This window comes from Pleurodeles waltl, chromosome 8 (assembly GCF_031143425.1).
Source record: "Pleurodeles waltl isolate 20211129_DDA chromosome 8, aPleWal1.hap1.20221129, whole genome shotgun sequence".
Classification (NCBI taxonomy): domain Eukaryota; kingdom Metazoa; phylum Chordata; class Amphibia; order Caudata; family Salamandridae; genus Pleurodeles; species Pleurodeles waltl.
Genome location: NC_090447.1, coordinates 1,526,081,114 through 1,526,153,202, shown reverse-complemented (window position 1 = coordinate 1,526,153,202; position 72,089 = coordinate 1,526,081,114). Strand labels below are relative to the sequence as shown.

General features: G+C 44.6%; 1 protein-coding gene across 2 annotated transcripts; it reads right to left on the bottom strand.

Annotated features, from left to right (window-relative positions):
* Positions 1–14,909: 14,909 nt before the first annotated feature.
* Positions 14,910–67,531, bottom strand: LOC138248897 (zinc finger protein 850-like). 2 transcript variants are annotated; one of them, XM_069202874.1, is made up of 2 exons: positions 67,325–67,531; positions 14,910–21,043 (listed from the first exon to the last, which is right to left on the bottom strand). In XM_069202874.1, the coding sequence occupies exon 2, from the start codon at positions 19,339–19,341 to the stop codon at positions 17,341–17,343; it is 2,001 nt and encodes a 666-aa protein (XP_069058975.1). In that variant the 5' UTR covers positions 19,342–21,043; positions 67,325–67,531; the 3' UTR covers positions 14,910–17,340. The 2 variants fall into 2 exon arrangements, 1 of the variants encoding a protein (XP_069058975.1); XR_011194659.1 differs by lacking the exon at positions 14,910–21,043 and adding an exon at positions 60,689–61,171.
* Between the last annotated feature and the right edge of the window lie 4,558 nt (positions 67,532–72,089).

The following is a 72,089-nucleotide window of genomic DNA, read 5'->3' as shown; positions in this document are numbered from 1 at the left end:
AATAGCCAAGGTGCCCCCACATTGTTCAGGGCAAATTCCCCGGACTTTGTGAGTGCAGGGTCACCATTACACGAGTGAACTACATCTAGGTCAATACCTATTTGTAGCGTCACAATGGTAACTCCGAACATGGCCATGTAACATGTCTAGGATCACGGAACTGTCACGCCAATACCATTCTAGTATTGAGGGGACAATTCCATGCATCCCCGGGGCTCCAGCATAGAGCCCGGGTACTGCCAAACTAACTTTCCGGGGTTTTCTCTGCAGCTACCGCTGCTGCCAACCCTCAGACAGGTTTCTGCCCCCCTGGGGCCTGGGCAGCCCAGTCCCAGGAAGGCAGAACAAAGGATTTCCTCAGAGGGGGGGGGGTGTCACACCCTCTCCCTTAGGAAATAGGTGTGAAGGGCCTGAGAGGAGTAGCCTCTCCTGGCCTCTGGAAATGCTTTGAAGGGCACAGATGGTGCCCTCCTTGCATAAGCCAGTCTACACCGGTTCAGGGATCCCTGGCGCGAAACTGGACAAAGGAAAGGAGAGTGACCATTCCCCTGACCAGCACCTCCCAAGGGGAGGTGGCCAGAGCTCCTCTAGTGTGTCCCAGACATCTGCCATCTTGGATGCAGAGGTGTGAGGGCACAATGAACACTTCTGAGTGGCCAGTGCCAGCAGGTGACGTCAGAGACCCCTCCTGATATGTGCTTACCTCTCTCTGTAGCCAATCCTCCTCTGAGGGCTATTTAGGGTCTCTCCTGTGGGTTTCTCTTTAGATAATGAATGCAAGAGCTCACCAGAGCTCCTCTGCACTTCCCTCTTCGACTTCTGCCAATGATCGACCGCTGACTGCTCCAGGACACCTGCAAAACCGCAACAAAGTAGCAAGAAGACTACCAGCAACATTGTAACGCCTAATCCTGCCGGCTTTCTCGACTGTTTCCTGGTGGTGCATGCTCTGAGGGATGTCTGCCTTCACCCTGCACTGGAAGCCAAGAAGAAATCTCCTGTGGGTCGACGGAATCTTCCCCCTGCTAACGCGGGCACCAAACTTCTGCATCACCGGTCCTCTGGGTCCCCTCTCGTCTCGCCGAGCGTGGTCCCTGGAACATAGGGGCTGGATCCAAGTGACCCCCACAGTCCAGTGGTGCTTCTGCCCAAAGTTGGTGGAGGTAAGTCCTTGCCTCCCCACGCCAGACAGTAATCCTGTGCACCGCGTGATCTTCAGCTGCTAGGGCTTCTGTGCACTTTTGTAAGGCTTCCTTTGTGCACAGCATAGCCCAGGTCCCCAGCACTCCGGCCTACATTGCTCAACTCGCTGAGTTGACCACCGGCTTCGTGGGACCCTCTTTTGTTGTGCTGAGACTAGCGTCATGCTCAGCTTTCTTGTGCGCCTGTTCAGGTGTTTCTGCGTGGGCTCTCTCTGTTGCTGAGTGCCCCTTCTGTCTCCTTGTCGAAGGGGCGACCTCCTGGTCCTTCCAGGGCCCGGGCAGCACCCTTTATCTTCAACCGCGACCCTTGCAGCTAGCAAGGCTTGTTTGCAGTCTTTCTGCGTGGAAACAACTCTGCATCCTCCAGCACGCCGTGGGACATCTTCTGACCAAAGGAGAAGTTCCTGGCACCTTCCGTTATTGCAGAATGTTCGGCTACTTCCACCCGAAGGCAGCCCTTTTGCACCTTCATCCGGGGTTTAGTGGGCTCCTGCCCCCCCTGGACACTTCCATGACTCTTGGACTTGGTCCCCTTCCTTTACAGGCCCTCAGGTCCAGGAATCCATCTTCAGTGCTTTGCAGTCCGTTGTTGTCCTTGCAAAATCCCCTATCTCGACTTTACTGTCTTTCTGGGGTAGTAGGGTAACTTTACTCCTACTTTTCAAGGTCTTGGGGTGGGGTATCTTAGACACCCTTAGTGCTTTCTTACACTCCCAGCGACCATCTACACACTACACTAGGCCTGGGCTCCATTTGTGGTTTGCATTCCACTTTTGGAGTATATGGTTTTTGTTGCCCCTAGACCTATTGTCTCCTATTGCATTCTATTGTGTACTACAGTGTGTTACTTACCTGATTTTGGTCTGTGTATATATTTTTTGTATTTTACTTACCTCCTAAGGGAGTATATCCTTTGAGATACTTTTGGCATATTGTCACTAAAATAAAGTAACTTTATTTTTAGTAACTCTGAGTATTGTGTTTTCTTATGATATAGTGCTAAGTGATATAAGTGGTATAGTAGGAGCTTTGCATGTCTCCTAGTTCAGCCTAAGCTGCTCTGCTATAACTACCTCTATCAGCCTAAGCTGCTAGAACACTACTAATCTACTAATAAGGGATAACTGGACCTGGCACATGGTGTAAGTACCACTTGGTACCCACTATAAGCCAAGCCAGCCTCCTACAGTACACGAAGCACCGCCCCGTCCCACACCGCAGCCCCGGTCCACCGACGCCAGCATCATCAATTCCTGTGTCGTCACCAGGCATCTTGCCTGCACCGTGGCCTGTGGACACCGCATGTGAGGGTAACTAAGCACCGTCCCATCCCACACCGCTGGCCTGGGCCTACTGTCAACAGCGCTTCAGCAACGACGATGACGCTGCCTGCACCGTAACCTGTGGACACTGCACATCGCACCGACCCGCTTCACACCGCAGCCGTGGTCTCACCGACAACGTCACCGAGCTTCTGCCTGCACCGTGACCTGTGGGCACCGCACGTCGCATCGTCCCGCTTCGCACCGCACCGCAGCCCCGACGCCATCCACGCCGGCGCACCTGACTTCATCAGCCTGGAGTTTGATCCACAACGCGTGCGAGCTCAAGGGCCCGACGACTCATGCACCGACTCCAGAACCGCCACCGCGATGTCAGCGACGCAGTCCTCCGGAGCTCACCGCGAGGACCACGACGCCCTGGAAATCCAAGGTACTTTTTGTGGGTCTTCCGGACACCGTAGCTGGCCTGCAACGCCGCGGCCGGCCTGAACTGTTGGTTTTGATGATCACAACGCCATGATAGCCCCAGGTGGAGCTATCGACTTCAAGGAACTGCATTTTTGAGTAAATCTTGCAGAATTCATATTTTTATTACTGTATGTTGGATTTTTATCGTATTGGGTCTTGTTTTATATACAGTAGATAAATATTGGCTATTTTTCTAAAACTGGTGTGGTGTCCTTTTGTAGTTTTTTCACTTATTACTGTGTGTTATGTGCAAATGCTTTACACATTGCTTCTGAGATAAGCCTGACTGCTCATGCCAAGCTACCAAGGAGGTGAGCAGGGGTTATCTGAGCGGGTATCTCCCTTATCCTGGCTAGAGTGAGGGTCCCTACTTGGACAGGGTTCAAACCGACTACCAACAGGAGACCCCATTTCTAACAACGAGCATCTGCTTTCTGAAGTCTACAAGTTTCTCATGCAAACCAACAAGTAAATACATCCCCAGCACAGAGGAGGTGGGAAGAAGAACTGGGATGCACATTCACACTGTCTGGTGTCAGTGTGGCTCCATTGACAGTTTGCTCACATCTTTATACTACCACATCTCCTGTTAAAATATCGCAATAAACTAGTGTATTTTTTTTTTAGATATTCTTAACATTTATCTTAAAAAGGACATTTAATGCTAGAAATAACCCTTTCTAATACATAAGTAATTATCAACCTATGGTCTTTGCCAAGATTCAAGATTCATCAAAACATCTGAGTCTCTCATCTTCAGAACCATCTGGAGTCAGCCAGCTGTCTCTCTCCACTTCAATCATATTTAGGCCCAGATATGGGATAGAGAGAGTGCCTTACTTATGTTTAGGAGTGATGTCCCTAGATTCACAGGCGAAGGGGTGGGTTGTCTGCCAGTCATGTTGGACCCAGTCACTGCCTTTGAAACAGAAGACCGCCCACTATTTAGCAGATTAGCGTGTGTGGGTCGCTGCTGTTACCCACAGATTGAGATGGTTTGAATCCTTTCCTCAGGACTGGGACCAAAAGGTCTCCTTGGGTCTTTTCTTCTCTGTAGACTTCACCCGAGCGATCAAGACCCACAGGGCTTTTCTATTTCTTTTGTATTTCATAATGTACAATGTGCTCCATCGTTTTGGATGAGCAGGTCAGCATTTAATCAGATGCTGATGTTATGATCAGAAAGTCCAGATTAAAGGGGCTCAAGTGGGAACTCTTGGGGTGGACCAATAGTTTCCTCTTAGAGCCTAACACATGGATGCTCAATACAAAAAGGAGCCAGTTCTATTTGTAACCAACAGTCATGACTTTAACCTCATCTTCAATACCTGAGTTGTTTCCCAAATCATTGCCTCTTTCACCAAAGTGGAAAATACAGAACATATCATTGATTCTAGATACCAAAGGTGCAGTGGTTCTTATTTTCTTAGATCTATCAGCCACTTTTGGCACTGCTTCCCATGACAGTCTTCTCAATCAGCTCTTGGACATTGGTTTCAAGGGAACCATCCACTTATTGTTCTCCTCGTTGCCTACAGATATTGCTCAGGGCTGTTAGCTATGTCTCTTCACATTCCTACCAGTGGGTTCCTCCCTCAGACACACTCTTTTGAATTGTATCTTGCTTCATAGGTTGATCTCATTCTCTCTCACTAATTCAGGTTCCTAGCTTAGATAGATGACACCCAGATTATTCTTACAGTAGATGGTATTCTGCAAACTCTGCAAAGTCAGTTCAAAGATTGCCTCTTTTTTGAAGACCAATGGATGAACTTCAACTCTCTGACACTATAAATATAAGGCCGAATATCTCATCTGCCGAAATCTAAATCCCGTAGGATAGAATTTGTATTAGATTTGGCTGACGGGATATCCGTCACCGTTGTGATGGGGTAACCTGTCTGCCAAGTTCTAAATCAGGCCCTAAGTTTTTATTAATTTCTTATGATATACCACCTTTCTATCTAGCTGTATCTAATGTTCTATATCACATGACTCCAGATAGTAATAGCAACATTAATCTTAATTGCAGCCCTGGCAGTGGACCTGCTGAGAAGCAGCTTCCACATTCTGCCGCCACCAACTGTGTTTTTGCTTACAACATCCCTATCATAATACAAGTAAAATATAATCTATAATGCCTTCCAACTACAGAGGCACCAATAGGACTTAAGTTCAAGCAAAGTATAGAAAAGAGCCACATCTTCTACCTTAAAAACATAAACAAATATATGCAACAAACAGCAGGTAGCAATATATACATTAATTTACAGGTGAGTAGAGGTATATAAACCTCACAACAATTATATAAATGTACGTTATCCGCAGATATGACCCTCCAATTTTCTTCGTTTCACGATAATCCTATGTTGGGTGAGTGCTGTTGGGAACAAAATACATGTCCGCAGAACTCAATAAGCTGCAAGTAATGTAGTTTACTAAATTCATGAAATTCAGCACTTTCACTCTTAAGGAGAAATCAAAATATGTGATTTTCCCCACTGAATAAAGTATTTTTCTGTTACCTCCTATTGGTAGAGTGCAATCCTTGTGGCGTGTCAACCCAACACGTCCTTTATTTGGTCTCCGCTTCTCCACCTCTACTCATCATCGTAACATAAAGAAAGCCCAAAGGTAAGCAAAATAGGTGAGAGGAAGGAAAACGTTAATAAAATCCTCTTATGTAGCAAGTCTGCTTTTGCCCTCAACTTTCTTCTGCCTCTCTGGTGAATAACACCTCTAGCACTATGAGCAAACCTCTCCTGTGCAAGATCCTTCAGTTCCTTTCATTGGGTAAAATGTTGATATTTCACCCTAATGAGAAAATATCAATGCATGATTCTGCACTTCCTACCCTCCTTGACAGGTTAATGAAAAATAAAAAAACATCTACTACCCTATCCCCCCACCCTCCAAAAGAACCCAGGCTCAGGAAAGTAGGTGGATGTGAGTTTGTTCCATGGCCCTGTCCGACAAGATCCCTGGGCAAGCCACAACACTTTGGGGCTGTGGATGGATTTTGAGCCTTAGAGGTGGAGAGCCAAGAAGAACTACACACAGCTCACATTCAACTTCAAAGTGCTGAGTGAGCTACCTTTGTGGAATCAGCAAAGGGTTCTTGTGCCTGCTTTTATATCAGCGGTCTGGGTTGCTGACCTCTGATGTGAGTCGGAGGCCTCATCATGCAGTGCACGTGTGTGGCTTTAAGTAATCACATGGAGCCAATATTTCCACTGGTAGCATCTGGCGTGTAACGGAGGAGAAGCTACGCCCTCAGCCTTTTATCATCCACTGTACACAGTGCGTAGTGGGAGACCATCAGACCCACATCTGTGGGGGTTTCACTCAGTCCCCCTTTCAAACTCTTGTAGTGGATGACACTACACCCCTCCTTACCTTTAACTGAAAAACCCAAAAATGTAAAACAAGAACTTGTCAACTATTTAGATTCCTAACATGAATGCATAAACTAAAAGGTTCAGTAAAGACAACATGCTCAGACCAAACTGTTTTTGAGTTGGGTGGATGGTGCTGGAGTGTGGCGCAGGTGATACTTTGTGGGGTCGCTCCTATCACCAAAGCCTTGAGCTTGAGAGCAATGGTGGGAGAGCCAGTCAGTGTATCTGTATCACAGTCCGCAGGGCTAGGACCCTGATGATTACCTTTTGGTGTGGATGCAATTGGCGATGAGGACATTGTAGACTCCTAGCCAGGTGTTGTATGGTCATTTTCAAGTTGGTCCCAGTTGTCATCACAATTCCCTTCTTGCAGATTTAAAAAAGGAGACATTTTGAGTGACTTCCTCATTGTTTCATCAATCATTGTGCCCTGGCGTCGTGTTACACTCATGGGTGGCACTCAAAAGGCAACCTGAATTGCTGCCTGTCCTTCATGAACACGGTGAGGCTGAGATGAACATCTGATCATCGACCTCCACGGCAGATACTTGTCCTGTGGTTGGTATCTTTTCTTCTTTGTAACGTTATAATGTCATCATTGGGGTGGCGCGGTCCATTTTTGGAGGGTGTGTGTGAAATGGTGTCTGTTATGTCACACCTCATGCTAGCATGTCTTGGGGCCTGTCCAGTGGTTGAGTGTGGGGTGTGGCGACATTCTTGCAGGAATGCATAGATTGCCCTTTCCAAAGGATGGTAATTGCCATGTGAAAAGCGTATCACTTTGTTAAGGGTACGCATAAAGCACCTGACTCCCCCCCAATGGCTTGTGGCCAGCAGGGAGTAGCTTTCTTTTCTGTGTCGGATAGCCCAGGATTCTAATTAGAATGCAAACTCCTGATTCTGAAACTGTGGTCCATTGTCAGTTGAAAGCTTTTTTATGAGCCCGTGGGTGGCTATCAATTTTTTCGAGCTTGGGGAGGTTCTCAGTTGCGGCTTGAGATATTACCAGCTCTGCTGCAGGTATTGGTGCAGTCATTAATTAAAATAAGGGAACAACATCTGTCAGCTAGGAACCCAAAGTCCAGGATGGCGCATACACAGGGCTGCTGGGGACCTCACTCTGTGAGTAATGAGGAGGTGCATCTGGGGGGCCTGTGACATTGGCAGGATTGTACCAAGGCCTCAACCATCTCATCCATTGGTGGGAACTAGACTTGAGTCCAGAGGCGGTTCTTGGTCTTCACCATGCCTTGGTGACCATTGTGGGTGAGCTGCACTGCTTGTTCAGTGAGACAGGCAGGGATCACTAAGCGAGGCCCTCTTAGTAGACACCTGCTCGCGTTGGTTACAAGTTCATGGCACAGTGATTCCAGAGTTCTTTTTGCGTCAGTGTACCAATGTCCTTTGAATGAGTAGCACCTCCCTGACTGGATTGCAGCTATAGCCATTTGTAGGCATTCGTCTTTTTTGGGCGCTATGTAGATGGTGCCAAGAGATAGAGGTAGCGGCCTGGATCTCTTTACAACAGAACTTATATATTCTTCTGTCTCTTTCGCATCTACTGCCTCTCTCTGGGTGGCTGCATGCAGGTGTCGGACAGGTAGTCTGCTAGTATGCCCAGTGGTTTGTGAAGTCCTCCCTCTCTAGCTGATAATACCTCTGTTCTGTGGCAGTTGGTGACAGACTGGCATAGGCTATTGGAACCCAGTATCCATGACTTTGTTGTTGCATAAGGATGGCTCCTAGCCCTTTTGGGCTTGCGTCGATAGCTATGGTGGTTGATTTGGAAGGGTCAAAGTAGGATAGAGTGGTGTCAATGGAGAGGGCCTCTTAGATTGCCTTGAAAGCTTGTTCTTGCACTTTGCCCCACGTCCATGGGAATAAGGCTTTCGTGAGGTCTCTGAGGGGCTGTGTGAGGCTTGTTAGGTCAAGTATAAATCATACCCAGTAGTTCTCTATGCCTAAGAAACTCCTCACTTCTGACATGTTGGTCAGAGCAGGGGCGTCCTGGACATCTCTCACCTTTTCAGGAGTCTAGGACTACACTACTCTCTGAGAACGTGTACCCAAAGAAGGTGATCTATTGCTTCATGAATTCACACTTCTCCGGGTGAAGCATGAGTCCTGAACCTTGGATCCTTCTGACTAACCAGCAAAGGCACTTGTGATGGTTTCTAACAGATTTGGCAAATGTCAACCCTCACGTTGCTGATGCCAGGCAGGACAGTGAGCAGCTCGTGGATGGTATTTTGGAATACTTCGGCGGCACTTGACATTCCGAAGTTGAGCCGCCGGTAATGCCAGAGACCTGCATGGGTAGAGAAGGCAGTGATATACCTCAAGACCAGGTGTAGGGGCAGTCGGTGGTACCCCAAATGCAAGTCTATCTTGGAGAGCCACTGAGCTCTTTGAGTTTTTTTATGATGTCACTGACAGTGGGGGTCAGATAGTGTTTCAGTTTAATTGTAATGTTTAGGAGTCGCATGTCCACGCAGATACGGACCTCTCCAGGCTGTTTTTGCTTCTTTTGCCACAACTATGGGCAACACTTCATGGCGTGGGACCCATGATTTTCTAAATAACTCCTTCACGTTCCAGTTTGCCAAGTTCCTCTTCCACCTTGGGTCTGAGGTGGAACGCAATGAGATGATGTTGTGGGGCCGCCGGCTGTATTGACCTGTCGATGTGCAACCACACAACTCTGTCTTTCAAGCAGCCTATTCCTTTGAACAGACCTTCAAACTCAGCCAGGATGTGCAATAGTATTTCCACTTATACCCTAAAAGCGAATGAGACTAGGCCCAGGGTTTCGGCTGTGTGGTAGCTGATGAACATGCCCTTATCTCCCTATAGAGGGAGTAACTTAGGGGCTGAAGAGGGGACAGCAATAGAAGGAAACAGGGACACAGCACATACAGTGGAATGGGATGAACCCGAAACCCTTACCCTAAACAAGTACTAAGAGGGAAATGACCACAGGCACCGGAATAAAGTCCGGAAGCATAAATGGAGCAATCCATGATAAGTAAAGTTGGACATGGCATGAAAGAGTAACAGTCTTAATTAGGACGATTAACACAGAAGAACCTCACCCAATTGTGAAAAGAGAAGGATAAGTGACTAGCCCCAAATGAGCGACAGCAGATCCACCAGGATACCATCACGTTATAAGTTGAATTTAGAATTTAGTTCGAGGCTGTCCAAGATTGATGAGAAAACCAAAAGACTAAGGATGTGGCACTGATTTATTACACAGACAGATACAGGAGGAACACCAGACCTGAATTAAAGAACACCAGTAATTGAAGTAATGTTGCAACGAATTTTGAAATGAGTTATAGAACTTTGCAATTATCTGAAATACCGATGTACGAAATAGCCAAGTCTGTAAGATATAAAGTATATTTGTTACAGCAAAATGTTAATAAAAAAATATTAAAACAAAAAAAAAACATGTCCTGATCTCCTCCTGCCACGTAGATGGTGGTGTGGTGTCAACACATGTCCCCATGTGCGACTTGAAACTCCTTAGCATGGGCAGAGGCTGTGTTTGTCCACAAGCAAAGACTCTGACTTTGGTCTTGATGAGTGCAGGTGGCTTCGGCATTTTCTGATACGTGTCCGCTGACATGAGGTCTGTAGATGCTCCTATTTCAGTTTTTGCAGTGATTCGTACACTGACCAATGCGGAGTTGACATTGGGGAAGTGGTCTTCAGGTCGAGCTGGTGTGTCTAACAGTCCCTAGCTTGCTGCACCAGTGGATTCAAGCTAGCCTGGCTGATGAAGGGTGATACCCTGAAACAGGTCCTAGGATGCTTGAATCCTATCCAGTTAGGACCCGGCTTGGCAGCTCGGGCTGGACTGCTCCCATAGGGAGCAGGGTCAAGACCGATTTGCATATAGCTGGGTCCGAACTGGGATGACGTGGCAAGCAAAATAATGATGGATTAAACCCAGATCTGTGACTGGGGGTGAGTGTTTGAAAAGTTTCAACACTCCCTCCATCATTTTATTTTGTGATATTGCCTTTTGCGCCCTAACTGGCTAGGGTATGCTCAAATGTGGGTCCCTTGCTTGCTGGGCCACTGGATTCAAGCTAGCCTGGCTGATAAAGGGTGATACCCAGAAACCTGTCCTAGGATGCTTGAATCCTATCCAGGGAAGACCCGGCTTGGCAGCTCGGGCAGGACTGCTGCCATAGGGAGCAGGGTCAAGACTGATTTGCATACAGCTGGGTCCAAATTGGGGTGACGTGGCAAGCAAAATAATTTTGTGATAGTGTCTGACAGCAAAGACAGTGTGCATTGTATATTCACTGACATTGTCATCATCCATGCCTTCTGTTCCACTTCAGGCTTCTGAAAGAACGTGGACAGTCTTTTTTGCAGTTTTGTGCTCCGATGATCTGCATGCTTTAGCGAGATTATTGTACTTGCCACATGTTGTGCATTTTCTACCTTTGGCAGGGCAGTCTGCCGGCCTCTGGGACTGCCCATTGCAGTACCCACACATTCTTTTGGAGTCAGGCGGCCTCCTTTGGGGCTCTGCATTGCATTGTGGTTGAACTGCGTTGACTGATTCTGTTTTGATTGCTCTGTGGAGGATGGCTTCTGTATGAGATGCAAGAGCTTTCAATAGCATTTTTTCATCTATCTAGTTTAAGAGGCTTTCAAGACCCTTACAGTAAGGCTTCTCTCATTTTGGATGAGGCACCGCCTTGAATAATTTTGCCTCTGATCTCCTCTTGTTCATCATTAAACCCATAGGTACTCACAAGTTCTTTGAATCTGCCATAGAACCCATCTAGCAATTCTAGTTCCAGGCAAGCTTGCCTCAAGATGAAATGGTCACAGTCCCTGTTTGACATTGGCTCAAAGTGCACATTCTGGACTGCTACAAGTGTGGCGTTGTATGTTCTGGGTGCTGCCTCTGTGAGGGTTTTATACACTTTATGGATGTTCTTGCCTCCTAAGTGCAGCAGAAGGGCACAGCGACAGTCTACTGCAACTGCAATGGCTTCCAAGTAGAGCTCAAGATGCTCCTAGTCTGCCCACTTGTGTGCTGATGGCACACCTTCAATGAGGAACCGTTCAATGGCAGGGACAGTGAACTTTCTGGTGTGGTCTGAGGGGCATACAGTTGTGCTGTTGTGTCTCCGGGGGACCTAATTTCGGAGAACGATCTTCACGTCATAAATACTGTCTGCACTGGGAGCGCAAGGCAGCTGACTTGTCGAGAGTTCAGTGTTCGGACAATAAATCTCTCAGGCCACTCCTGCAGGGGTGGTTGGTCCAGTGAATCGTGGAGGTGTTGTCGACAGTGATGTTGTTGCTGCTGATGGAAAAGATGGAGTTAAGTGTGTGTCTAGTGATATGTGTTGGTGAGGTGACCAGTTGCTTTAGTCCTATTGTGGTGAGGTTGTTGAGCAGTATTGTGGCGAGGTTGTTGAGCAGGGAAGCAATGTTGGTGTTGTTGCCAATATGGTAGTTGAGGTCACCGGAGGAGGAGGAAGTTTGTGGAGGTGAGAGCGTGAGGAGAAATGATGTCGATGATGGAGTTGCTGAAGGCTGTCGGGGCCAGGTGGCCTGTAGATGAGGGTGCCGCAGGTTGACTTGGGGGTGGTATGTATCTGGAAATGGAGGCGCTCTATGGGAGGGGAGAGTTCTTCTGCATTGGTTGCCAGGCGGAGGGTGGATTAGTGTATGATGGCCAGGCCACCGCCTGGGCGAGCAGGCCAGTCTTTTTGGAGCAGTTTGTAGTCACTGGGGATGGAGCGCCCTTGACCAGGTGGATACTCACTGGCACTAGCTTCCTGTCCCATCTGTGAGTCCTGGGAGTTGCCACTGTGCTGTCTTCTAGTAATGCTGCAGAGAAGGGTCCCCAACCAGTGGTCTGTGTCTTGCATCCTGCCCATGTATTCATAGGCAGCTCCCAGGGACCAGCTATCTGTGAGTCAGGCAGGAAGACTCCACTTCATTCAAGAGGGATTATGTCAGGGCTGCACACTGCCTCATGCCACACTCCCCTCTTCCCGATGTCAACGGTGCTGAAGGTCACTGCGATCACCATTACCAGCCAGAGATGTCCCTTCCTGCACGCGCGGGTGGGTGTTAGGGTAAACTTTGTTAAACCTGGTAGGGTCAGTCAGGGTGTTTGACTTGTAATATCAGAATTAATTAAATTTCAAGCGGTAGTAGCTGCTTCTATATAGAAATTGTTTTATATGAAGCCCTTTGCATTCCCCGTCTTTTACTGTTTAGGACAGAGGAATTCTTGGGGAATCAACCCCATCTCTGCACTTTCGTATCTATGAAAACAAGGTTTGCAAGTATTGCAACAAAAATGCAGGAATCATCTTCGGGACTCCAAAAGACATCAGAGTGGAACCCTGCAAAAGGCTGAAACAACCAGAGGGACATGCAACTCTGGCAGTCTACTTTCTGGGTCAACTTGCAGAGAGAACCTAGGTGTCTGACTACACCAAGAGATTGGGCTGTCCTGTTTGTCCTGGTACTAAAGTAAAGCCTTGGTAGGCTACGACTACGGCTGCATGGTTATTGTAGCTGCTATAGTAACTCGGGTATGGTTCCTCTCCCACTGTTAATGAGTTAATATTACTTTGTTTTGATACCACGTGTAGAATGTCTAATCTCGTTCGAGTTAATAATACTGGTGGCATTGACTGACATAAGATACGTATTGTCTTTTATGAGTTCTTTCACTGATGGTATTATATTGATGCTGGCACTCCAGCTGATTATCATCAGATAAGAAAAAACAGAATCACTGAAGGAGAGATGGGATCTTTTCTCAAAGCCGCCACCCTCAGAGCAAGAGTCTGCACAGTAATCTAGAGACAAAGACCATTTGAAGGTTTACACTCGTAAACCTTGCTCTGAGTAATAGAAGAATAGTCAATAGAGAAGGTCATTGCCTGCAGGTGCTGTCTGTGAACTTTGCTTAGCAGGTTTAGGTGCTGCGCAGCAGGCCCACAGACAACCCAGAGAGTCCATCAAGAAACCTGGAAACATTTTTAAATCAGGTTTTGTTGAATACTGTTCATCTTACCGAATAGCATCACCGGTGAGGGTCAGTGGAGCAGCAGAACAAAAGGCCGAAAGCTCTGCGCCAGGCCGGGCTGCTTACAAGGTTGGGTAATGTGCAGAGTATTTGGAGACAAACTGCATTAAATCTCCTTTCATTGTAGTCAATCCTGTGACTTTCTCCATCCAAAAGGCCACAAAGAGATGCAAGTTCACAAAGTAATCATAACCAAGTTGGAAGGACTATAAGACATGGATGTGATTTGTGCCTCTTCACTGATGCACAAGCTGGAGACAAACAGCTGTGAGCATAACCCAAGAACCTACACATTTCTCCACTGAGAAATCCTCAGTTTGTGAAAGATTCCTTCAATATAGTCTGAAATAAAACACTTTTGCTACCTTTCCAAAGTGTGTATTTTTGCACATTATTCAGTTAGGACTAGGAATTGTCCTGCCCTACAATTGCATCAGGGCTAGCAGCAGAAAAAACATCCATTACGGGTATTCCATAAAGAAAACAAAACACCCTGTGTCAAAACAGTGAGTTATATCATGCCAGAATCAAACTCATCTTCATGCAGAAGCCAGCAAACAACGTGATATTACATCTATGGACTTCCTTCAATTCATATCCATAAGTTCTTGTGTTCCACTTGCCAACTGATTTTAGTTATAATCTTCGGCTTTGTTGTGGGTGTGGGTGGTCATCCTCCCTTTGAGCAATGTGATTAATAAGTGAGTGTTGGGAAATAGTGGTACTACATAAGTGAGCACCTGTTCTCCCAAATCACCCTTTGTTTGTGGTATTTAGAGTGTGTAGCCCTCTGGCTTTTGGGAATTAAAATTTTTCATCAAACCATTGTCAAAATAGATACAAAAGATTAACAGTCCACCAGCGATACTAGCATTTCGCGTCCAAGGGCTGGGGTCGCCATAGTGGCTGTGCTACAACATAATGGTGGATGCATGGAAAGCCTAGGTCCTTCTGAATGAAAAATGCAGAATACACTACATTTTATGAAAAAAAACGTTCTGTACTGCTTGGTACTGAGGCATTTTCCATGGCACATTAATACAGTGTGTTCTTAGATAGCGTTTTACATCTTACCTTTTATGATTGACCATTTAACCATATCCGGTGTTTGGTTCAGTATCCGTTTTTCTTGGTGATGGTGCCTCATTATGGGCATGTTTTAGGTACCCATGATGGCAGGTTTGAACATCATTTCTGGCATTCAAGTTAACAAATGCACCTACCTGTGACTCCAGATTAGCTTCTCCTGTGGCTGTCATCGCATCACCCAATAAGCATGCAACAGACTTGCATATTTCAGCAAGGGTGAGAATTGTGATCACGTGGAAGTCTGACATATGGGCATTACTCATCCGTAAGCTGATTAACGATTGTCATGCGTAAATGGATATTGTCTCTTGGAAAAGCAGTGGGTAATTGAGAAACACATCAATTGAAACACACACAAAACCTGTTGCAAGATGAATAAAATCAATCATAAGAATAAATATTAACTTTATTTTATAAAAAGTGAGCCTTAACAGACTTAAAAAAACGTAGACTTAAGAGGTTCCACCAGATTTGTTGGCCCAGGCTTGACGCAAGAAGTATGACATTTATTCCATGTGTATGAACTCTTCTTGTACGGTTACTGGTCTACAACATTGGTACATTTTGTTCAAACACTAGCTGTCATGACCTAGTAGTATTTGGAGGGAATTCATGAACTGCTCTTCCTTGGGCATAGAAGTAATTTAGTCATGTTACAAAAACCTTGCACTTGTGACAAAACATTGCAAATCCATTTATGCAGTTTGTAAGAAACTAATTCATAATATTTTGCTGGGTCTACAAAATAAGTAAGTGCATTTCCTCCACTTGCCAAATGTAAAAGATGGGTGGTTTGGTTACGTACCATCCATCCATTTTTATAAGGTGAACCTAGTCAAAAGCTAGCAGAGCGCCACACAGGGTTCACAGAAAAACTTAAAGTCAATGAGTGAAAAGAGGTGGTTGGTGTCTAGACAGTTAATGTATTGTGATGTAGTGTTCCTGAAATATGTGAGTCAACTCTTTCCTAAATTGGAGTAGCGTTGAGGTTTCATGGATACGGGGATGTGGGTACGTATCCGGTGTGCATAGACAGAAAAGGCCTGCTGCCGAGTGCCACCAGAGATGGTGAGCCTGTCTGCAAGATGAACTGTGATGGTTTTATAAACGATGGAGCTGGTTTTGGAGATGGTGAGGGTCGGCAGGGAAGCTAATGGATTTCCATCAAGATGGGGGTTATGTGATACATTTTCTTCAGGCCCTGGATGAAATGTGCTGCTTTGTGTATGATGCCTTTAAGGAGTGCCTGTGTGGAGTCTGGAAGGCCAGGGAACAAGGTGTTACCACACCCAGATGTGAGAGTAAGAGGGCTTGAATAGAAGTTCTCAAGCTGCTATCGGGAATAAACAGTTTCACTTTGCCTAGAAAAGAGCGTTGCTACCCTGCCTTCTTTGTTTTTTGGCTATGTGTTCCTTCTGGATGAGCTTGGTGTCCAGTGTGATAATGTACAAATAAAAATCAGTTTATTGTTATTACATAAGCAACAGGAAGAATGTAAAATTGGTTTCCACCAACGTTTTGTGAAAAATGTTTTTCACAAGCTAAGGTACTTTGTTAAATTGACATTTATTCAATTTATACAACTGAGAAGAACTGGCACCATAGTCTTTCTGTCAACTGGTGCATAGCAGCTTTTCCTTATTATACAAGTAGAAAACAATTGCATAAATTGATTTTCTCTGCTTTTAGCACCAATACAAGGTGCTGTTCTCATCCTACAAGTCACACAATTTCTTCACTTAAAAAAGACGTTCATCATTGCAGGATGATGTGGACGGGACTTACATTCTTAATCCCATGCACCGTCTGCTCAGTAAATAAAACGGAGGACACTGACAGGTGGCTAACTGCCGTCATAACATTATATTTCACTGCAAGGCTTTGAAGTTTCCTCTGCTGGACTCTACCTATATAGAAAAAACAAAAATTCCAGTTCCAGTCTCCAGAGCAGACAGTCAGAATATTTTGCAACTTCAGCTCACCAACTGCTCTGCAACCCCCTGATTAAGTGTTTACTCCACTGAGAGGTCTGTGAAGTCTGGACCTTATAATAACAAGTTCATATTTACATCACTAATCTCTCAAGTTATGTGCAAGTGTCCTTTTAACTGCTGGTCCTCAAAACTGCTATCTCTTCAGAGGCAATGAAATCACTGCATAGGTAGCTCATTCAGTGGTTCTTTAAATATTTTTGTTTAAGCCATGTACTTCTTTCTGCAAATTAACAAATTTCTCAGTCATTGTATTCCACACCTCGTGACTTTCTGGTTGCACATCCTGGTATTTCACGATTTTTTCCCCTCTCTAAGGCTGAATTTCACTGGGGACGGCTTCTTTTTGCTGTTTCTTCAGACCTTACACCTTTGCATGCTGAGCAGCAAATAAAAGGTTTCCCATGTTTACTGCGGCTGAATTTTTTTTCTTGTTTGCTTGCTGATAGTGAATTACAATTGATGGCCTATGGACAAGGTGTGTATTCTCTGATACAATATTAGGTATGAAACATGAAATAACTTGTTTCCACATTCACTATGGCTATGTTTTAGCCTTGTGTTTACTAACAACTGTTAGGTCAGGGTAGCTCCTCCCTCATTCAATGTAATGTATGTTGCATCTCCCTGCAGTTATTCTCCGAATAAAATTTTGATTCAATTATGCAATATAGTTCTTTCCATATTCACGGTATGTCTGTTGATGGATCTTCAGACACACTGATTTAATAAAGTTCCCTCTACAGTCTCTGCAAGTGTATGCTTTTTGCCTTGTGTGTTCAATGATGGTTCTTTAGGTGTACTGATTGACCAAAGTTACAACCACCTTTACTGCATGTGTATAGATTTTCCGTTGTGTGTTTGTTTATGTCTCTTTAGGTGTATAAGTTGAGTAAAGCTCTTTCCACATTCACTGCAGGTATATGGTTTTTCCCCTGTGTGTGTTCGCTGATGAGTCTTTAGAGTTGATGTTTTATTGAAATGTTTCCCACATTCACAGCATGTGTACGGTTTTTCACCTGTGTGTGTTCGCTGATGGCTCTTTAGGTTTGCAAAGTGAGCAAAGCTCTTTCCACATTCACTGCATGTGTATGGTTTCTCTCCCGTGTGTGTTAGTTTATGTCTATTTAGGTGTGTAGATTGAGTAAAGCTCTTTCCACATTTACTGCATTGGTATGGTTTTTCCCCTGTGTGTGTTCGCTGATGAGCCTTAAGAGTTGATGTTTCACTAAAATTCTTTCCACATTCATGGCATGTGTATGGTTTTTCCCCTGTGTGTGTTCGCTGATGGCTCTTTAGGAGTTTTAAGTTCCCAAGACTCTTTCCACATTCATTGCATGCAAATGGTTTTTCCCCTGTGTGTGTTCTCCGATGGACCTTTAGGGTTGCTAAATCACTAAAGCTCATTCCACATTCACTGCATTTATATGGTTTTTCACCTGTGTGTGTACGCTGATGGTTCTTTAGGGTTGCTGTTTGAGTAAAGCTCTTTCCACATTCACTGCATGTGTATGGTCTTTCTCCTGTGTGTATTTGTTTATGTCTCTTTAGGTTTATAAAGTATGCAAAGTTCTTTTCACATTTATTGCATGTATATGGTTTTTCCCCTGTGTGTGTTCTCTGATGAATCTTTAGGGCTGCTGATTGACTATAGCTCTTTCCACATTCACTGCATGCATATGGTTTTTCCCCTGTGTGTGTTCGTTGATGAGATTTTAGATTTGATATTGTATTGAAATTCTTTCCACATTCACAGCATGTGTATGGTTTTTCCCCTGTGTGTGTCCGCTGATGGTTCTTTAGGAGTGTCAAGTCACAAAAGCTCTTTTTACATTCACTGCATGGGTAAGGTTTTTCACCTGTGTGTGTTCGCTCATGGCTCTTTAGACGCGCCAATTGCTTAAAGCTCTTACCACATTCAATGCATGTATATGGTTTTTCCCCTGTGTGTACCCAATGATGGTACTTTAGACTTGTTAAGTAAGTAAAGCACTTTCCACATTCACTGCATACGTATGGTTTTTCTCCTGTGTGTGTTCGCTGATGCTTCTTCAGCATTGTTAACATACTAAAGCTCTTTTCACATTCATTGCATTTATATTGTTTTTCCCCTGTGTGTGCCCACTGATGGTACTTTAAGCTTGCTAAGTGAGCGAAGTTCTTTCCACATTGACTGCATGTATATGGTTTTTCCCCTGTGTGTGCTCTCTGATGACCCTTAAGATTCCCAGAATGAGCAAAGCTCTTTCCACATTCACTGCATTTGTATGGTTTTTCACCTGTGTGTGTTCGCTGATGCCTCTTTAGCTGCAATGCATCAGTAAACCTATTTCCACATTCACTGCATGTGTATGGTTTTTCCCCAGTGTGTGTTAGCTGATGGCTATGTAGAGACCGTAACTGAATAAAGCTCTTGCCACATTCACTGCATGTGTATTGTTTTTCTCCTGTGTGTGTTCTCTGATGGCTCTTTAGGGTAATTGAGTCAATAAAGCTCTTTCCACATTCACTGCATGTGTATGGTTTTTCCCCTGTGTGTTTTCCCAGATGTCCCCTAAGATGTCTGGAATGAGCAACGTTCTTTCCACATTCAGCGCATGTGTATGGGTTTTCCCCCATTTGTGTTCCATGATGTCCCTTAAAATATGCAGATTGAGTAAAGTTTTTACCACATTTACTGCACTTGTATGTTTTTTCCTCTATGTGTGTTCGCTTATGCCTCTTTAGACGTGTAACCCGAGTAAAGCTCTTTCCACATTCACTGGATGCATTTTCTCCTGCATATGTTTCATGATCATCCCCAAGGGCTGATGTTGCATTATAACTCATCTTACTTTCAATGCATCTGAATGTTTTTTATCATGTTTTGTTGCCGATTGCAATGTATGGTTGATACCTTTTCTCACACACAAAAAACACACCTGTATATTTTTTTTTTCTGTTATTGTTTGTGGATGGACATTTAGCTGTGATGCTTGATGAATGGACTTTCCAAATGTACTCTGCCTTTGTAAGTTGTCCCCTGCTTGTTGATACTGCTTCAGCGTCACAGAGAAACCAAAGCTAATCTCTTGGCTGCTGTGTATGTATGATTTTTCACCAGTGTTTAAGGTCTATGGGTCAGTTACATTTTGGCATACATCCCATGGTAGTGCATGCTGACAGATTGTGGTTGCTGAAATAATGAACTGTACTAACATTCAATGCATATCTGTGGTATTTCCAATATGTGTGTTTTGTACCTTCAAAAATAATGTTGAGTGGTGACTAGAATTCTTGCCAAATTACATGCTTTTTCTGCTGAGGTGTGCATCTTCAATCTTAGTTAAACATTTTCAAATAGATGAGCAAAGAATAAACATAATTGCTGACTCACTGCTTAATGGAATTGATTTGGGAATTCTTAAATGCAACAGCTAACCCAACGGTATCTCGGCTCCATTACCAACAATAACCCTAATAGGGAAAAGGAATCAGCAGCAGACTAGATTTCCCTGGGGAAAAAAAGCCAAGTCCTAAACTGTTGCCAAGAGGAAAGCAGGTTGTTGCTAGGTCTGAGTTCAACTGAGAGGGAGCGTACACAAAAAGTTAAAGATCTATCTCCTGGTCTAGAACGACAGGCTCTTGGAATAATTGCTAAACGTTTATTTTCAGAGCAAAGGCTTCTCCAACAAACATAATTCTGGATTTTACAGCTAAATTATGATGATTCCCATATCATAGCAGGCCTTGTGGGCAACACAAAGTCTTAAACAAAATAATTGTCTTCACCAGAAGCCAGTGATGTTTCTCCAAGTTAATCCTACAATCATTTTAGGGGACAGGTTTTGGACAACCTGAAGCTTTGCACAAGGTATTGAGGCCAGCCCAAATATAGGGAATTTCCATAATCCAATCTCGAGCCAATCAGTGCTTCAACAACAGCATTCCTAGAGAAAATCTGCAGAATTGAAAAAAAATGAACAGCATATCCAGAACTAAAGCAAGTGGAAACAACCTTTTCGATGTGCTTTGTAAAGCAAAACTGATTATCCAAAAGGATTCCAAAAATTGTGGTATCTTCAGTTAGGGCCAATATTTACCACACATGCAAGCAAAGTATAAGCGTTATTGCCAAGTCTTTGCACGCTAGGATAGTGTTCTGCATTGGAAGTAGCTAAAATGTCATTTCTTTTAAACTTCTGCTGTTTGCTTTAAGATTGATGTTTTGCACACATTTGATCTCTTTCGGTGGTTCATAAGGTATAGCACAACTGATTTAATGATGGATCAAAGCATGGTTCTTATGTTCGATGGTGTGTGCAACCTTTAATACAGAAAGTCCAGTGCAACTGCTGATGATGGAATCTGATATACAGATCTTAGGGGGTCATGCGGCATGGTCGTTCTCAGATTCCTGGAGTGACTAGATTGCTCCTAATGCTTGTTGTAACATTTCTTCGCGTGTGAGCTCTTCTGTCTCTTATTGTGCTGTTCGGTTTCTGGTGTCATCTCTGTTCTTCATCATATTATGTATTTAGGGGACTGCTCTCTGTGGATGTAAAAAAGATTTGTAATCACTAAATGTATAGGCTGCAAAAAGAACACAGCATGGAAAATTGTATAACTAATTATGTACACTAAGTATGATGACATTTATGTTACTGTATTATTCACAGCCACTATACAGATTTTCAGATACTTGTTATATTGATCACTGTGCCTCTAAAAAGACTGGAACCATCCTTATGCAAACCAGCCTTGATCCAGCTTGAATGGGACAAGTCAAGCCCAAACAGCAAGGCAAAGTTCCCAATGAACAGGAACAAACGCAACCTGAGATGGGTTTCGATATTCAAGAGCCTTTTGAATAACATGCATCTTGAATTTTATGGCACAGCTAGAAACTGTTCTGAAGAACTCTTAACTTCAGTCTACAAGTTACCAAAGAATAACAGTAGCATGAAATACACAACAACAATGTATGAAGTAAAACAAAATACAACACAGTTGATTAAAAAAACAGAAAAAATAGATTCATGCTCAAGACAAACTATAACCAAGGGACAAAGTCCCTTTTGAGTTTATATCTGTGCATGGGTTGGCAAAGAGGGTGACCAGACGGTAACTATTTAATCCCAAATAAATAAAAAACAAACTGATGGATGGAATACTTGAATGAATCTCAGCTAATGGCAATCGTTAGGGCCACATCCCAATCCACTATTTTTAGCCCACAATGCAACCTCAGTTTGGACCCAGCGATATGCAAATCATTCGAGACTCTGCTTCAATGGGAACAGTCCAGGGCAAACTAAAAAGCCAGGTCTTCCCTGAATGGGAACACAAGCAACCTAGGACCACTTTCGCCTTTATTAGGGCTCACCAGCCAATTATGGCTTGGTTACAGTGGCACAGTGAGCATGGAACCTATGTCTATGCATACCGTCATACTTAGGACATCAAAAAACAGGTGAAGGATGGAATGTTTGAATGAATCTTAGGCACTGGCAATAGCTCAGGCCCACATCCCAATCCATCATTTTTGCCCACAATGCAATCTTAGTTTGGACCCAGCCATCTGCAAATCAGTTTGAACCCTGCTTCACTGGGAACAGTCCAGCACAAACTGCAAGGCCAGGCCCTCCCTGAATCGGAACACAAGCAACAAAGGACCAGTTCCCCCCTCATAGGGGGTTCATCATCTACGTAAAGCTTGGGTCCAACAGCACAGTGACCACTGGACCCATATCTGGGCACACCAGCCACACTTAGGGCATCAAAAACAAGGTGATGGACGCATGAACTAATCTCAGCCACTGGCAATCCCTCAGGGCCACATCCAAATCCATCGTTTTTCACTCACCATGCCACCTCAGTTTGGACCTTGTCATATGCAAATCAGTCTTGTCCCTGCTCCATGGGATCAGTGCAGCACGAACTGCCAGGTGAGGTCCTTCCTTAATGGGATCAGAAGCAACCAAGGTCCTGTTTCGCCCTTATTATAACTCATCAGCCAGGTACAGCTTAGTTCCAGTGGCAGTGAACATGGGACCCAACACCCGCCGTGGGGCATGGCACACCTGTCCCATGACATGGATCCCTTGCTCACTGTGCCACTAGAACCAAGTTTTACCTGGCTGATGAGCCATAATAATGGTAAAGCAGGTCCTTTAAGAGAACCTTCTGCTCAGTATTAAGCACCTGCTTCTTGGTGCATTCTGTGTAACACAAACTGACGGAAAGGAAACCTATCGTAGACTGAGGCGGTTAGCCCACCCGAGGTGGATCTACATTTATTTTACACAAATGTAGAACTAAATTATTTGTTTAATAAGGCCCACATGGTTAACAAAAGTAAAGTCTGTGATTCCCCACTGTTCAGAGAGCAAATGAGGCCTTACTATCAGGGATCCTGTGCGGGCAATTAAAAAAGAAGCCTTTATGCTCTACCCCACGTCAGCGGGTCTGCTAGACTATTCATACCAATGAAGAGACCCGTTCGCATTCACCATGATTACTGGTCAGAGTGACAGAAAATGAGCTCCAAAGTCTCCCTTAAGGCTCACATGGACAATGTAGAGGACATGAGGACACCATGTAATTGGGGGAATCCTTGCCCCATGGCTAAAACCCATATGTGCAGGGGACAATTTAACAGTTGAAGCAAGAGACACATTTCATAGGAGAAGGGAGAAAACTATCAACAGTAGTCCCATAGAGCCCTATGCAGATGCTACGTTTAGGTAAGAACAGTCACCTAAGGATTTGGGGTGGCTGTTCATCTTCTGGACGAGTAGCCATTGGTGACTGTTGCGGAGCAAGCAACCAGGCAAGCAGGGTTTGGCGGCAATTTCAGTGCAGGACCTCTGTTCTCATAATTTCGGCTCTCGTTTGTCTTTCCCTTGGTCTACAGTAGATGAACATTAATTCTTGGTGTCAGGGGATCCCTACAAACTGAATTTAGGGGCATTTAGGGGAGTGTAGGGTGGTAGCCAATGGGTTACTTTCCCACAGGGTGACTACACACCATATCTGACCACTTCCTGTGGAAAGTAGGTGTATTCCTGACCCAGAGTTCCTAGTTTCACCAAAAACAAGATGATGGAACCCTTCCTTGAGTGTCCACTTCAGGTACTCACTTTAGGGATGTGACTAGCCTAGAAGTGCAACACGCCTCCTAAATATCTAATTTCCCGCCAGTTCTTGTGCCAAATGGGCCTCAGGACAGGCAGGGGGTGGCATTCCCCAGGTCTTGGGGGGGGGGAGGGGGGAGGGTCAGGCTCACATACCAAACAGGGGCTCTAAAGTCCCTGGCCCTGATATGCTAAATTGCAAGCCAGCCTGCTTGAGGAGGTGTGACCTTCCTCCAGAGCAGGCATTGTTTCTGGCCTCTGGGAGTGCGGGCTCTCACATGCTGGGGGTCAGAAACTCATCTGTGGCGGCTGACTAGTGAGTACCAGTCAGCCAGTACACTAAGTGACTAGCAGGTCTTTAGGGGCACCTCTAAAGTGGCCTCTGGGTGCATGTCATATTAAATCGGATACTGGAATCAGTGCAGATGTATTAAGACGGGGTGTTTGATATCAAACACCATTAGTTCCAGTGCAGTTATCATGGAGCTGGGTAAGTCGTAATGATCAGTGCACAGTACATGTCCTTAAGATGGCTGCCTGATCACTTGCAATATCTAGCAATTGAACTAAACATCAAAGGGATACACATGCTCATGCAGATATGCCCTCACATGTCATATAATGCACCGTGGTCTAGGGCTCTAAGGCCTGCTGTAGTGGTGACTTCATAAGTTACAAGCAGTGGTTATGGGTATTGCACACAGGGTGTGTGCAATGTTGTGTTTTCAAAATGGATTGCACCATTTCACGCATTCTGCAATGGCAGTCTACATGTTTTGGAGTGTGAGTCCCTTAGGATGGCATAATGCATGCAGCAGCCCTTAGGGACACTCTTTAATACCAGTGCCCTATGTACCGGGGGTACCATTTACTAAGGACTTACAGGGGTGCTAAAGTCCTTGCCAATTGGGTTACAATTAGACATTTACCCTGTTTTAAGCGAAAGAGCACTGGCACTGGGTGCCCAGTGCACTTTCAGTCAAAACGTAGCAGTGCTAGGGTACATAAAGGGGGTGGCCATGTCAAAAAGGGCATTTTCCTACACCAGTAAACTTGGTTTGCTGTTCACCACTACGTCAGTTTTTTCTCTCACAATAAAAATCTCCATCTTCACCCACTCCTTAAACAAACAGCGCTCCTAACTCATCACAGATCCCAAGCATAGACTCCCAAATCAAACTAGGGCTGGCCTGTAACTAACCAATAACATACAGTAGGGCAAGCATAATTTCGGATTGTTAAGCCTTCCAGTTGCCTTCACAAAAAAGCTGATTTTATCAGGAACAATACCCTATCCAGCAATTGACTTTCGGTGGTAACACAGGTTGAGCAGTCTAAGGCTTCTCACGGGAGGCAGGTGGTAGGCAAACACAGGCTCATCACTGAACACGAGAACAGTAGCAGCAAATACAAATGTCATGAAAAAAAAGAGTATTTAATGTACAGGGAGTGCAGAATTATTAGGCAAATGAGTATTTTGACCACATCATCCTCTTTATGCATGTTGTCTTACTCCAAGCTGTATAGGCTCGAAAGCCTACTACCAATTAAGCATATTAGGTGATGTGCATCTCTGTAATGAGAAGGGGTGTGGTCTAATGACATCAACACCCTATATCAGGTGTGCATAATTATTAGGCAACTTCCTTTCCTTTGGCAAAATGGGTCAAAAGAAGGACTTGACAGGCTCAGAAAAGTCAAAAATAGTGAGATATCTTGCAGAGGGATGCAGCACTCTTAAAATTGCAAAGCTTCTGAAGCGTGATCATCGAACAATCAAGCGTTTCAGTCAAAATAGTCAACAGGGTCGCAAGAAGCTTGTGGAAAAACCAAGGCGCAAAATAACTGCCCATGAACTGAGAAAAGTCAAGCGTGCAGCTGCCACGATGCCACTTGCCACCAGTTTGGCCATATTTCAGAGCTGCAACATCACTGGAGTGCCCAAAAGCACAAGGTGTGCAATACTCAGAGACATGGCCAAGGTAAGAAAGGCTGAAAGACGACCACCACTGAACAAGACACACAAGCTGAAACGTCAAGACTGGGCCAAGAAATATCTCAAGACTGATTTTTCTAAGGTTTTATGGACTGATGAAATGAGAGTGAGTCTTGATGGGCCAGATGGATGGGCCCGTGGCTGGATTGGTAAAGGGCAGAGAGCTCCAGTCCGACTCAGACGCCAGCAAGGTGGAGGTGGAGTACTGGTTTGGGCTGGTATCATCAAAGATGAGCTTGTGGGGCCTTTTCGGGTTGAGGATGGAGTCAAGCTCAACTCCCAGTCCTACTGCCAGTTCTTGGAAGACACCTTCTTCAAGCAGTGGTACAGGAAGAAGTCTGCATCCTTCAAGAAAAACATGATTTTCATGCAGGACAATGCTCCATCACACGCGTCCAAGTACTCCACAGCGTGGCTGGCAAGAAAGGGTATAAAATAAGGAAATCTAATGAAATGGCCTCCTTGTTCACCTGATCTGAACCCCATTGAGAACCTGTGGTCCATCATCAAATGTGAGATTTACAAGGAGGGAAAACAGTACACCTCTCTGAACAGTGTCTGGGAGGCTGTGGTTGCTGCTGCACGCAATGTTGATGGTGAACAGATCAAAACACTGACAGAATCCATGGATGGCAGGCTTTTGAGTGTCCTTGCAAAGAAAGGTGGCTATATTGGTCACTGATTTGTTTTTGTTTTGTTTTTGAATGTCAGAAATGTATATTTGTGAATGTTGAGATGTTATATTGGTTTCACTGGTAATAATAAATAATTGAAATGGGTATATATTTTTTTTTGTTGAGTTGCCTAATAATTATGCACAGTAATAGTCACCTGCACACACAGATATCACCCTAACATAGCTAAAACTAAAAACAAACTAAAAACTACTTCCAAAAATATTCAGCTTTGATATTAATGAGTTTTTTGGGTTCATTGAGAACATGGTTGTTGTACAATAATAAAATTAATCCTCAAAAATACAACTTGCCTAATAATTCTGCACTCCCTGTAAACACAAAAACATGTATGGCACACAAAATAATCCAGACAGCCTTCTTAAGGTCCTTCTTGAGGTACATGTACTAGTGTTACCTGGGGCACAATTTTCAAAGCCACTCTGCCTTTCTACTAGAGGAGGTTATTCTCCATTCAAACTCAAGAGGAGGCTACCAGATGTAACCCAACTAGTCCTACGCACACCAAAATCTTGTGCTTTGCCTTAAGAGTTCATCAACACCTCAGAGCTTACTTCGTGCAAGTCATCTGTGGACACACAGGCCCAGGCAGTGTTGTCTTACCTAGATGCAGCCTGCGATACCAGTAAAACCCGGGCAATCATTTATGAGTCCCGGTCTCCTTTTTACAAGGTCACATGACCTCTCATGGTCTTTCTCCAGCAATGTGTTGGATATCCTCTTGCAGTTCCAGCAGCAATCAAGTAAGTGTTCTCTACAGGAACCTTGACACGATGACCCATAGCAAGGGCCGGTCTCATTGGTGGCTCTGTCCAGGCACTCAGGGGTCCCCAACTTTGGTTCTGCCACACTGGCAGCCTTGACTTCCGAGTGTCGCCTTCCTCCTCCTAGCACACAGGAAGGTCACCAAACACAGCATTTTCACTGGTGACTGCTCATGGTGAACTCCTCCAAGCATGCAGAGTTCGCCAGTCACAATGCTCATGTGGGCAATGGAGCGCTTCTCACGGTGGCCCCTTCCTGGCACTGGGTGGGGGGGGTTTATTGGACACCGCGCTCTTACGGCCAATGCCTGCTCTCCATACGTTTGAGTGGACCACACTCCTGCAACGGACCCAACAGGACTGAGCATCTCACACTTTGCTCACTGGGAGCCACTGGGCAGGATCCTCGTGGAGCCTCGCTCACTCAAGGCGCTGTCCTCCTCTTCTCAGGGGCCCCACAGGTCTTGGCAGGCAGACTGGCTCTAGATCCTCTCCTCCTCATAGTGTTGTCTAGTCTTGGCAGGCTGACTGCCTCGAGGTGCTCTGCTTCTCACAGTGTCCTCTGATCTTGGCAGACAGACTCCTCAGTGCTTATTTCATCATAGTATCCTTTACTCTAGGAAGCCAGGCAAAGACTGGGGCTCCAGGCTCAGGGTAAGTAGTCCTGACTTCCAATGTTCCAGCAGGGAAGCTGGTAGACGTTGGCCCCTACACCTGGTTACAGCAGCAAAGATGTCATGGTGATCTCTCTCTCCTGATGAGACAGTGCTGTTCAACGAAGTATGGGGCACAGGATTCCACCTTTATTGTCCAAATCCAGACACATCTCTAATTTTGTGTCTGGCCTTTGAAATTCATGTTTGGGGTGTTAGTTCCTCTGAAGCACCTTGTCCTCTGTCAAAGGGACAGTCTGACACTGCAGGAGTGTCTCTCCTATTCTGAGTTACCAACAACACAGACCAAGCGAGTAACCGGGGTTCACAATTGGCTGTCAGCCTCCACTGAAATATGCTCCATACAGGTTCAAATACTAAGCGTTACTCTCTATCAGATTTCCTGATAATGCCAACCTTATCGGTCCCACCATATTCCTGACAATAAGCACAGGACCCACTGACCAATAACTCTTCTTAGAACCAGAGACCTTTGATGTGCCCAGAGAATGTGCTGCTCCTCTCCTTTCAGTGTGCTTTCCATCAAAGTCCTCAGGAATATCAGTAACATCCATGTCCTTTTGGGGGTGTTGCTCCAGCCTCTGTAGGCAATGTGCTTCCAAAACAGAATCTACAGGTCTTCATGTTATGTATCATCCACAGGCACATACAAGCAACCCAGCACGCACAAGCATCACCTACTATCCCTCGCTGCACACAATCCATGCAGGCCAAGGGTGAGTTAAGTACACAGCCATGGAACTTTACATGAGTGGGTCAGTAGGGCCCACTCCTGTTACACTGGTAATAATGCCTGTTCACATTCCTGATACTACTGAGCATGAAGATGGGTACTCTGCCACCATCATCCTTGTATCACGTAACTACAGATAAGGACAGGTAAGGACAGTAGCCCTCTCCCTTCATGCGGGTGGTGCTTGGTGTGTCCTTCCCAGTCTGCATTACTGGGAGAAAGGCCTAGGTCATGGCAAACATGCATGATCTGTGTTCACCTATGACCAACAATTAGTACCAGGGATCCAGATATTGTTGCAGCTCGGACAATGGAAGTAATGTTTATCTGTAAAGGATTACTGGGGGAAAAGAAAATCAAGCCTTCTCTGATTTTGGTTAAGTTCTGTCTTCACATGAAATGGAGTCTCTTGGAATCCCATCCTGCTAGGAGTGTTTTGTATATTGCTTGTTTCCTGGTTCTTGCAATTTTACATACCTTGAGGTGATGTTTGGCTCTTCAATGGGTTTACGGTGGTGCTTTCACAATGCCAGGTTAAGGACTTTGTTCAGGGATGACATTTAAAACCTATGAGCAGTCTCCAAACTTCCTTTAATATTTCTCAGTTATTAGCCTACAAACTACCCACAAACGTGCATTTCATGTAAGCAGCAAGGAAAAAGCATCCCTTCAAATACTTCCTGATTTCCTAAACATACTTAGTGGGGGGTTGTCTGTCTTCTAGTTCTACTGGACCTTCCAACAGCATCCACCTGCACAGACTCTAGGACACTAGTCAATAGCCCTTCTTCCAGAATGAAGATAGAAGATCAAGTGGTTCTCCTCCTGCCTCTCATCTAGGCAGAAATATGTAAAAATTGACTTTCAGGTCCCCTACCTCACAAATTAACTGCCGTGTACCCAAAGGCCCATCCTTTCACACGTTCTCTTCAACCTATATATAGAACCACCAGACTCAATGATTCAAGACAAAAAAAGATTGTTATGTACCAATATGCAGAAAATACATAAGTGTGACTCACAATCCCAAACCCTATAGACCTATTAAGCTTAAAAAAAACTATTTCAGGACAAACTCATAACTTAGATGTCTCCATTCGATTTGAAATTAAACCCAACTATAACTGAATGCCTTCAACTGTACTCCAAGTCTCTTTACCTCCTTTGTCAAAGGTGGCTAGAAAAACCCATAGTACATCTTTCTACTTGATTCTGTTCTCCTAATGTCTAGCAAACACCAATTCTTTGGTTTAGCAGACTGCCAATCGCATGAGGGCCGTCACCACGTTTTTCTTATGCTTGGGATGAGGGACTGTAGAAGGGATTTCCTCACTCTCTGAAGCGACAGCCTGGCTATATGCAGAAATGGCCTTGGAAGTCCTGGTTCAGAGGAAGAAAAAGCAGATAGCAGCACTGGCTTCTGTCTGCTTTCTACATTCTAAAGGGCAGCGTTGTTCACCAGATTCATGTGACAATTAGGAGCCGAGCACAAACTGCCCTCCTTGCTCGATAGACACTCACAAATTAGAACAGTATATTCATACTGATGCCTGGGCCAGAGTTATACAGATGAACCAGTTGCATGAAATGATATTGAAATACATAATTATGATTTGCAACCAAGTAGCTTAATAAAGGAAGGTGAGGGCATTACATGACTTGGCAAAAGTTAGAACTAATGCCATCAACTTGCAAATGAGCTGATCACAATATAGATAGGGAATAAACTTAAAAGATAAAGATATGTGATTAAATAAGATTTGGGTGCATCTCATCTTTGCCGTATTGTGCAAATTATTTGCTGAATCTTCTACAATACTAATAATGATATTTCATACTCATTTTAAGCATAGAGGACTAGTGAATATATAATAAACATTAGCACAACATAACATAACAATACTTTTGTGTGCGCACTTATTTTTTAGGTTATGGACAGAGCCCCATAAAATCACCTGTAGGTGAGATAGTCTCTAACAACTATGCCTAGCTTTTAACATTCCTTTCTACACTTCTAGAAAGACTTCAAAACACAGGTCTGAATGTACCTTGAAAACTATTTTTACCACATATCTGTTCTTAATGCATCTTAAGGCCTAGTCCCTTTTACGGACTGATGCATCCCTTTGCTTAGAAGTCTTTTCTAGTGGGCGTTGATGTCCCATCCTATATACTGGAGGACTCAGGAATAGCCTCAATAGGTCGCCCACGTGCCCCATATTTTATCAAATGTACGAGGGCAGTCCCGCCTCTCTTAGTCCTCCGCTCCGCGCACATACACCAGTCCATGTTATTGCACCAGTGTTCAAACAGCAGAAGCAAGTGCGACCCCCCATATCCTTAATATGTTGCCCCTTGCTGCCACTATGCCCAGGTACAGAACATTAGTTGGCATCAGGTAGCGGTTTCCCTCAACCCCCAATATACCCAGTATACATAGTTTCTTCACTGGGGTTAGCTGACTGGAGGAGACCCGCGACAGGCAATGTATGCCTTGCAATTCTTGACATTAAAGATTCAAAACAAGTACACCAATACACTGAAATCAGCTGCACCGCAAGTTCTTCAAGCCTTTCAATATAATCAATCTCAAAAAGTTCTTCAAGCCTTTCAATATAATCAATCTGAAACACTTCCTACAAACAACTGAACTGATTTTTAAAACCAGACTGAATTTGTCCTTCATTCCAAAGACACACACGCACCTGTGCGAAAATGGCTAGAAAAGCTGGTCCACTTAGGAATTTCACCTATAATTGCCCCGGGAGCAAAATCCTTGGGATTCATGATGGCCAAAACCTACATTTCATTGAGCATATAACTTAGCTGGCGAGAACAGTAACACAAAACTTGCAACCCTTAGAGAACATTCATTCCACCATCAAATCATCTTCTCAAATTCTAATATTCTTCCATATAGACAGTAGCAACACCCTTTCGGCAGGGCTACCCAGATCCACAACCTCAAAGTATATGCTGCAGTATGGCTGATAGCAAATGCAAAGAAATCAGATCACATACCTCACCTGCATGATGTAAAAGGCGGTATACACTTGAAAACTCCAAAATAAGAGGAAAAGCAAGACCAAAACTGAAGGGCACGCAGTTCTTCAGATACCTCCAACTCCGACATGCCCTGGGCGAGCACATGACCCGCACGGACTCGGTGCTGGAATACTGTCCACTAGAGGCTAAGCTGCTAATGTGAGCCCTGGGGAAAAAAGGGGTATCCCAAATCTACAAGATGTTAACAACGCTCCAGGCAACCTAAACCATATCAGGGACAAATGGGACAGCTGGTTGGGACCCATTGAGGAGACCGACTGGGTGGAAGAGCTAATGGCACCCTGAATACGGGCGGTGTCTGCAAGACTGCGTCCACTGCAGCTCTACTTTTTGTATGGGGCATACCTTTCCCCTGACCGGCTATATCAGGTGGATCTTAGCCCCTCTGCTCTGTGTCCACGGTGTACAGATGGCTCTGCAGACTTCTTTCATATGGTCTGGACATGCCCGCCAATACAGGTGGTACTGGGGGAAGATAATTATAAATTTAATGTAGTGCTGGGGAGGGAGCAACAGAGGTTACCAAAACTGGTCCTGCTGGGCACAATGGAGGAGTTGGAAGGAACAAGAGCTGATCAGATGTTTGTTGGTGCTTCCATGCTGGTGGCCAAGAGAGACATTGCAGCCCCCTTGAACTCTCCCAATGGCCCGTCCCTCCAGAAATGGAGGCGCGGAGTTGACAGGTGTGCAAGCCAAGAAAAATCGGTCTATGAGACGAGGGGCTGTCCCCATAGGCATGCAAAGGTGTGGGGCAAATGGTTGGGTCTTCTCCCGTGAACAAACATGGCTGTGTGGTTTTCTACTATATAACAATATTGTTGATCTGTCATATGGTTAAGGGATATTGTCACTATAAGAATGACTAAGCTGGCTGCGCCAGGCCTTACCTGTGCAATGTTTTTCTTTCTTTCTTCTTCTCCTTCCTTCTTTCCCTTTCTCTCCACAAAACCAACACAAATTGTTTATAAAAATAATAAAATAAAAAAAAAATTGAATTTTGGAATGCAGTTAACGGGATTTAGAGAAATAACAAATGGAACTCAAAAGATAGGAAAGGAGGTCTGTTGAAGCCGTCAGATGCAGCTCCTGGGAGGATCCCAACGCTATTTCAAACTCAGATACAGACCAAGCCTCAGGTAAGTGCATTGGGGAAAAGCAATAGGTAAAGGGTCATTCAGATCTCAACTGTAACATGCATACCGGTGAGGCAGACACACCCCGTCAGTTTTGTGGTCATAACCTAGCATCTGCTCTTAAACCGCACAGATGACGGTGGCAGAAGAAACCAAGTATTTTCCTTCTATTACGTTGAAGCCCTTTGTGAAGAACAAAAAAATAAAAAAAGGGGGGGGGAAAGAGAGAGAGAGAGAGAGAGAGAGAGAGAGAGAGAGAGAGAGAGAGAGAGAGAGAGAGAGAGAGAGAGAGAGAGAGAGAGAGAGAGAGAGAGAGAGAGAGAGAGAGAGAGAGAGAGAGAGAGAGAGAGAGAGAGAGAGGAGAGAGAGAGAGAGAGAGAGAGAGAGAGAGAGAGAGAGAGAGAGAGAGAGAGAGAGAGAGAGAGAGACCACATCACAAATGGCTAGCTGATGATGTTAATTTTTGATGTATCAATAATATTGGCTGAGATTAATTCAAGCCTTCCATGCATCACTTTTTTATACTTCAGTGCAACACCTGGAGTGGGAAGGAACACGAGCTTTATCTGGCTGATAAACCCGAAGTAGGGTGAAGTATGTCCTAGGTTGCTTGTCTTCCTGTTACGGAGGGACCTAGCTTGGCAGTTTGGGCTGGACTGTTCCCATTGGAGCAGGGTCAAGACTGATTTGCATATGGCTGGGTCGAAACTGAGGTGGCATGGTGTGCAAAACAAGGATGGACTGGGATGTGGACCTAAGTAAATACCAGTGGCTGAGATTAATTCAAGCATTACATTCATCACTGTTTTGTATACTTCAGTGTGTCAATAACAGTAGCACCTATAGGACTCTGCTCTCTGTGCCTACAACAAAATGGTGTTGATATTTGAAACACCATCATAGAACAGGTAGTTCAGCAACTGGCAGAGGTTTCACCAGAGCGTCAGAATGTTTTAGAAAGACATGCACAACTAGCACGGCAGGACCGGGAGTCCTTTATATCCCAAGCCACACAAGTGGCCACCAATGAACAAGTGCAGGGCACACCTAATCTGAAAAAGTAGGGTCCAGCGCAAGGTCACAATTTTTGTTTTGAAGACTCTTCAGTCAGTGGCTCACACTGTGGCTTGGCTTCCCACGCAAATGGTCCCACTAAGGGCTGGACATTTACAAACCACCTATCATGCTGCAAGTCCAACAGGAGAACTGGTCTACAACAGTGTAAAGTAGACTACACAGGAGTGCATTGGTATAAATGAAGAGGTCTATAGAATGTGCTTTCAGCAGGAAAAATTGATACTCGCTGAAAGCCCTCTCACCCTTTGTTATCACTTGCAAGGTATGGCTAATAAATCGTTCTGGCCCACTACATTCACTATTTCAGAATTGATAAGTAAAACCCAGTGGAAACATCTCTTAAATGCATTATCTATGAAAACTACAAAATAGCTTTACCTGAAGTGCTCAACCTGACCTCTGCGTTTCCCAGGGCCCCAGTGTTTCCGACCACCAACTTCCCAGCATGTGCCCAGTCTCCCACTTCAGAACCCCCAAACCCCAGACGCGTTTATTAACAAAGTACCATCATACCGGTGACCTTCCAGACAGACCGTAGTGTTACGAATGAGAATGAGTAACATTGCTAAGACTTGTTTACAAAAACTGCTGAACCTGTAGAGAAAGGCTACAAGGCAGAATACATCTTTTACAAAGGGGACAAATGCTCCCCTATAGACAACGTATAATTGTAAATAAACCATCCATGAAGCCCCTCTTAGACAAAGGGAGCTAACTTACAGTGCTGAAAGGAGACTTCATACATACCTCATAATATTAACAAGGACAAACTCACAACAAAATGAGCAAGCTTTTGAATACCTAACATAGGCTGCAGATTGCTCTAATGATGGCAAGCTTCTAGAAAATTCTTCTAATCCACAACTGTGTCCTAATTGTTTTCTCCCACTGGAGGTTGAGGAGGTTAAAATCCATTACCTCCGGTTTGCCATGGGACCCATGTCCAGCTAAATATCTCAATTTCTGGACAGATATAAGTGCACCCGTTACTAACGAAGTATTCAATCTTTCCTTATCAATATGACAGAAAAGGGATCTTGTCCTCCCCGCCTTTCAAAAACCAATGTAGACCAACAGGACTTCACTAACTACAGCCTTTCGCTTTATTGACAGGCTTTCTAAAAAAACATTGAAACCCATGTCAACTCGGTGCGGTCAGCACACCTGGAGGGGAGGGATCTCTTGGCTTCTCATCAGTCCAGTCTCAGAAAGGGTTTCGGCACAGGATCAGTGTGGACCAGTGTCTTAGATGACACCCGAATTTGCCTTAATTCAGGAAATGCTGCTATCCTAACACTACTTGATTTATTTGCAACGTCTGATAGTCTCCCACAAAATAAATATTGTTTTCCAAATTATCCAAAGCTGCCATGGGGGGTGGGGGGGCATGCTTTAAACTGGTTTGCATCTTCTCTCAGACCGATACTGAGCAGTTCATATGCCCTCTTTTTCATCTAATTTCAGTCAAATCTTTTGCACTGTACCCATTTGCAGATTAGTCTCATCCTGTTCAACCTAGATTATCAAATTCTGCCATATATTACCCCCTTTAATGTTTTTTTTTTTAATTCTTACACAGATGACACCTAACTCGTTTTGAGGATGGATGGATCTGTCAATGCTTCTGTCTGAATCCAAGTCATCTATTGGGTCAGTTAATTTGATGAACTTAAACACACTTAGACTGAATTCTTCCAAAATTAAAATACTAGTCTTTGGAAATCCATCTACCTGGAACCATTCACGGCAGCCGGATGATCTACCCACCCGTGTTTTCAGTTTCTTCTACTCGAAACCTAGGATTTATCCTTGACACATCATTATCTTTCCACTAACGTATTTTAAAAACAGTCTCTATTTATGCATTCACAGAGACCCTTGGCAGCTCCCTACCACTGTCATACTCATACAAACACACATGTAGAAAGAATGCTCACAAGGGTGATGCTCAACTTATGCGAGGATTTTTCAATGGAAAGACAATAAAAGGATTCACAAACATAGTTCCACTGGCACCATAGCAATATATTAAAGGACTCACCTAGGGAGGGAGGGGAAGTTGGGGTGGATAAAGGGAGGGTGATGGGGGGGGGGGGGGGGGGGGGGTTATTGGGGTCTCGGCTATCCAAGAATCTGGACTGTACAGTTCGGGTAGAATACATGAACTGGGTAATACGATTACTATCTATTGTACTGTATTATGACTACATGTTAAATGAATGACTGAAACTGCAATAAAATATGTTTTAAAAAAAAGGATTCACGAACATTTCAGTAAGGATACATCCTAGGCCCAACCATAGGAACGGTGGGAAGAAGTTCTTTTAAGTGAGGAAGATTTAGAATCTACAACCCTAAACACTGAGGAAAGAAGACAAGAAATAGGAAGAAGAGAGTATGTTTGTATGGGACAGGAAGTTCTAAGTTTCACCAATGCCCTGCAATGGAATTAAAGAGCGAACTGAAATAAAACTTTAGATCAGCGGTGGTAGAACAGTTGCCGCAGTAAAAATAAAAAATAAAAAAATGGTACTATTTCTGCCCCTTTGCTGCTGGGCAGGGCCTGTCACTGTGGTCATGAGAAAACAGAACATGCTTAACAGGCAACTGCTATTGGTTGGATGTATAGGGTCATTAAAAAAATGGCGTGAATCCTTCCCTAAAATAGGGTCATTAAAAAATGGCGTGAATCCTTCCCTAAAAATCATTGGTGCAACCTCCAGCGGTGAAGATGTCGCTCTCACAGTCCTGATGAACAAGAGTGAGAATGGATACACGCAATTTTATATTATTCTCGTCTGTGACTCACAAGTACATTTTAGTAACGCTGATTATGCCTCTCGATGTCATGAAGCAATTCCATTCAGAAACAAACTCCTTAACAACGCACAGAATATTCTTTCTCGGAGTAGGGTATTCCAAAGAAATGTTAACAGACCAAGGTCCTCTCTTGGTTTCTAAATCAATGATGTATAGAATATTTAGCAGATAAAATCCCCCACATATCAACAAGACGCCAATGGTTTGGTGGAGATGTAAACAGAACAGTCAATAGTGTACTCCATAAAACTGTGAAGGAAGAAGGAAAACTATTATGGCTCCTTCTACTGGCATTGCCAGGCCCTATGCAGAGGCCATATAAGCTGGTCTATCCATAGCGGGTCTGAAGTACAGCGTCTCGCTCCTCAAGAAGTTGAAGCACAATAAAGTGCCACAATCACATCATCAGGCCAATACCAAAGACTTAGCAATGAGAAGGGTCCCTATCACAATCTTCAGTGATGCAGCAAGATATTGCCTAAGTGCCTTGACAACTTGGCTGCGAAAAAGGCTTGTGACTCCAGTCGTAGCCAGCATGAAAATTAAGTGGAACCTGTGCCTTGTGGTAATTCAACCCACAACTGGTGAACCCTTAAAGAACTTCCTAGATCATCACTGAACCAGAGGCGGACTCTCTGCTTTGTTTAGGTGGTGACTGGGCCAGATGAAGAACCCCTAAAAGAGGATCCACCTTCCATGGTCATCGGACGTAGAGTATAGTTGCTCTTAACCAGAGCGGGAGTGCTCCAGCTCTCCCTTTTCAAGGACTCACCCCTGTGCACTAGAAATGGTAGCTGGAGGACAGCAATGATGGGTGGGCTTGGGAAATGTCAACGTAACCTCTCCATGCTGCCCAATATATGTGGGAAGGAGCAACATTGCTCCTGCCTCTGTCCGTAAGAGGGTCCAGGCTGCAGGAATGTCAAAACAAGTACTTGGATGCTGTACAACGGAAAGAGCACCTAGCTGGCTACTGAGGCTCTCCACAACTGGAACACTGCGTCTAATGCCAGGCGGGCGAGGAGAGAGGGATGGAAGAGGGCAGGAGAAATATCAGCACATTCTCAGTGCCACTCAATGCGAACCTTGAACTCACACAGTCCTTAAAGTCCCCATGTGAATGGGGCACCAGTGAAGAGAACGCTCCAGTTATAACCTCTTCTCTAGTTAGAACATAAATTGTAAAGTAAGGAGACCTGCATCCTTCAGCTTGTATTATTTATTTAATCTTTGAAGGGCACTCACAGATTACACTTAAAAAAAAACACAATAATTGATAACAAAGAAATACAGTGAATTAAAAATACATGTTATAAAAACAATACAAAACTTGATTAGAGCAAACAGAATACATTATAAATCAATTTATATCAAGAAAGCATCCCAGAAAATCCTCATTAAACGATAACAAATATTTAAAGTGGGAGGGTTTAAAAAAATGGTAAAGTGCTTTTTCGGCCGTTACTATAGAATACCTTAAAATCCCAGGCTACAACATTTTTCTCTGCAGATAAAAAAAGGCCAGGACAGAAAAAAAGTACAGGATTCAAATCCAGTTTACCAGCTCCACAATCTTGACAACATGGATGACGGGAGACCCCATCCTTCTTAATCCACACAATGAAATCAGATTAAATCTGAATTTCATAAAAAAATCTACGCATGGGGGGCAGAAGTTAGTCTTTAAATAAAAGCGCATCTTACCACTTCGTACAAACATACAAGCGAGCTCTAATTTTTCAATTTCTAGAAAATGTTGAAGGTCAAGTTGGAACTTCACTTCAACTTTTAGCAAGCCTTTTAAATGGCACTTTAATGCGCTACTAGATAAACACGATAACACCACATTATTATTTAAGGCCACTTGCTGTAAACAATAAGGATAAACAGTCTCAAAAGTGTAAATCTTTTTAATCACCCTTGGTGAGTTCCCACCAAATTACCTTTTTCAATGGATTTTCGGGACTCTAGAATAATTGATAAAAAGGCAAGGAAAGTAATACCCATCAAGCCCAGCTCAAGAGGAAGCATTTCAGTGGAGCTGGAGGAGCTTATGCCAAGATAGTGCTTCCATAACACAGATTCAATATTGGAAATGGAGATAAGAAAGCGACCTTGCTTCTATTCCATATAAAGCAACGGGAACCACACAAGCAATATACTCCCTTCACCGTGAATAAACGTACCTCCTACATGTGCACTGAAAAATTGTAAAAGGCCGATTCTTGTAAACTTTGCTGCCTGAGAGGAATTATGAGGGACACAAGACAAATTATTTGAGATGCTTACACCTAAACATGCATATTCTTTTACCACCTCCAATCGTTTTCCATTAAAAAAACAAGTTCTAGGCGACCTAATTCCTCTGGCACCCATTAGCATAACTTCCTTTTTTCTGTCATTTACTGCAAGATGATGCTTAAAAGAAAAAGAAGCTAAAATGTCCAATTGTTTCCGTAAGCCAGTTGGGTTGAGTGGCAATTTGAAAACCCCGCATGTAATAGGATAGAAATCTCCCTTGAGTCAAACTTGCGGTAATCAGTCTACAGCCACACCAACCTGAAAGCAACTGATCTTGTCTGAAATCAGCCTGTATTATTATATTATATATATCCATCAGTGAAGACCACTAAATGATCAGTTAAGTCGGCTCAATATCCTTTTCAATGCAAATGTGTTGTGCAAGTCAAATCCTGTTTGATTAAATGCCCATCCATTTTTCCAAACCGAGTATAGTCATTAGTCTCCTCCATGTTCAGGAGGGGCACGAACAGGTGCGCTAATGTGATTTCCATCACACTGTCTAGAGTGGCCCCCTTTTTTGTGGCGTAGTCTGCGGCCAGCTTGTGGATACTTTTCTCTTAGGAGGGTGCTGCTTCTATTCTAATTTTACTCATTCTCTTTCACCTACTGGTGAGTTTTTCTTTTAGTGCCCTAAGGTAACTATAACTTGCACCCATGCCATGCACAGTTTTTTCGTCAAACATTTTGCAGAAAATATTACACTGAAATTATCAATTATTTTATGAAAGATGTTATGAGTGCCTTAATTGTTGGGGTAATTAGCAGGGCGTGACGAGGGTGCAAGATATAGTTACCTTAGGGCACGACTTATAGTTACTTGAGATAACTCTAACACATGAATTTCTATGGTTTTGTACTTTTAAAATGTAAGTCTAACTAGAAGGGTCCTGTAACCTTTTTTTTTTTTTGTGAATTTCTATGTTTTTTTCAGTGAATTTCTACATTTTTTTAAGATACATTTTCATTACTATATGTTAAGACAACCACCAAGGCAAAGGTTGGCTGCAGGGCCCCCGCACATATTTGCAAATATGCTACGGGGAGGTGGTGGTCCCTGAGGTTGTGGGAGGGGGGGGGGGGGTCTGCACATAATTATTTAAATGCACTGGGGTGGTGGTGGTCCCCAGGGCTGCCGGGGGGGGGGGGGGGTTGCCAGCCTCCCACATTCTATACGTTAATAGCCCCGGGGAGGTGGCAGTCCCCAAGGATGCACTTGGGGGGGAGGGGCAGGTTGCCCTCCACATTAAAATAGCACTGCCCCTATGACTTGGCCCATCCGGGGGCTCCAGCTTTATTAAGCACAGGAGCCCACGCTTGTTTTAAAAAAAAATGTTTTCGCAGGATCCGTGGATCTGCTGCGAAACGCTTCAAAAAATTTAAAGAAAAAAAGAAACACACTTTTAGCCTGGGGTGGGGGGTCCCTCACCCCAGCACCAGAGCGAAGGGGTGAGGGTGTACCTACCCTGGATCCTTTTGTTCTGTTATTTTTTTTTGTTGTGGGATTCGGCTCAACCGGAGTCTCAAGATGGCTGCCAACACTTCCTGGTTTAAGTAGTGGCAGCCAATCAGAGCTGTGCATTTGCCGTGCACGAGCTCCTAATCTTTGCGAAGAGATTGTGAACTCAGATATACAAATTTGTTTTCCCTTTAATATCTCAAAAACAACAGAATGGATTCACAGAAAATAAGTGAAAGCACAACCTGCGTACTGAAAACTAGCTTTCTGCCAAATTTAGTGTAATTCCGTCCAATGGGTAGGGCTGTTGTCGTGTTCAAATGTCCTATGGGAAATAACATGGGAAATGCAACTTTTTTGCCCCACCCCACCACTTTCTCGGCCCGCTAGACATATTACCCAGAAATATTCCGTGTGCATCAAGATAAAGAAGCATGCGTGGTAAGGCCTGTGTCATAAAGGCATGCGGGTGCGGCTGTCGGTGTAAAGGCTGTTTCCCATTTTTTCCACCGTTTGTTCCACCGCATGATCTTTAGGTTGGGGGAGAGATTGGAGAAGAGGTAGAAAGGGCGATGATGGGTTTTGCCGTTAAACGCATGTAAGGACTTTACCAGCCATGGTGGTAAGACGATACTCAGAGCCTTCTCTCTAGCACGTCAGGTGATGTGTAATCATGCCAGTATTAGGTACCATCTCATCAGCAGTTTGTAACTACATTCTTTATGATGGAGCTGTCCTTGTCCAGGCAATCCTCCAAGTCCCACTTCTAATTTCCATTCCCAGTTCTGTTTCCCATTGTTTTCAGAGGAGGGTTTTTGTGAATAATGCAAGTGACTCAAGGCTCTACACATCTCTGATATATGCTTTTTTCATATTCTTGAAGAGTACACTTTTCTCCAAGTACCATTTCTGTACTCAAAAGTCAATAGTGCTAGGCGGCTCTCTTTTGTAATCGAGATCTCCTAATGGTACCTTAGAATGTCCTAACCATTTTATAATCCTAGTCCCAACAACAAAGGAAAAAGTCTGGGTTATTTATTACAGATGAAAGACGGGAGGGGAAGTCATCGCTCCCCCTTCCTAACTACAGTATTACAATGTTTTAATGAAATTCACATGGCACATAACATATTCTCCTCTCTTCTCAATTGGGGTGGGCCAGGATAAGACATATTGAGGACTGGCGGCGCACTCCTGTTCCACTAGTGCCCAGATTTGTTTGGCTATGTGGAGTAATAGGATCTATTATAGATCTGAGATGTATGGACTGTATATATCACCCTATATCCTTGCTCTTGTTTCCTTCTCATAATGCCTTGGAGATTCTTGGATCATTACCCATTCTCTGATAGGAAGGCTATTCGTTTTGCTTGGATTGCATTGATTAAAGCAGCTGGAAATGCTAGTGGCAGGATCAGTGAGTGGTACAATAGTATTGGGATGAAGTTCATTTTTAAACTGCCTCTGCATCCAGACAGGAGATTTTTAATTTGCCCTAGTGGTCTGTAGATCTGAGTAAGTCATGTCTGCTGTGTCATCTAAAAAGGCATTCAATACTGTTAAAAGCAAACGGAACTAATAAATACAATAAGCTTAATGTTGCTTAAGTTTATTTAGGGTGGTCCCTAGAGCCAATACACAAGAATATAACAAAGAACAATGATTATTCAATTAAAAAGAGATAATATCAATCACTCATATACAGTTCAGCCTGTAGGAGCAGATCTGCTACATTTCCATGTGGTTATAAGGGGAGCGACAGGAAGAGAAATATTTGGTGAATCAGTCCCCCAGCACAGTGCCATTGCTTCTTTAGTGGTTGTTACACCATGGCTTCGGAATAATGGAATTCAAATACAGTTCCATGGGCAGACAACTAAGAACAACCAAGGAAGACATAAACTATTTCACAGCCTCCTAATATACAATGACATACACCTGGGTCCAGTTTTCTAGTGGACCATTTCGTAGGGTGCGGTTGAAGGAGTAGAATACCAAATCTGAATTCTGGGTACCTCGAGCGTCTACTTTCTAGCACAAGGTCACCTAGGTAGGGCTGGAATCCCACAACTGCTTTTATTATCAGGTAGGCTTCCAACATAGCATCCTCTCTTGCACGCACTACATACCCCTTCACAGATTTTCCTACCCCAACAATTCGCCTTTATCACTGGCAAGCTCACTGCACTCAGTTCACTGGAGTGGTTCCAAAGATTGTTGCATCCAATTCCTTGTAAAATATTCTTTGCATTGTTAATCCATCAGCTAAACCATAGATGGACCACAGAAAAGACTTCTCAAGCAGCTTCCGGATAGCCCTCAGCTTGGGTATCAAATGGATACTTGCCCAGAATAACACAGGTCATAATTCTAATATTTGATCTATCGGTTTATGCCCATTGTCTAGCCTTAAAGACTTCAATGGGACACCTAACTGAAAAGCTTGGTGTACACCAGCAAATAATTCTCAATATTTAGCAGATTAGGTATCTTTTTGTGACTTCAAGTTTCCGCTCCATAAGTTGCTGCAGCAAGTGCCTTTTGATGGCACTAAGTTTGGCAGCATGTCAGATTCTTAGATAGTCAAAATATTTGAACTCTTTCTATTGCTACACAATTCACAGTTTTGTTTATATGGGATTTTTGATTAATAATCATGAATTTTGTATTGTTCGTATTAATAGTTAGTAGTTAGAAGTCCATGATGGCGCGATGCGTTGCCATTTCGGTCAATGTCAGGAGAACGGTGTTGACAGAAAATAGAATGACTTCTTTTTCACCACCAAGTTTTGGAATATCTAGACTCATATTTCACAAATATATTTCAGCATAATTTATGTAAATATTAAAAAGGGTTAGTGCTAGTACACATCCTTGTTGGACACCAGCGTTTAGTGGATGCGTTTCACAGTCTCCATTGTTCCCATAGCTTACCTTTTCTGTGTTCTGCTGCTGCAACTGAATCTGAGATGCGAGCAGCACTTCTGGGATGTCTTGCTCTTTCGGGGTTCTCACAGCAGGCTTCCGCTGACTGATTCTAAGGTACTCTTTAAGTCAATGAAGGTTAGAGATACAAAAACGTTCATGAACGGATAATACCGATACAGATTAGATAAAGACTCATCACTTGTTTTATGGAGCTTAAACCAGCTCTGAAAACTGTGTGGGCTCCCAACAGCATCTTTTCATGTTCCATCCAGTCTTGATCTGGTTTAATAATAACTTGACATATACTTTTCTGACCCCATCCAGCAGTGAAATTGGATGGCAATCTGCAGGATCTGAGTACGTACACTTTTATACAATGGAATGATAATGGATGATCACCATGAGCTGGGAACATATCTTGTTTTGCATATAGCACTGAAAACTGTCCATAATATTGGGAGCCAAGACTCCAGAGAACAGCGGAGTGTTTCAACTGGGACTCTGTCTGCACCAGCGGCTTCGCTAGTTCTCTGGTTTTGGATGGCTGGTGCTACTTTGTCCCTGGTAAATAGTAAATTCCCTCTCTATAGCCCTTTTTCGTGATGTATTAACCTGTATGCGAGTAAATAATCAATTTGCATCTCATTAGGCGGCCTACTTGAGCTGTCTTTCTTTACCTGGTATAGGTCAAGAAATTAAAAGTCTGTGGCTGAAACGCCTGCTTCCAAGCAGACTGTGCGACCTTTACACACAAACTACCAGAATCTACTGCGGTCCTTCTTGCTTCACCTCTTCCTAAAGTATATGTTGTGATTCCTCCCTTTTGCTCCAATTAAATCTTTATGTTCCTTTTTGATGTGTTTTAGGACTTCTCCGATGGGTGTCTGCGATGTTGCTTGGGCAGAGTGGTCCAATAACTTCTTTTTTTCCTTTATATGTTTTGCAATACACCACACCCTCATATTTCGCCTGGTGTTTGTGCTTTGCTTGTTCGGTTTAGATGGTCCAAGCCTCACCTAATTTAGTGGCCGGATGGACATTGTTCATTGCTTTCCTGTGTTTTAAGAAAACTGACTGAAGGACACATTGGCAGAGGCCATATTTTCTCAGGGCGGGATGGCAGTATTTGGTATCTATCTTGACATTGTTATGAACTACAAGAGATACAGCCTTTGTGGGGTTTCTGATCAGGGTGGTTTCAGATTCCATCTCAGTCTCACTAACTTCCTCAGAATTCCAAAACAGCTGAGCCAAAAGTTTAATCAGGAGGTCTTTAAATGCGGTATAAAATAAGTGTGTGAAACCAGGGGGCATGAAACTTTATTATTTAGAACTGTTTTATTGCTTCTAACACCTGTAACCGAGATATGGTTCTAGTTTTTCTAATAATTCCATTGATGCTTCTTTAAATGTGATTGCTGCTAAATTTGCTTTTTGGGTTGCATCATTGATTATTTCAGTGTTATAAAGTTCTGACTAGAAGTAAAGAAAAAAATCCTTTGTCATCTTATCTTTCAGTGTCACCTGCTGCAGTCTAGGTAGCAAGTAACCACTGACCAAACCAAGGAGCAATCCACTCCAAGTGCCCAACACAGCAGCATAGCATCCCTGGGCATTGAATAGTCTTTCTCTTTCCACAAAAGGGATCGCTTTCTATTAAGACTGCCACCCCGCTAGAGATTACTGTAAATCTGTAAGAGCATCTATATCTTGTACCCACCTTGTTTTAAAACTCTACAGTTTTGTGGGTCCGAGACGGGAACTGCCCATTCGGAACTGCCCACAACTTGCACATTTTCGGAACATTTCAGATACGGGAGCTAGCCTTGCGATTTGCTCAAGGAGATGGCTTTGGAAAAGATGTTCAGAACAGATGTGTATTTGGAAGGTTTTGTAAACAGAAGATGGCCCAGTCTGTTTGTTGAAAATGTATTCAGTAGCTGAGTGTGCCAAGATGGGTGGATGCTGTTAAAGCAAAGCAAAGATTCCATTCAAATTCTGTTATCTATGCTTTTGCATTTGATTACTAATATTTAATAAATTATTATCAGTATTTATTTATTAAGACGTTTTATATATCTGAAGGTTTCCTTTTGTAACTTTAGAGGGCTTTATGACTAACTTGAGGCATGAACATGTATAACTGGTGGAACCTGCCTCATTCCGTTAGCTCTGTGTGATTCAGCAGTAGTAAATGGAGGGTATTAAGGTTGGGGTATTAAGCTTAACATTTTCAAAATGGTTTCTTAGCAAAAAAAACAAATGAAGTAACTGTAGGCCAAGAAGACACTTTGGCCCAGTTCGCTGATGCAAGAAACAAGACTTTGTTACAAATAACTTTAAATGTATTTGCCTTTCATTGTTTTTGTTTGTTATTAACGATAGCTGCTGCAACCCTGGTACCACTATATGTGGCTTTAAACCATTAATACAAATGAAGCAAAAAAAATAAGGACCAAGGGCCAGATGTAGCAAAAAAGCAATTTGCGACTTGCAAATTGCGAGTCCCTGCGACTCGCAATTTGCAAGTCGCAAATTGCTATGCAGTACGGTGTCTCAGACACCGACTGCAACTCGCAATGGGGTCGCAATGACCCACCTCATGAATATTCATGAGGTGGGTCGCAAATTGCGGCCCCATTGCGAGTATAGGCACTTGCTAACATGGAGGCCTGCTGACGTCAGCAGACCTCCATGTTAGCGACCTGCTTTTAAATAAAGCAGTTTTTTTTTTTTTGAAATGTAGCCCGTTTTCCCTAAGTGAAAACAAGCTGCATTTCAAAAAAATCCGAAACCTTTTGTTTCGGTTTTTTCAGGGCAGGGAGTGGTCCCTTGGACCACTCCCTGCCCTGAAAAAATGTTTTGGGGTCCAGTCTCAAACTGGAAGGGGTCCCATGGGGACCCCTTCCAATTTGCGAGTGAGTTACCATCCACTTGAAGTGGATGGTAACTGCGACTCCATTTGCGACCGCATACGCGGTCGCAAATGGAGTTGCATACCACTGCGACTCGCAAATAGGAAGGGAACACCCCTTCCTATTTGCGATTCGGAAATGCATTTTGCGAGTCGGTAACGACTCGCAAAATGCATTTCTGCATAGGAAACCACGCATTTGCGAGTCGCAAACGGCAGATTTTGCCGTTTGCGACTCGCAAAGTGTTTCCTACATCTGGCCCCAAGTGTACCACACACAATCTCCACATGGAATTCCCCAATCTTAAGCTTCAGCATTGACACCTATGCAATAAGTTACATACACTCAGAATGTAGGATACCAGATCACTAATTACACTGATATTAGCCTACAGGACATTGGTATGTTCTTTTCTGCATTAGTATTGGTCAATTTATCAGTAGTATGTATACCTGAATTTCTCTGCTTGGTTCAATATCCACACAGGGGCGTTTGAGCGTGAAGTTAAATTCTGATCTCTGTGATAATAGCAGTTTGTTCTGAGACTGAAATTCTGTTTACCCAGCAGATTTCAGCAGGTCAAACCTTCCAAAATGTATTGGGTGACACTAGAAGTCCAGAATTTACAATGAGACTGGGAAAGGGATTGTGTGGCAAAGGGCAGGATGAAAGAGGGTGGAACACTTTTTTAATAATAATGGCTTCAAACCATTTAGGCATACGCTTCCGAATTAGTCACTGGGTTTCCCACTCTCCGAATAAAGACAAGGCGGGGAGGAGTGTGATGTCATTTGAGAGGTGGTTTTTAGCTAAGGATGATGAGAACATTATTTGTCTGAGATACATACATTTCTTAGGACATAGAGATCACAACATAAGACAACTGGACAGAAAAGATGGGAAGTGGAGTGCAGGCAAAAGTTAAGTGACAGAGTAGGGCCTCCAGCTCAGCGGTTAAAGAAACACTTCTAAAGATAGCGGTCTATTGGTACAATGTATGCTGGATGTAGGGCTACAGGCTGTCTTCGCCACTTGTTACAGAACTGCCAATACATATCATCCTGGGCTTTAGCAGATGGATTATCATACCCAGCGCAAACACAGAGGGGCCCTGATCACTCCGCTCCTGTGTCCTGCTAAGTGGACGGAGCTGGGTATGTGGGGCAAGGGAAGCACCAGGATCTAGGGCAGGGTTATGTAAAATCTGTGAGCTCACCGGAAAGGAGAAAACATCCATGTAAATAGAAGGAAGAGCAATTCATGAATCGGTGGCAACTATGCTCGAGTATCTTATTTTTAACCATTTTTATTAATATTTTATATGGTAAATCAAATTATAGTTAGCGGATCAATGCCACCACATATACGTTTAGTTAGTGATTCCATCATGTCCTTTACAGGATACCAGTATAAAGTAGAGGAGCAAGCTGTTCCAATCTCATGTACACGAAGAGGAGGCCTCAATCTAACCAGGTTAGGCGTCGCTAACTCCAACCATGCTTGAGTATCTTGGCAACAGAATGGAAGGACATTACCTGTCCCAAGTACTCGGGGATGCTTAGAATTACTGGACCAGAACAAAAGTAATGACGTTGAGTACCTGAAGTGTATACAAGTTGATGCTGGAGTTGTGGGATGGCAAAAGCGAGCCATAAATGGGGAAATCAAAGTCAAAGATACATATTCGGAAGCAACAGGATGGGAGAGAGGCTAATGAGGTTTTATTGTTATACTGAGGCAAGTTAACCAGAACTGAATACTTTGAGCTGCTTACCACATCGGCCGCTGGATGTACGTAGGGGTTTGTTTGTATACTGAACAAGCATTTGCAAAGCCAGTAGCTCTCGCCTATGGGTGAGCTATTGGCTTTGGCAATTGGGTGGGGGTGCTCAATGGAAGGGCGGGTGGAAGTGGTGAGATCAACGCCCTCCTCAAAAAACCCAAGGCGGACCCAAAGTACCTTAAGAACTTCCGGCCTATCTCCCTGCTCCCCTTCCTGGCAAACATCATTGAGAATCCAGATTCCACGGCAACCACAGCACCAAAACCGCCCTCATGGCTGCCACTGATGACATCAGAACCATAATGGACAGCGGCAAAACCACGGCCCTCACCTCCTGGTCCTCTCTGCCGCATTCAACACCGTCTGGCACCACACCGTACGCTCACACCTCAGCAATGCTGGAATCCGCAATAGAGCCCTGGACTGGGTCACTTCCTTTCTCACCAGCAGAACCCAGAGAGTCCGCCTCCCCCCATTCTGCTTGGAGGCCACCAAAATCATCTGCGGCCTACCCCTGCCCAACCCTCTTCAACGTCTACAAGGCCCCACTCGCTAACATCGCCCAATCCCACAACCTCAACATCATCTCATACGCCGACAACACCCAGCTGATCCTCTCCCTCACCAAGGACTCCGCCAAGACCAACCTCTACGAAGGAATGAAGGCCATAGCCGAATGGATGTAGAGCAGCTGCCTCAAACTCAATTCCGACGAGACGGAAGTCCGCAACTTTGGTTCCACCCCTCAGCATGGGATGACTCCTGGTGGCCTGCCACTCTCGGAAACGCTCCGACTCCCACCAATCATGCACGCAACCTAGGATTCATCTTGGACCCCTCACTATCCATGACCCAGCAAGTCAACGCCATCTCCTCCTCCTGCTTCAACACCCTCTGCATGCTCCGAAAGATCTACAAATGGATACCCACCGAAACCAGAAGAACAGTCACCCAAGCCCTCGTAAGCAGCAAACTGGACTACGGCAATGCTTTCTACGCAGGAACCACGGCCAAACTCCAGAAGAGGCTGCAATTCATCCAGAACTCCTCTGCATGCCTCATCCTCGAAATCCTCTACCAATGCCACATCACAGACCACCTGAAGAACCTGCACTGGCTCCCTGTCAACAAGAGAATCACCTTCAAACGCCTCACCCATGTTCAGAAAGCACTGCACAACACCGGACCAGAATACCTCAACAGACGACTCTCCTTCTACACCCCGACCCATCATCTCTGCTCCACCGACCTCACCCTTGCAACCGCCCCACGTGTTCGCAGAACTACAACCGGCGGTAGATCATTCTCACACCTCACTGCCAAAACATGGGTCTTCCCACCCACTTGCGCCAGACCAAAGACCTCCTTACCTTCAGGAAACTTCTCAAGACCTGACTGTTCGAGCAGTAGCAGCACCATGCCCCCCCATCCCTCCTCCCCTCCTCAGTGCCTTGAGACCCTCACGGGTGAGTAGTGCACTTTACAAATTCCTGATTGATTGACTAGGAGGGCAGATGGAGGTGGCGAATAGGTGGATAACAGGACTGGTAAAAAAGCATCTGGTTACTTCAAAATGAAGATCAGATTTGGGGAAGATAGCTGATGTACATCAAATCAGAGAAAAAAAACACTTAATTAACAGTCATCCTGGGTTGCACAAAAAGCAATCTGTACTGCCAATTCTGAAATGGAGAACAATAGTGACTGATCTTCCAAACTGAAACAAGTTTCCAGACGATAAGGAGGTATTTTTTTTATCCATCTCATTTAAATAAAAATCATACCAGATGTACTATTATAAAACCAATCAAGCAATACCAGGTAGGAAATAATCCCATTAAATATAAGTCATGAGGTTCAGATAAGCTTTACTCATTAGAAATAAGATGGTAATTTTTTATTTCTTTGCATTTAAAAAAGTATAGACATCTTCGTCTTTGCAACACTGGAACAGCTTGTTCTTGTGCATGAAAAGGAACATGCTATCCGAATGGCTTATTATTGCCCCACCTAGAAAAAGACTGTTTTTTCTAAATGTAGAAGTTAAAGTCCGCCCTCTGAATTAATGAAAAGTGTGCACGCTTACAGCAACATCCCCAAAACAATATATTTGCATTCAGGCCATGAACCCTATTTGTTTACAAGACTACTTAGCAGTCAGTCTTTCAGCCACTATCATAATATGTTTGTTGCAGTGCTTAATTTGTAAATAAAAAGGTGCCGGTACCCACAGCCCTCCTCTTAAACACGCGGCTGCTGCAATTAAATGTGTGAACACGGAATAATGAGGCAGCGTAATCCTGAAGCCATCTCGGGCCTCTTCAATACATTTAAAGCCACTCCCTGCTCCTTCAGCTCACTCTTGCAGCTTTCTACTTTCTCCCATTGTGACGCTTTTCCGTTTTTCCCTTTCTCCATCTGTCCCATATGTGTCTTTTGCTCGCAGCAAATGCTTGAGGCAGAAGAATAAGCCCCGGCCCTCGAAAATAAGTGCCGGTGCTCAGCACCGGAAACAACAAGCACAAATTAAGCACTGTTTTGTTGTGACAAAAAGTAATAAAACGACTGCGTGCCAGTTCGCAAGGTACTTGCAGACAGGAATTGCCTAGCTTGTTGTTGCAGGCAAAATGGACTGCAGTGAGTCCTGCTCCACATTCCAGGCATTGCTATGCTACAGTATTATGGGAGCTGGCGACCAGGTGCCCTTGCTGCAGTGAAGCTGCAAACAAACTGGCATTTCTACACAGAAAATACAAAAAGAAATAAACTAAATGCTTTATCCAAAGAAATGCTCTTTGGTTATTTAGAAAACAAAGACAGCGATGATGTAAGAAAAAAACTAGAGCACACAAGAAGTATGTATGTAATGGCCTGAGTTTTCACCATCCATGCTAACACAAATGTAAGAGCCTATTTATTTAAGAGAAATGTTATAAAGTGCCACATGTCACTTCAGATCGTTTGGCAAAAGACAAAACTGAGATAGATAGAATGAGAAGAGATAAAACGGAGGGACTTGGAGCCCAGCCAAAGGCATAAAAGATGCCTGCATCCAGCATGATCCTTTTGCCAACTTTAGAAAGTTACTTAAATACCAGACTGAAAATTTAGGTTTCAGGAGTTCCTCAATCGAAGAACATTATTAATTACATTTTGCTACAACCAGGACGAACAATTGATTGCAAAATGGTTTCCATATTGCCCCATTATCTTATCATGAAGCAGAGGGAAAAGCTTTGCCCCTCCAAACAGTGGCACCAGACACACCACCATAAGAACGTAAAGCAACATCATTGCACCATGCGACCTGCTCTAACGAGATGAAGCAGCTCTGAAAAAAGCTGGCAAGTTTGCAGCTAGTGAACCAGGATCAAGTCTCTGTGGCAGCTCAATATCCTGCGACACTGTGAAAATCACTTAATCTTCTTATTCCAACACAAATGACTGTCCTTGGGTAAAGAGTTCCAATACCTTCTGGTCCAGTTTGCGCTATATAAAAACAGCAACAAACACATAGTCAGAGGCATTCATGAAGCAGGAAGGGACAAAGGCATCTGGCCTCCAGCTCATCTATTGTCCTGGATGGGAGGCCAACACAACAATGGGAGGAAGGGGCAACACAGAAGGACAAAGCAAACACAGACGGAGGGAAGAAGTAGACGCACAGCCAGCTACAAAAGATACTCTCTGTAGAGTGGGCCAACAAAAAGAAGAAAAAAAAAGAGTTCTGGAAAGCACAAGCAGTGTAAGGACACAAGTACTTGGTCCATGCTCCATGGAGAGTCACATGCAAGAAGAGGAAGTGTCGTCTGTAGAGATGACCAGCAGGAAGCAAGGAATTGAGTGATTTTTTAAGCCAACCAATGGTAATTAATGGGCAACCTCCAATCCCACTAACAGTAAACAAAATGTCTCGAAGAGACAGTGAAACGGGGTGTCTAGCTGAGACCTACAAATGGCAATAAAAAGATCTGATCCAAAAAATGTATTGAGATGAAAAAGGCAAAGCATGTGAAATTCAGTGCATTATATACTGCTTTCTAATGCATGCCCTGCTTGCAAGTGAAATATTAGGCATTTATTGCACATTAAAAAGGACTCAGACCAGTGCAGTGGTATTTAGAGGGAATTATTCATCCTTCCCACCTTCCCGGAATTGATGGACTCATCCCTCTATCTCTTAAAACAATGAAGTAAATTTATGGTGGTTATTCAAGACTGAATGTCTAGGACAGTCAAAACCTCGTCTCCCAACTGATCCATGAGCTTGAACATGCCCCTAATTCTGGAGACTGTTATCCTTTAACGGTTCCTGAAATGAAGTGTATGAATATGATGGTGAGAGTGTGTGTGTCTGACTGTCACCCTGTTCATAGCACCCTACTGTTGTGATCCTTTTAATAAAACTTTCACTCACACGAGTTAATGCATGCATGAGAGGCACCCAATCTTCCTCTAGGAAACACCAATGTAATTAAAACAAAAATATTCACTTAGCAAACTTCATCACCTACACTTACCTGAGCACAGCAAGACTGAAGGCCTCATTAGGAGTTTAGCGGGCGGAAAATGCCACCCACCAAACTCTCGCAGGTCAGGAGGCCGCCAGTGCGGCCGCCTTCAAGCTGGCCCTAATATGTGTTTCCTGCTGGGTCAGCGGGAAAACGCACAACATTGACACCGGCTCATAATAGAGCCCGCGGCAATGCTGTTGTGCGTCTGGTGCACCAGAACCGGTCGCGCAAATCACTGTCTGACAGGGCTGACCGGAGGGGCCCCAGCACTGCCCATGCCAAGTGCATGAGCAGTGCAGGGCCACCCGGCACCCCGTCTCCGCCAGCATTTACATGGCGGTGAAACCACCATGTTAACGCCGGCAGAGAGAGGAGTTGCAATCCCCAGGGCAGCACTGCCTTGGCGGATTGGGACCGCCAGGCCGCCTGGATGTTCCAGTGCTGACGGTCTGACCGTGGCACTTTCGCCACAGTCATAATGTCACAGTCAGACCGCCGATTTGGCGGTGGTCCGACCGTGACTGTGACCCTGGCGGTCTGGTGACCGCCAGAGTCATAACAAGGCCATGAATGTCTGACACCAATCGCACCCCATTATGGAGTCCCTCTACGTGGTAAATCCACATTTACTGATGGAGGCATGGCCAAGATGGTGGCTGCATCAGATGCATACTGAGGAGCTCCGAGGCAGGCCCGACTTTAATCCTGCATATATTCCACTCATCCACATATAGTCTTGTGGCACAATATTCAAAACCTCTGCTGCCTTCTTTTGGAGAGAGATGCATGATCTGCTGCCCTAACTCTCAGGACACTGCAGACCGCTACTGTGAGAGCGGCCAGGTGTGATACCAGAGGAGAGCCAGGTGAAGCTCATGGCTCATGAGACCTCAAATACAGAGATGCCACGGAGCTCGACTCACCCCTCAATGGACTGCAGTACTTACGTCTTGAAGGGCGCATTGGAAGGGGATACCGGCGATACCATCCCCCAACGGATCGACCCATGCCCCCCAAAGAGGTGCAACAAGAACCCCAAACAACACAACACTTTCAGATGTGGCTAGCACAGAGGTGATTACATGATGTGTGGAGACTAGGCCATCCAAATGACCTGGAATATTCCTTTTACTCGTCAGTACAGGAGCTTCATACTAGATTAGATCTAGTGCTCTGCCCTGATCAGTTGGGCCCGTTGATTGTCCACTCAGAATACCTAGCTTGCACAGTGTCAGATCATTGCCGCTGCAAGTTACTCTCCAGTGGGGCAGATGGAGAGCCTGCATCTCACCTGGCATCTCCAAACTGGGGCGCTTGAGGACCCACCCCTTATGCGAAGGACTCTCTGACTGCATCCTATTTTGAATTAAGCAGGTGATCCACACGCCTATGAGCTATAGAATGGCATGCTAACAAAGTGGTGGTGTGAGGTCATTGTGTGGCAGCCACTTGAGGCGTTCGCCAGACGTTACAGGATGAAGTGGTTGACCAGGAGAGGGAGCTGTGCCCACTGGAGAGAGCAGTGGCTGCCCATGAGTCAGCAGCTGAATGTCTTCATAATCTAAGGCACAGACTCAGAGAAGCGGAGACTCACGTCAATCACTACGACTACAGACATAGACTACATACACTGCACGCAGAGAGAGAGAAATCAAGCCGGTTTTCGGCATGGTTTGTCAGGGAAGACAAAAAGCCCATACCAATTAAATTAATGTCATACATCCAGATGATGGTATGCTGGCCACGTACCAGGTTGAGATCAACAAGGTCTTCTGTGATTACTACAGCTCCTCATATGGGGCAGCTCATGCTCAGGTCACTGACCAAATATCCGATTTCTTTGAAGGGCTTCCATGCCGATTCAAAGACTGCATTAGATGACGCTGTTAGCTTAGACAAAGTGAAGACTGCAATGGCGCAGATAGCCCGCAACAAAACCCCAGGCACTGGCGGTTTACTGATGGAGTATTATGCTACGTTCTCTGCCCTGCTTATTCAGCCCCTCCTAGAGGTGTTTGTGGAAGCTAAAGAGCGAGGCAAGCTGTCTGACTCTCAACGTGAGAGGTTGACAGTAGTCCTCCCCAAACCGGGACGAGACCCACTGGATGCTCGCTCATATCGTCCACTGTCCCTCCTTAATCTCCACTGTAAATTACTTGGGAAGGTATTGGCGAACAGGCTTCTCCCTATAATTGGAACACTGATCCATGAAGACCAGTCAGGGTTTATACCCGGCCTCAGTACTTTTGTCAATATACGGGGGCTACTACGAATAATACCGAAAACACCTCCAGAAGCATGTGATAGTGTAGCATTGCCTTCAGACATCGAGAAAACCTTTGACACCCTGAGTTGGGAATTCTTATTTAAGTCACTGCAACACATGGGAGTCAGGGAGGGGACTCAGGGGTTGGATATGTGCCCTTTACACAAATCCAATAGCTAGAGTTTGGAAGGGTCAGTTCAATATCAGACAGTTTTCCTATCCACAGAGGCACCAGACAGGGGTGCCCATTATCACCTTTGCTATTTGCAATAGACATGGAACCCCTTGCATGCTGGTTAAGGCACCGAACAATATCTTGGGGGATCCCAGAACTTAACTCCCACCACATTGTGCCCTTATACGCTGATGATGCCTTGGCTTTCCTACACAACGCTACGGCGCAGCGGCCACTTTTAGAAGGGGGCATGGGGGCACCCAATTTTGAAATATATTATGAGGCAGCCGAACTTCAGTGGGTGATGCAATGGCTGCGAAATAGTGCAAGCGCTGAACGGACGGCAGTCAGAGCTTGACTGGGCAGGACAAGTGTATATCACTGGCTCTCAGATCGTACATGTCCCCCACAAAAAGGCTCAAGTCTGATGAAGGTAGCACATGTGCTTTGGCTGTGGTTTGTACATGGACGTAAACCTACTGTCCCCTACTCCCAACAGATCCCACTGTGCCAACTACCAGCAATGAAAGCAGTGACCTCCCAACATAACGTGGCATGGAGGGTGACTGTGGGGCTTGGCACTATGGGTGCCTTGTTTCAAGGGAATTTGCTCTTATCCTTTGCAGCCATGTTAAGGCAGTATCCAGGAATCACAGGTTTCGCTTCACACAATTTAATTACACACACACACACACAACTTACCTCTCCCCTCAGCCTATTATGCAAATATTTCCTATGACAACACCTGAGTGCCCAAGATGCAGAATGTCTGAGGCCAGTTTTTATCATATCATATGATATGAGAATGCCCACGTCTGCAAACAGCATGGACGGAGATAAATGCCATCATGGCGGAGATCACAGGCCACGTGCTAGAGGTTACTCCTGAGTCTTGTTTACTAGGCATTCAAGCTAATTCCAAGGGTGAGAAGCACCTCCACAGATTCACTGATTTAGCATTTGTTTTAATTAAGAGACAAATTGCAATGCAATGGAAAGCAGCCATGACTCCAGACACAAAGAAATGGTTGGCTACATTATAACAATGGGTGAGGGCAAAGGCCAGTATTTCGTGAAATGCGGGCAAGGGGTGTATCTAGGGTCGGAGGAGAAATCTGGGAGATCTACCGCATGAACACTAAAGCCAAAAATGATGTACGTCCACCCTGAAAGTAACACATAATTTATGTGGCTGGCTCGGCTGCAGTAGGCTGGAGTGCATTACTGAGCCCTAATCTGGGTTACACTCACCTTACAGACTGCGCTCTGATATCTTTTATTGTCTACTGTATTTAGAGGTAGAGAAATGTCTGATCCCGGTGACAAATTGCCCTGGAGCTCTTTCCCGGGACTTGGTTCTCTCCCTCCCCGCCTGATTTCATGCCCTTATATCTCCCATAGTTTTGCAATATTGTGAGGGGAATGTATGCTTTGGGAAAATGCGTTGGGACTGTTCTGAATTTTATATTGTTTGCAACTGAATGATACGGGGTATGTACAGTTCTATCTCCAATGGCTTATAATACATGTGTCTTTCTGAATCTCCGTTTATCGTTGTAAACTAATACCATTTTTTTTTTTAATCCACTTTTAGAGTCTGTCCACAAATATGTAGAGTGCCTTGAGCTCACACTTGTGAATGTTACACTATGTAATGACAATTTGAACTCTGCACAGTCATGATAATACAACTTTAAAAAGTATTTTATATGCACACGTAGTAAGAATCTCCTAAGCTACAGCCCTTTTATCAATCCCTATTTTATTCTGTTAAGGCTTGAAAAGATTTCAGATCAATAAACTCTAGAACTATCAAACAACAAAGAAATACCGTCAGTAAAGCAAAACAATTGCTAAACATTAATTAATTTATCTTTGTGCCACATGCTTAATTATAAATATGTTCATTCGTGTTGAATGCTCTTGTAATGAAAGCCCTCAATCAGAACTTCCTTCAGCTACTCCCAATAAGGTAAGGTACATGAGTAACAAAGGACAGCATGGCTGGCCCATGGGTCATACAATTCAGTCAAGTGGGGAGGCCTAGATTTAAGAACAGGGTACCTGAACCACAAGTGTGCAATTCTATGTCAGGACCATAGGCCCTGATTATGCTTCTCTTTCCTTACTTTATTTTTCTGCAGCCAATCAAAACTTAACACCGAAAACACTACATTTCCCATGAATACCTACAGTCACAAGTACCAATCATGGAGCCCACAGCACTACATAACTCCAAAAGACCCTCTTGAGTCCTCTTTCTTTGCTGCTTCGCAGCCAGTAAAGTGTCTCATCGCTTCCATATTGAATATTTTGTGGCAAAATATGCGCTTTGTAATTTAAGTATCATTCCTGTGTTTGCAGAGTATCACGCTGTTGTTAGATCACAGGTGCGCACCTGCTTTGTTCTTAGACTATTTTGCTGTGTTTTATATTTGGCAACTTATTCTGCTTTTTTCTGTTTGTTTGAGGGACCACTTCTGCCTCCTGGTCTCGCAGCATTGCCACACGGGTCTTCTTTTGTGGAGTGGGAGCGGGGAGCAAAGCTTCGGCCCTGCTCTCCTTCTGTTTTTCATGGGCCTGCTGTGCGCACATGGTTAGACTATTTTGCGGTTTGCTGTGTGTTATATTTGTTGACCTAGTCCTCTTTTTAGGTTGAACCTGGACAGCACCTGCACGATCGCTCAGCAACCTGTTGTACATGGTCTGTGGGGTTCAACTCTGCCTATTGCCTTTCATTTGTCTATGTGAGTGTACTAAAAAATCCTTTCTTCCAAGTGATTATTTTCCCTCCTTTTTCATTGTTTGTTCCCTCCCCTGGAGCAGGCCCCTCATTACTTGCATCATTCCAGCTGTCCCATTTTAGCAACTGTAAAAGGGACTACTTTTTCCTTTGCATAAGAGCACTGCTCACGAGTGCTCGATGTTTTCAGTCGCTCCGACTTATGTTTAAGTGAACAGGACTTTAATTCTTATCTCCTCACATCTGCTGTGCAAAGACCGAGATCAAATGTCAGACTCTGTTTTCGAGGTCATATTCTTCTTTGATTTCCAAGTGAGGGGATTTCCCCGTCCCACAAACCCATCCCGCTTCACTGCTCGAGCCGTCCATCACCCTCTCCCTTTTCAGTGGGTGTTCATTTTGTGAATACGTCTCAATCTTTTGCCCAGCTGAGCAATCTTCCCTTGCTCAAGTCTACAGTAGCAGCAGCAATGAGAGCTTTCTGGCTTGAGTCTGCAGTAGCAGCAACCAATGAGAGCTTGCAGTATGTGAACCAATCAGAAAGGTGCTTACATGATGGCATAAGTGAAGGCAAAAAACAGGAACAGGAATTACCTGTATTGTCTTGGAAGATAGTCATTTTAAGGTCAGGCGGATTATATGGGCAACATATTTTATGCTTTAGGCTCGGAGCTTCCAGCTCCATTTGAATTTATATAATCATTGCTTTGCCTGAAATTAAAATGGATGCTTTGAAAGTCCTCGATTCCCTGCCTTTAGTTTTCACATGCTGCCTTGAAGCAAAAATGTGATAAGCTGTTTCAACAGAAATCTGTCATGTACGCATGCCATTTCAAGAACACATGCAGATATATGTTTTTCATTTTATTTATCCTATTATTTGTCGTTAATTATTTAAATCCCTCATGGTGGTGATGCCACCATGCTGTGCTTGTTAGTAGAGGTCGGGTTACTGAAACTGGTCTGTTGCCATGCAGCATCCGTTTTCTAGCTGTGTTTGCTGGTTCTCCCATTTTCACATTGGCTAATTCCTTACATCGGAGTTATGGAGGCGCTGGCTCTCCGACTCTTCGAGATCGAGGCTGTTAAATTCTGCAGCTTCAAGATTAGGAGCGGCATCCTTGCTCCATCCTACTTCGACCTGCGCAGAAGAGAAGACTGGGTCTGTTCAGGCAGCTGGAGGTTTTAATATTGCAACGTGATTTAACAGAAACGCAAGGTAAGAAATGTAATTGGTTTATTTTAGAGCCCTCCAACTGGAATGGACATTAAAGCTAGGGGTTTTCCGGTTGTAATGGAGTTGCCTTCTAGGCGATGCCACAAATATTAGGGAATACCGTATCCCTGTGTTTGCTGATCCACAAACTTTGTGTTAAAACCTGCAATGATTTTAACAATTGGATTGCATGTTACATTCAGTTGTTCGTACTACGAGCATACCCCTCCCAGTTGCTTAACCAGACTTGCACATTACCCTGGGATGATAGGGTCCTCTGCAGCAATGCAGGATGCACATTCATAAAAAGCATATTGTGGCAGCAGTGTGTTCAAAGGAGCAGAAACAGTATTAAGTATCTCAATTAAGTCACTAGAATGGTAATAAAGTGGCCCAGAAATAAATATTATTAAAGACAGAACATCAATGCTTATTGTTTTGTAGCATTTGTATGGTGCTTTAATTCCCTTCTGATCCCCCAAAGCACTTTCTGGGTGGCTGAGTAAGACGTTGTTTAAGTTAGTTTCCAGCAGGGGTTGGTATAGTCACGAAAAACAACATACTGTGTTGTACATATCAGCCAGCTGGCAGGAATACCAGGAATGCCCTCTCAGGCCCAAGGAGGGAGATATGCACCTTCCGCAAGCCAAAACATGTATGTACACATGCACATACAATATGTGCCACAACCTCAACTTGCAATGTGTAAGGCCCCTGGGTCTACTCACTTGAAGTCCAAATAGGCAGTAACTCTTCCAACCAATGAATAGCACCTGGGCCCTGCTAATGAAACACTGCCAATAAATCCATCACCCCCAATAGATCAAATGAATTTGTATACGCTTTCCAGAGAGGATCTATCAGAGTCAGAATTTGTTAATCGAGTGGGAAGCAGTAAGGTAAAGTGACGCCTGTTGTGATCACACCTGGATTTTCACGACTCCAAAAGCTTGCAGCTTCCAAAATCCTAAACTTATTGTTTCTTTAATGAACTGCAGTAACAGGGGGCCCGGCTTTACTTCTCAGAAGTGCTACGTAACTCTCTGCAGGGGGCGCACATTTGAATTTTATGTCTACTGGAGCTGTGGTGTAGGCAACCTTGGCCATGGCTGAGGGAAGAGAGTTGAAAAGCCTCACTGGATCAGCTTTGTGCAGATTCTAGAGCTTAGTTAGGCACCATATGAGATCCAAGACCACACGCTACTACCTGCCAACTAGCTCTGGTTAGGGCAACCACTATTGTGCATCGTAACTATAGCAGATTACTGAAGAGAACCATCATAACTGGGTGAAACGCAAATGGATGACTTAGGGGGGATAACAGAGTAAAGGATATTCAGGTCATGTCATACTTCAAAAGCAAGATTTGTTTTCTCTGTTGCCACCAATAATGGCTCTTAATTTCCTCTCAGGCATTACAGGCTCAAAACTAAGATTCACACTGAATGGCTGTAGAATGGCCTCTACTTCCATGCAACAGAGGGTTCCATGGTCATAAGCACTTACTTGGTCTTCTACCGTGCTTCCTCGTGAATTAGCTGATGCACCCTGCTTGGCACTTCACCCATAGGGGTTGTCTGCTCCACCTACTACACTCTTCTTCTGTGCCAGGAATTGCACTTATCTAGCTGTTCATACCCCCCAGCCACTTATCACAACTGTCTCTTCCTGGCCTGCACTCTTCCCAGACCCATTTTTACAAAATTAAAAGTACAATATAGCATTACTTGTTAGACCCAGAACCACGGCCACATCAACAGCAACTGGTGAGTCAGTAAGAAGAGCGAGCAAGCGAGTGAGGTGTCTCAGTGAGTGGGATTTGTTTATTATCTCAGGGCTATAGTGCAAATGGCTGACATACACTACCACTGGTTGCAATAGCCATCTGTCAGTACATGAACACATTAAAAACACTGTATAGTAATTGTATAGCTCTTCAATCCCTGGCGGCACAGCACTCAGGTTAATGGGCTGCATGGCTACACACTTATAAGGTCCGAAAGGCGAGAACTATTGCCTATTTGCTGTCTCTCGCCCAGGTGCCACTCTTTTTCCCCTGTGCTCCATGTAGCTCTGTCTCAGTGTCGTCTTCTCCCCATACTTCAGGGTCGTTTCTGTTCTGTTTCGCAATTCCTTTTGCTTCCCCCAACCCTCGCCCTTCGTGTTGCCTCCACCATCACAGCCGTCCATGCAGCTTCTGCCCCCGTGGCACTCCATGTTGCTTTTTTTCCACGTGTGTCCACTGTGCTTCTTCCACCCCATGCACTCCGTGTTGTTTCGAAAAGCCTTAATAAAATGAAACACTCTTTTTATTTAGATCGGTGAAGCTGTACAGCATCATTAAAAACCCTTCCCAAGCCTAATAGGGTCCAAAGCACAGCGATTAGTATGATATTGGGATTGTCAATGAAAATAAATATTGCAGATCATCAATGGCCATGCCAAACAGCTCTCTATAATGCACTGCTAGAAGCTTTCGCCTTTAGATCGAACTGTTCTATGCTTTTAGCTATTAAAGCATAAAGTCTCTCGCTGTGAATCTGCACATGGGTGCACCTCTTTAACAAACCCTTTAGTTTGGGGGATCGGGGAAGATGTAGGAGAGGTGATCACTGAAGCACTGCTGCAGAGGCAGTCAGTGGTAAAATGTATGTTCTTAAATGCACAAATATCTTGAAATGTGCTTTTTATTTTTACCCATAACACTGCTTTATTAAGCAGCAACCTCAATTAGGAAGTTGAGAAATCTGGAAAATTAAACCCATTTCTATACACAGCACAAATTCACAGCCACACAATTCAACACCACCAAACATAAAAAATAATTACTCTCTACATAATACCACTCATTGCAACATGATTCAACTCCACATAATTACACTACTCAATACCACGTAAATACAACCAACATAAAACCACTATGCCACGTAGCAACAATCCACATAGGCTCCACACAATTCCAATTAGCATAATTTCACTCAACGGTACACAGTTCCATGCCACACAATTCAACTCCACACATTTCCATTCCACAACTCATCATTTGACAACAAAACACATAATTCAACTCAGCAACATACTAACACAACATACCACATACATCCAATCCACACCACTGAATCCCACATCATGGCACAAAACTCAACAGACCCTCACATAATTAAACTCCACTAGATACCACTCCACAAAATACCAATCCACATAATTCCATTACACTGAACATCACATAATTACTATCCACATAATTCCACTGCACACCATGGCACATAATTCCACTACATAAATCCACTCCACACCACACTAGTCCACGCCACACAATTCCACAACAAACAATTCCAATCCAACTCACATAATTCCACTCCATTCCATAACACATAGCTAAAAAGACACTGCTATTTACAACACCAACAGCTCTAACTCTGCTTGTCTGAGGGACCACTTTGGCCTCCTGGCATTGCTGCGTGTGTCTTTTTTCATGGAGTGGGAGTGGGGGGCAGGGACATGTAGGCTATTTCGACCCCAGTGTTCTTTCTGTTTTTCACAGGCCTGGTGTGCATGCATGCATGCCTTCTCCCCAGGTGGGCGGCTCAGTGCAGCACTGCACAGCTTCTAATAATGTACAGGCGGCGCATTTACCACACGTGTGCCTTTGGTCCTGTGAGCTCCCCGGCGACACTCTGCTTGAGTTGATTATAAGGGACTGGAAATAACTCAGAGGTGTTTACAGAGTTATTTTATGCATGCCTGGGGTTCTGAGATACTTTAAGTGGCACTCCCCCTTGATAATTCGTTCTTTCAGAAGTTGTATAGATTTTCTTTTCTTTCCTGAGGTGCACATTTATCTGCTTGACAGTCAATAGCTATGCATGATCCTTTTAAAGGGGAAATGGATCAGTACTTTGACGACACTGAGGGGTCTTTGAGCAGGGTTTGGTGGAAGATAGATGCTGGAATGCAACCATCAGTAAATAAGGCTCTAGTTTGGACTCTGGGCCCTATTACCCAAAGGCTGCGTAGTCACGTTAGTCAACCAGGTTGGATCCCTGTTCCCCCGTCTTTCACCTGTAGGGAAGACCCTCTATGCAGGCAAGGAAAGACCAAAGAGAAATCTGCCAAGGGTCTCCACTCTGTCGCATTTGAAAAGCTTGCAGAGTCTCTTTCGGGGGATCATGCATATAGTTCTCTGTCTGATAGGGCTTCTTCCCCTCCACAAAAGCTTGAGGATTCTGATTCCTCTAACTCTGATAGCTCTGAGCACGAAGACAAGCTTCTCCCCAGCAAACAAAAGAGCAAAGTGTGCAGGAAGAATCCAAAAACATCTTAAAATGCTGGATTTTTAGCCAACAGAGATTATTCACCCATGGTCCACCGCCTGGCTCTCTCCAAAAGAAGTAGCTGACTATTGTCCAGTCCCATATTCACCAGGATTTTGACAAGAATATCGGGCGGGACTACAGGCAGAATGCCCTACGTCAGATCTCCCAGACAAGGTGACTAAAACACCAGAGGAGACACCTCCATGGTTACATTTCCTTAAAAATATTGAAGAGATCCCAAGAAATGACTTGAATGCACCTGGTGCAACTGCCAGGATAAGTTACTGGACATCACCGCCCCTTACACAAAGATCCTGGAGTAGGCGCTCTAGGCCAAGGATTCTGCAACCCCCATAGATTCTGATATTTTGGTGGGATGGGCAGAAAGGGCTGTGTGTCAGCTTGGATTGTTTGTCTAGATTTAAAGGACACACACTTGACCATCCTGATTTCTTTTCTCCTCATCGTCGTTTTCTGCCGTTTCTGTGGCTAGGTTGTTGCTATGAATTCAAGGTCCTTCCTTTTGGCCTCTCCTCCCCAATGTGATGTTTCAAAAAGATCATTAAGCCGTTGGTAGAGTCCCTTCGAGCAAGGGGGTACGTACGCTTGATCGTCTACCTGGATCACATCATTATTATGGCCCAGAATCCTCAGACAGTTAGGTCTCCGTTACAACGGACACTTCTCCTCCTTTACGATCTGGGCTTCATTATCAATCTCCAGAAGTCCGTTCTTGTCCCAGCTCAACGTCTGGAATTCCTGGATTTTTAGAGAGACTAGGTCTTGACACAGATAGTCATGCTCCCCTCAGAAGATCTGGAATATCAAGAAGGAGTTGAGGTATGGGTTGTGCAAACAGATAATATCCTTGAGGTGATAGCTCGCTTTGAAGGGCTTCTTCGATCCAAGCCATACTCGTGGGTCCTCTAAATTACAGGGCCCTTCAATGGCTCAAAATCCAACACCTCTAAAAGGGTCTTAGTTACTTGGAACAAGTGAATTTCTCAGAGGAAGTTAAGACATAAATGTCAAGGAGGCTTGATCACATGGAGGCCTGGAGCAGCAGAGTGTACTTTGGCTCAGCTCCAGAAATGGTTACAGAATCGGACGCCAGCTGGTGTGGCTGGGGGGAGAAATGTTGCATGATCTCCACAGGAGGCCTTTGTTCCAAATCGGAGCTGTCCCTTCATATCAATTGTCTGGAACTACTTGCAGGGTCTTTTGCAATTCAAAGCCTCTCTCCGGACAAGACGGATTGTTCCATCCTTGGACGGGACCTAATCCCATCTTCTTGCAGAGATAATCAAAGACTTTTGCCTTCAACATTGCTTGTCGGTGGTGGCCGAGAATTTCCCAGGCCAGTGCAATACTGCTGTGGATTGGCACTCCCACCAACTACAGGATTTCAGCAACTGGAGACTTCACCTGAAGGTCTTCCATGCGATTTAACATAGATGGGGCCCATGCATGGTGGACTTGTTCACTTCGACCAGCAAATTCCAACCTTTTTTCAGTTGCTGCCCAGATGAGAGTCACAGATGCCTTCCTTCAGGACTAGCTTCCCGACCTGAGCTATGTGTTTCCCCACGTTATGATGATTCCCAGGGGTTCTTCCCTAGGTGAGGTAACAGAGATGGTTCAAGTGCTCTGTTCTGGGAAGCCCAGGCAAGGTTTCCGGTAGCCCTTGAATTGGCATGTGCTTGCCCGGTCTGGATTGCGTTCCATTGGAACCTGTTGCTGGACCCAGTGAGTCAGCCACCCCCTCTGATCCTCTCAGGACACCTCTCGCTATTGGCCTGGAAGGTTTCCAGGAGAGAGAGTCTCCCAGACATTTCGCAGAACACTGCAGCCTTCATCGGGCAGGCCTAGTCTGCTGCTATACACAAACGTTATGCCTCAACTTAGCGGCGTTGGTGAGGTTGTGCCATGAATGGAGTACTGCTCCTGTTGGAGTGGATTGCTATTTAGTAGTAAACTTTTTATCTTCTTTAGCGTCTGCTGGTATGGCACAGTGGTCAGTTAATTTAAGGTCCACAATTTCTGCTGCAAGCCCATTGGTAAACATCCGATAGTATGCAAGCTTTTACGTGGAATGTCAGAGCCCCTTCAACTGAACTATTCCATTCTATGCAATGTCAATATTCTTCTAAACGTTTTAGAGAATTGACTAGATAATAAGTATTTACAGCACAAGCAGCTGTCGGCCAAATTGACGATGCTTTTATGCTTAATTTCCTGCAAAAGTGCTAGATCTTTCTGGTGGAGTGTTCTCTCCTGAAGGAAGCTTTGTGTGGTACAATGTTACAAACGCTCTTCATGCCTGTAGCAGCTGCCACCTTAGCCAGGTGGATATGTTGGCTTTTGTCAGAGGCTGGGTTTGATACTTTCATTTTTGGAGCACATTCATCTGGGGGGAGGAGGGACCTCGAAGGCCTTTTTCTTAGGGCCCAGGTTGGATGACATCCTGAAAGCAGCAGATTGGTGATTCAAGTCCACTTTCAAGTCTTTTTATTATAAGCCTATTGTTGATGTTGACTCAGTAGTGGTGGTTCAGCTTTGAACAAGCATAATCGGGGCCTACGATACAGACATAGGATACATTTTTAAAAAATTATATCATTCGCAATAAGAATTTTCAATTCTATTAAGGACAGGGAGGCAAAGATTATCCTACCCTAGGCCATGTCTGTATATGTGCTTATACTGCTTACATTTGCAGATTGCTATTGTAATTTATGCCAACCCTGTTATTTATATTTGGTTATTGAATTCTCAAATATATTTAGCCTCTAGACTACATCTTCTCTTTTTTCGCCTTCTCCTCGCAGTCTTTTCCCTTAGCTGAAGAAATCAGATGGATGGTTTGGAGGCACTATGTGATGTGTGTAAAGTGTGTGTGTGTGTGGGGGGGGGGGGGGGGGGGGCTGAGGTAAATATCGAAATGGATGTTGCCAGGTCTGTGATGTGAACATTATATTTTCAGAGAGCTACTGCACCTTTAATTACAATATCTATGATCTATTTGTATTTACCACATTAAAAGCTTTGACTTTCTATTAGAACATGTGAACGTGTTAGCAAGAAAGGAGTTGGAAGGACATGGAAACCAAGGCTGTCCCAGGTTCGATATAAAAGTATGGTAAAGTACAATACAACTCGCTGTTTTTCTACTAATTACCATTTTTATTCATGAAGTGCCTTGTACCTCAGTTTAAGTGAGGAAGAGTCATTTTACCGAGCACGGAAAGATGAAAGGCTGAATAGAGTCCACTTACAGGCTGAGCTTTAAGTGGTTCGGGTCCTGCCAGTGGTAAGCTAAGTTAAGTAAAAAAAAAAAAGGTGCTGAGATGGGACCTCATCAGACTCTTCATTTAACCCCTTGCCTTAGGTGTGGAAAAAAATCTTCACTAGGGGCCACTACCAGCCCTTGGTGTAACCCTGGAGACTCCTTTCTTATGGAAGCTGCCACGAAGGAGCTAATCAGAAGATCCGATCACTTGCTAGTGTTCTAGTGAAAGTGCACGTCGTGGGGATCCGCAGCAGGGCTGGAGGTGTGAGGGGGACAGCACAGGCTTAGGATCCACGTGTAACAGGTCTGCAGTGACTAATGCTGTTGCATGGGCAGCTGCAGCCGAGTATTACCAGCTTCTAAAAGTAAGTATTTTACAGAGAGTTTGAACGTTTATAAGGGAGTGGTGCAGCCATTTCTCTGTATCACAATTACAGAACTGAAGCATTTTCAGTATTATTCACCACACAGTCGTTGTTACTCACTCTTGTGCAGCTCACGCCACTGAAAAGGAAATAGCCTGGGCTAGTTTTAAGTGCAGGCCTGATGTTCTATCAGATCTATGGATGCAAGAGCAGCAAGAGCACAAAACACCCGCCAGGCAGCAGGAATGTTTATCTTAGATGTTTAAGCCACGCACTTTAGTACACAGGTTATCCCCCTTTGGAATCCCCCAACCCCTGCTCTTTCAACCCATGTAAAGCCCTGCCTGCAGGTACAGGGCCTCGGCTTCCCTCTCCCCCATGCCGCCGATAAACCACAGCCCCGGAGCTGGACCTCTGCAGAGGCCTCGGGGCAGCCGGCTCCGGGGAGATGCCCCCGACAGCCTCCTACCTGAGCAGAAACCTCGCAGACCTCCCCGGACTCCCTCTCCTGGGGCTGGAAAACACCAGAGAAAGATACAACCCCCTCTGAAGCTGCTGGGCTTGTCGGCATTCGCTGCAGCTCTCTGCCCTCTGACCCGGAAGAGGAAGCCCGACCCAAAAGGAAATGTGGTAGACAGCAGCTGGTTTCAGCCTCGAGGCCTCAACAGGGTCCTTAGTCCTTTGTCTCTTTCAGTGACTCTCAGGCTCGCAGTCCCGTGACCTCCTCTTCCGGGTCAGCGAGGGCAGCGGCAGCACCAGCAGTGAAGGCCGTCACTTCCGGCCTCTTCTTCCGGCTCCAGCAGCTGTACGGGGGGAAGGATCCTGTGTCTGTGCGGAGACCTTCATTTTCTGAGGCCGGAGACCCCCTCAGGCCTAGGATTGTCATCTTCACCGTCCCTGGGGTCTGTGGAGGTAGGAGTCCGACTCTCCCTGTCCAACCTCTCCTCTTCCTGTCCCAGCTCTCCCTTCATCTTCCGAGGCCGCAGACCCCCTCAGGTTTGGGATTGTCATCTTCACCCTCACAGGGGACCTGTCTGTGGAGGTAGGAGTCTGACTGTCCCACTCTCCCTGTCCTCCTCTCCCTGTCCCACCTCTCCCTTCATCTTCTGAGACCGGAGACCCCCTCAGGCCTCGGATTGTCATCTTAACCATCCCGGGGACCTGTCTGTGGAGGTAGGAGTCCGACTGTCCGACTCTCACTGTCCCACCTCTCCTCTCCCTTCATCTTCTGAATCTTCTCAGACCAGACACCCCCTCAGGACTCGGATTGTCATTTGTACCGTCTCCCGGGGAGGGATCTGTGAGCGGGTGTCTGTGGAGGTAGAAGTCTGACTGTCCAACTATCCCTGTCCCAGCTCTACTCTCCTCTCCCTTCATCTTCTGAGGCCGGAGACCCCCTCAGGCCTGGGATTGTCCTCTTCACCGTCCCTGGGGTCTGTGGAGGTAGGAGTCCGACTGTCCCAATCTCCGTGTTTCACCTCTCCCCTCCCTGTCCCACCTCTTCTCTCCCTTCATCTTCTGAATCTTCTGAGCCCTGACACCCCCCAGGCCTCAGATTATCATCTTCACAGTCCCCGGGGGAGGGGAGGGGTCTGTGAGCGGGTGTCTGTGGAGATGGCTGTCTGACTGTCCACCTCTCCCTGTCTCACCCCTCCCTGTCCCATATTGCCATGCAGAATGCATTTCTCAGCAATTTCTTTACGTTTTGTGCTTTAAGAGCTTTCATTTAGGAGGCTGTTTACCTTGTATGTAGTTGCCTAAAAATGAAAGACCGACAAAAAAGTTCTAGAATATTATATCCTTGTTTCTGTTCAAAGGCAGAAATGAGTATAAGTATTGGACTGCTGACCCTATAACTTCAGATTACTTCTTGATCAAGAGGAACCTCTGCCAAGGAGAAGAGCTTGATGCATGAGGAGGACCTGCCACTTTGCCTGTTGCTTTGCTGTGCTGGCCTGCGGCTGATGCTTCTGCCTGAAGAGGAAAATGACTGGACTTTGCTTTCTGAAATCCTGCTTATGAAGTTTATCCTAGGGCGTAGACTGAGCTTGTCCCCTGTTCTGAAGTCTCAGAGCCATCAAATACTTCATCTGCCAGCACTTGGGCTCTCTTGCTGAGACCCCTACCCTGCCAAGTGGTGCCACATCTAGTACCTGGGCCCTTGAAAGGAGAAGCTGGTGAGCCCAAGGTAAAAATCCACATACCGGAGCCGAGCTGCAGAAAAATCGACGCAGCTCCTGCACTGTGACCGAAAAATCGACACAGTGCCTATGAAATCGACGCATTGTCAGTTCAGTGCAGATTCTTCGCTGCCATATGTCTGGATTTTCCACGCACCATCCCTCGGTGTCAAATCTTCAACATCACCACACACACCCGAGTTACTTGTCCAGAAATCGACGCCCCCCCCGCGAGGAAAGAATCGACACATCGCTTATCCAGCGGAGAAAGAATTGACGCAAGGCCTCACTTGCGAGTAAGGACTCGATGCATCGCTTGCTTTTCTGACGCACGCTCGCCCGTGCTGCTTTATTTTTGACGCATGCCAGATACTTTGTGCTAAAACAATGCTTCCATTGATTTTTATGGATTAAGACTCTTTACTTTAAAAAAATAATATCTTTGCTTGTGTAAGTTGGATTTTTGTAGTTTTGGTTTTGTTTAATTTAGATAAATATTGGCTATTTTTCTAAACTGGTGTGGAGCACTTTTGTGGTGTTTTCACTGTGTTACTGTGTGTTTTGATACAAATACTTTACACATTGCCTCTGAGATAAGCCTGACTACATTTGCCCAGCTACCAAGGGGGTGAGCAGAATTTATCTGAGCTGTGTATCTCCCTGACTAGAGTGAGGGTCCTTACTTGGACAGGCTGTAAACTGACTGCCAACTAGCGACCCCATTTCTAACACACACTAAAGCGTGTTAATTTAACCACTGTTGCGTCGTACTTGGCAGGGCTGCTTCTCTTACCGCCCCATCTCTCCTATTGTCACCTTTCCTTCCCCTTGGTCCACATCTCAACCCAGAGAGACCCTTTCTTTACTCAGCTGAGGAATTACTGAGGAGGTCCCTGAGAAGCAGACATTGAGGTTATCATCTTTCCTCAGGGTGGAGGTTAGGGGCTGCTATAGTCTGAACAACTGCCTGGGCCTCCCTTCTGCTCCCATTGTTGCTGTCTCTTCCATCTTTACCCTGACTGTGCACAGAAAATCCCTGCACAGAGACATCCTGCTGCTGCATGGAGCATGAGATACAGGCAGGGCAGGGCCTCATCTGTCACATGGTGGTATTTTAGATCCATATATGTAATGCTTTATAACACTTACAAGGTGCAAAAGCAACATTTCGAAGTGCATAATACACACATGCCAATGGCCCCGATTCAGGTGGGAGATTCACCATTTCTGAAGAAAAAAATGGCTTTATTTTGGCTCTCTCCTGCCTGAAATTGCTTATGCTTCAATAGAAGTCAATGTGAGAAATACATTCTCCCTATTCTTCTTTTAAAATCTCCCTCTTTCCTCTTCTAAAATGTTGGTATATACAGTTTTCCGTGGATGTGATATAAATGGAAGCGTTCCAAACCTATGTGAGTAGCTCTTTGATGCACGTGAGGACTAGCAGTATCTACTTATTTTTGCCACACTGCTGTGGATTTGATGTTAAAATGTGTGAGAAATGAGACTGTTTAGCCTTGGATGCTACTGTGTGGATGAGCACAAGTGTGTGAGCGAAGCATAACCTGAGTGGTAAATGGTTTGGTATTTCTGTGTGAACGACAGTTGTTATTTCACAGTCTATTACATTGGAAGTCATTACATCACATTCCTGAACCCTAAAAGCCCCTATACACTATCTGAACCATAACAAACTCATTAGTACTTGTATACACTACCCATCAGTGAAACCTAAAAAAATCTTTGCTACCCATACACAATCGATCCTTGAACCCTAAAGCCCGTACTACCCCTTTAAAATACCCAGTCCCGACCCAACATTGTATTATATTTGTGTGGATATATATGTGTAGTAGGCATACCTGCAAAGTAAAGGCCTGCAAAATAAAATCTTTAACCCCTTTAGTGCGGGCGTCGGCCACTGGCCGACGCACGCACTACTTCCCTGGTGGGGTCACGACCAGTGGGCGACACCGGGGAGGGAGTTTGAAATGCACCGAGTATTTTTTTTTTTTTTTTTTTGCCCTGGGAGACACTAAAGAGCTTCCGTGTCTCCCCCTGCCCCCCACCTGCCCCTTTGTGACAGGGTTGTTTTCCCCATTGGAGCAGGAAGCGGCCCCAAACGGCCTTCCCCGCGTTCGGGAAGGCCTCGTATGAAAGGGGAGACTCTCCCCTTTCATATGAGGCCTTCCTGAATGCGTTTCCTGGCCCCCGATCGTAGCACAGCTGCGATCGAGGGCCAGGAAACGCCACTAGACACCAGGGATTTCACTTGGGGGTGTCGGCCCCCCTAGGAAAACACCCCCCCCGGGCCATATTTTTAAAAATCAATGTTGGGGCCCCCTCATTGCGCCACCCCCAGGGGCTAATTTGAAGAAAAAAAAAACGAAATTGACAGGGGGTCGCCCATAGGCAGGACGACCCCCTGTGGGGGCAATTTTTTTTTTTTAGTAGTTGTAGGGTTTCCCTGGGGGGCATTTTGGCCCCAAGGAAACCCTACAACTACCAAAAAAAAAATATATATATATATCCATGTAGATAGATATATCTGTGTTTGTGTTGAATGGTGGGCACATTACTGATTTTCTTTTTGTGCTTTTTGTACCAACCTTTGCTGGTTTAATTTACCTGCATTTAATCTTTTTCAATAAATAGCAGCCGATGAAATTACTTAAAAAAGTGTTTTTTTGATTATTTTACCAGCTGGTTTTGGATGAAGTGCAGCCCTTGGTGTGCGATTAAAATGCACCAGTTTCTCTGAATATATATATATATATATATCACTTTTGTCAGTGCATGTGTGGTTTCCTTTGGGGCTGCAATTGGCCCTCAGGAAAACCAGACCCACATATAAAAGTGATCTATATATATTTGTCACCAGTTGTCTTGCAGTTGCAGCTTGCGTCTTCAAAGCAGTGCACATACTTCAACTGACGCATTTCAACTGTAGCTTTTAGGCAGCAATAAAGAAGTCAAGTAAGTCTTGTGATTATGTTTCTGCTACAAAAGGATCAGACTTTTGTCTAGTGGCAGTTTTAGTGCCATAAAGAAGCG

Coding starts and splice junctions, on each gene's coding strand:
- LOC138248897 (XM_069202874.1), bottom strand. CDS start 19,341: ATGAGTTATAATGCAACATCAGCCCTTGGGGATGATCATGAAACATAT.